General features: G+C 45.9%; 1 protein-coding gene across 1 annotated transcript; it reads right to left on the bottom strand.

Annotated features, from left to right (window-relative positions):
- Positions 1–40,791: 40,791 nt before the first annotated feature.
- LOC130360468 (vomeronasal type-2 receptor 26-like) lies at positions 40,792–67,880 on the bottom strand. Its single transcript, XM_056562957.1, has 4 exons — positions 67,824–67,880; positions 67,018–67,245; positions 47,519–47,642; positions 40,792–41,788 (listed from the first exon to the last, which is right to left on the bottom strand). Exons 1-4 carry the CDS (start codon positions 67,878–67,880, stop codon positions 40,896–40,898), a joined length of 1,302 nt encoding a protein of 433 aa, XP_056418932.1. The 3' UTR covers positions 40,792–40,895.
- Between the last annotated feature and the right edge of the window lie 4,209 nt (positions 67,881–72,089).

Here is a 72,089-nt window from a genome sequence, read left to right as displayed (position 1 = left end):
GTATGCTGGTACTACACCACCCACCTTTCTGCCACCTCCTATTGTATGCTGGATGCTACACCGCTATTAGTCCCCCACCTCTTGCTGTATGCTGGTCACTACTATTCCACCGGTCCATCATCTTCTGCTGTACACTGGCTATTACAAACTTCCACCAGTCCATCATGTCAAGATGAACCCTGCATGCAACAACTCCCACCATTTTGCCACCACCTGCTGATCACTGTATGCTACAATTCCTTTCAGTCCGTCACCTCATGCTATACGCTGGATACTACAATTTTAACCAGTCCATCACCTTCTGTTGTACACTGGCTAGTACAACAATTCACCAACATTTGCTCTATGCTGGATACTATCTGTGCGCTACCTCCTGCTCTACACTGGATACTACAACTCTCAACGGTCTGCCATCTCCTGCTGTACGCTGGCATTCACAACACCCACCAGTCTGCCACCTCCTGTTGTACACTTGAAACTAGAACTTCCACCAGTCTGCCACCTCCAATTGCTGTACTTTAGATACTGCAATTCTTACCAATCCTCAACCTTTTGCTGTATGCTGCCTAATACTCTTCCACCTGTCTGCCACCTTCTGCTTTACGCTGGATACTATTAATCCTATCAGTCCGCGTTCTCCTGCTTTGTGCTTCTACTACTAAACCCACCAGTCCGCAACCTTCTGCTGTACTTTGGCTACTATTATTCCTACCAGTCTTCCATCTTCTGTTATATGACTAATACAACTCACACCAGTCTGCCACCTCCTGTTGTGGGCAGGATATTACTACTCCCACAAGTCTGCCACCTCCTTCTGTAAGTTGGCTATCATGACTTCCACCAATCCACCACTTTCTGCCTAATGCTGGCTCCTACAACTCCACCAGTCCAGCTCCTCCTGTTGTCGCTGGCATCAACAACTCCCCCCAGTCCTCGATCTTTGCTGTGTGCTGGCTAATACAATTCCCACTAGTCCGATATCTCCTGCTATATGTTGGATACTACAAGTCATGCCAACCCCCACCTCTTATTGTTTGCTGGCTAATACAACTTCCACCAGGTCATTACCTCTGCTGTATGCTGAATGCTACAATTTCCAACACTTTGCTACCTCCTGCTGTACGCTGACTCATACAATTACCACCAGTCCATTACTTCTGCTGTATGATGACTGCTACAATTTCCACCACTCCTCCTGTTGTACGTTGGATACTAAAAATCTCACTAGTCTGCCACCTCCTGCTGTATGCTAACCACTACTATACCACCACTCACGTCCTGTTCAAAGATAGTTTCAACAACTTTCACCAGTCCGGCACCTTCTGTTGTAGTTGGCTCCCGCAAGTCCTCCACCTTTGCTGTATGCTGTTTACTACAACTCCCAGTAGTCTACTAACTCCTATTGCAACTGGCTTTTGAAATTTATGCAAGTTCTCCACCTTTGTTGTATGCTGGAAACTAAAACCTCCCATCATTCTGCCATCTCTTGTATATGATATCTATTACAATTTACACCAGCCCGCCACCACTACAATGTGCTGGCTGCTACATTTTCCACCATTCCACAAACTCCTGCAGTATGTTTCCTTCTACTTTTCCCATCAGTCTGGCACATCAGTTGTTATCCTAATATATATGGAGTGATGTCCATACAGGTGCATTATTTCTTCATTCACAATGAGTATTTGGGTCTGATGTTGTCCAGATCGGTGTTGGTTCCAGTGGTCTGACCTTCAGTCAATGTAGTTATGCAGTTAGGGAATTGAGCCACCGGCTAAAGCCTACTACCATTTGAAACTAAATTTCCTGGATTAAACTGGGAATCAAAATTGGCTGAAAATTCTGCCAGATTACAAGGCATGTTGGATTAACAATTCCAGAGGGAATAGATTTAATTGAGGTGCAACAATGCAAAACTCTTCCCTGTCTCCCCGAGAAATCCCCGAGTAAGCATCATTGAAATTTAATGTTTCATTATACAATGCAAAAATGTATTTGGTTTCACATATGGATTGCAGATTGCAGACTGTAACACACGTTTCAGTAGACTTGAACACAGAAGATGGTCGATCTGTTGGACCTGTGTGGCAGATTACTCGGACCGTACCAGGGAGCGAACTCTAAGGTGCCACTGGTTTTCATCAGAGCCTTCCGCAAAGCGGGACGGACTTGTTGCGACAGGCGGCACCAAGGTCGGCACGGCTCGACCACAAAGGCGGCTGAGGAATTCACAGGCATAGGAGGTATAAGGCAGCTTGTAGTCAGGATAGCAGAAGGTCAGGGCAGGCGGCACAGTAGCTTAGTCAGGACGTAGCAGGAGGTCAGTAGGCAGGCGGCAGAGGAGCAAAGTCAGGTCACAGAGCAAAGGATCAGATACACGGCAAGGCAATAACAGGAATGCTTTCTCTCAGGCTCAAGGCAACAAAGATCTGGCAGGGAAGTGAGGAGGGTGGAGGAATTTATCAATGAGCCTCAGGTGAATTACACTGAGGAGCGCACTAGCCCTTTAAAACTTAAAGCTCCGGCGTGTGAGCACCCTAGGGGACGGGAACACGCATGCCGGAGTGCAGAGGCGGGGGCAGGAGAAGTACCTGGTGAGTGACGGAGTGGGGCCCGCATGCGGGTGTGTCCCGCAATGCGAGTCCCAGCCCCGCCGGCAGCAGCAGGTAACCAGACCATATGCTCACGGCCAGCATTGTTACGCCGAGCGCTCCGGGTCCCTGCTCCTCCCCGGAGCACTCGCGGCATTCAACTCCGTGCAGCATCCCGGTCAGATCCGCTGACCAGGAGCGCTGCACTACTGTCTCCGGCGGGGATGCGACCCGCGTAGCGGAACGCGCCCGCCCGAGGCTCGCATCCCAGTCTCCTCACCTGCCCCGTCCTCCATCCGCTCAGTCCCGGCACGCGCGGCCCCGCTCCCTAGGGTGCGCGCGCGCCGGCTCTCTGTGATTTAAAGGGCCAGTGCGCCATTGATTGGCGTCTGGCCCAATCAGTACCTGCACCTGTCTCCAGGCTTATTTAAACCCACTTCCCCTTCCTGTCCTTTGCCGGATCTTGTTGCCTTGTGCCAGTGAAAGCGTTTTGTGTATGTTCCTAGCCTGTGTTCCAGACCTTCTGCTGTTGCCCCTGACTACGACCCTTGCTGCCTGCCCTGACCTTCTGCTACGTCCGACCTTGCTCTTGCCTTGTCCTTCTGTACCACGCCAGTCTCAGCAGTCAGTGAGGTTGAGCCGCTATTTGTGGACATGACCTGGTTTCTACCGCCGCAGCAAGAACATCCCTATTTGCAGTAGCAACTTAGAACCGGTCCACCGGTACGGTCCACGCCAATCCCTCACTGACACAGAGGATCCACCAACAGCCTGCCGAACCCTGACAAGCATGTGCGGCCGGAGCGCATAACGTAACACAGACAAAACATTCCATGTAGTAAAAAAATTTTGGAGACACTGATAAAACCGTAATCACCTATCCTGAGGTTACTATTAAATTACATAGGGGCTAGAATAGCACTATACCACTTCAACCACCATGTTGTCCCAGGTTTTTCCACATTAAACAGGTTGTCTGCTCTGACTGATCACTTCTCTCTGTTGATGCTGTCTTTTCACCATTCTAGAATTGCTGATGGACAGGCTGAAATCAGAGGTTGGTTGTTTTTTTGGATGTTTTTTGGTTATTATTCTGTCTTTCACTGTTCAAATGAACTGACTATTTAAATTATAGACTGGTCATTTCCTTGTCAGAAGGCAAAGTACAAATTCATAAATTGATCAAATGCTTTTTACTTCAGTCAATATATTAAACTTATAAAGAGACGTACTGTGTGCATGTTTGCAAGACCCTTATTTAGTAATGAACATTTTTCCTATTTTCATTTTTGGTTCTCCTAATTCATATATTTCTTCTAAATTGTCTACGTGTTATGTGGTGTATCTCTGCTGACAAAGTTTGTACCTTTTTTTGTGGTCTGATTGGAATTGGTAGGGTTGGGACATAAAAAAAGCCTAATCTGGTTTGTAGTGCAATTAGATGGGTGACTTAGGGTATCCTTATTGTTGGTTGTGGATGGATAGGGTAAGGATGATAGTTGGTGATAATTGTGTTTCTTGGGATAGGGACCTGAGTGTGGACTAATTTCCTGTATCCAAAAAATGATTGTCTGCTAAGGGAGTAAACCTATTTTGAGTAGATATTGGTATCATGGCAATTGATATGTTATGTCCACTGTGGCTGTTTTTCCTGGAAGTCAGTCAATTTAATGTATTTAATTTCCTTTGTGCAATTTCATTTCCAAATGTATCAAATTTTCTTAAAATCGTTAAAATTCCTTATTAATCTGATATTGTGTAATTTGTAATTTAATCTCAGCCATAGCCATATCTAGCTGGATTAGTAATTATTTTCTCCTATCAGTGACCATCTGGATGACGGCCTTGGATTGGGTCTTGGTGAAGACGTTCCGTTTCTCATTGAATGCAGGTTAGTAGATGTCTGGCTGGTGTTTTATACATTTTCAGCCTCTTTGAAGTAATGCCCAGTGTCACATGGTGTTGCAGAGATTTGATCTTCTCTTTCTGACATAACTGCTTGTTCTAAATGTTTCCTGACTCACTGAACCAGTTATAAAGGGAAATTTCAGCTGTAACCCTATCCCTTTATGTAGTGGTGTCTGAGATATCTGAACAATTGTATTCAGCAATTTTACAAATCTTCTATTCAAGGTTGAAATAAATATCCCTGATGCTTTTAGGATCACTTCTCACTGGTGTGGGTATATGGGGAAATAGGAACTAAAGAGACGGGAGCAGGTCACTATATACAGAAGGATATTTATGTATAGTATTTGCATCTGGTCTCTGGTATAAAAAAAAAAAACTCCTATTCCCTTGGAGGGAGAATAGAAATAAAGATACAAGAAATAACATCAGATCTCTAAATTAGTAACAGTAAAACAATTGTCAGTATTTAATATAAATATAATCTATATATATATATATATATATATATATATATATTTATATATATATATATATATATATATATATATATATATATATATATTAAAAACTCAACATGTGTATATCTGTATGTTTTAGCATCACTTTCAAACGGCTAAAGATATTTCCTTGAAGCTTGTAACACGTTACTTATATGTCAACTAAAAATATAGGATAGGTTATTTAACCCTAACCTACCTTCATTTGTTAGGGACAGGGTTTTTGTTTAAAGTCCAATGCAAGTCTATGGGAAATGTATGTTCCAGCATAACTTCCGTACGGCTGGAGATATTTCGATAATGCTTGATATACATGCTATTTATATGTCCACTAAAAATATAGGATAGTTAAAGGGGTATTCATGGCCAAAACATTTTTTAATATATCAACTGGCTCCGGAAAATTAAACAGATTTGTAAATTACTTCTATTAAAAAAGCTTAATCCTTCCAATAGTTATTAGCTTCTGAAGTTGAGTTGTTGTTTTCTTTCTAACTGTTCTCTGATGACTCACATCTCGGGAGCTGTGCAGTTCCTATGGGGATATTCTCCCATCATGCACAGCTCTCGGGACGTGACATCATCATTGAGCAGTTAGACAGAAAACTTCAGAAGCTAATAACCATTGGAAGGATTAAGATTTTTTTTAATAGAGGTAATTTACAAATTTTACTTGTTTAACTTTCGGGAGACAGTTGATATATATAAAAAAAGGTTTTGCCTGGAATACCCCTTAAAATTAGCTCTTAACTTCCCCCTTACTTGAAGCAAGTCTATGGGACTTCCAGTATCTTACACCATAAGCTCCTCTTTGTATCTCCTGGTGAGTGCGTTAGTCTGGCTAGCTAGTCACATCCTCCTCACATGCCACACTCCATCTAACAAAGCAACACCCACCCATTAAGCCACACTAGAGATGAGCGAACTTTTGAAAAATTAGATTCGGACGATTTGCCGAATTTTTCGAAATAATTTGGTTTGATCCGAATTTATTTGCGGCAAATCTATATTAAAAACAGCTATTTCTGGCCTACAGAGAGCCTCAATAGGGATGTAGAACACTTTGCTGTGCTCTAACATGCATATGGAATGTGCTGGGGTAGTGAAATACTACTGTTATTCAGTATGACATGTAGATTACAGGCATCACTTTTAGAATTACTGCTGCAGAGCGGCACAATGACAGAGCCTGGAGGTGGCATCAGTATGAGGAGACCATAAAGTGGCTGAATGACACAGCGTGGAGGTGTTGGCAGCATGAGGAGACCATATAGTGGCTGAATGACACAGCTTGGAGGTGTTGGCAGCATGAGGAGACCAAATAGTGGCTGAATGACACAGCTTAGATGAGGCTGAAGCATGAGGAGACCATATAGTATCTAAATGACACAGCGTGGAGGTGTTGGCAGCATGAGGAGACTATATAGTGGCTGAATGACTTAGCTTGGATGTGGCTGAAGCATGAGGCGACCAGCTAGTGCTACCATAAAATTTTTTTTAGGCCCAGGCCCAGCAGCATCAGTAAACCATATATTGGCTGAATAACATAGCCTGGAGGTGGCGGAAGCATGAGGAGACCATATAGTGGCTGAATGGCACAGCCTGGAGTTGGCAGAAGCATGAGGAGACCATTGAAATTTAAGATTTGTAAATAGAAATGTAAGATTTTTAAATAGAAATGTAAGATATTGAAATTGAGGATTTTGAAATTGAAATTTTATCTCCCAAGTTTTAGTGTTCCGGGCTCTGGCGATTGGGTACAAAGGATCAAATCTAACAAGGAGTCACATGTCACATGGTAGCACAATGACAGAGCCTGCAGGTGGCATCAGTATGAGGAGACCATGTAGTTGCTGAATGACACAGCCTGGAGCTGGCAGCAGCATAGTTGACACTACGGCTTTACAATCCCTAAGAATAAAAGATGAATTTTGAAATTTAAATTGAAGATTTATGGTAGCTAATTTTTTTTAGGCCCAGGCCAAGTAACGTCAGTAAATCATATATTGGCTGAATGACACAGCCTGGATGTGGCTGAAGCATGAAGAGACCATATATAGTGGCTGAATGTCACAGCGTGGAGGTGTTGGCCGAATGAGGAGACCGCATAGTTGATGAATGACACAGCCTGGAGCTGGCAGCAGCATGATTAGAAACTAGGGCTTTGAATGACACAGCCTGGAGGTGGCTGAAGCATGAGGAGAACATATAGTGGCTGAATGACACAGCCTGGAGTTGGCTGAAGCATGATGAGAACATATAGTTGCTGAATGACACAGCTTGGAGGTGCTGGCAGCATGAGGAGACAATATAGTTCCTGAATGATATAGCCTTGAGCTGGCAGCAGCATGAGTAGACACTAGTGCTTCACAAACCCTAAGATTAAAAGATGAATTTTGAAATTAAAATTGAAGATGCATGGTTGCTAGTGCTACCATAAAATTTTTAGGCCCAGGCCAAGGGCCAGCAGCATCAGTAAACCATATATTGGCTAAATGACACAGCCTGGAGGTGGCTGAAGCATGAGGAGAACATATAGTGGCTGAATGACACAGCCTGGAATTGGCTGAAGCATGATGAGACCATATAGTGGCTGAATGACATAGCATGGAGGTGTTGGCAGAATGAAGATACCATATAGTGGCTGAATGGCACCGCCTGGAGGTGGCTGAAGCATGAGGAGACCATATAGTGGCTGAATGGCACAGCCTGGAGTTGACTGAAGCATGAGGAAATCATATAGTGGCTGAATGGCACAGCCTGGAGGTGGCTGAAGCATGAGAAGACCATATAGTGGCTGAATGGCACAGCCAGGAGTTGGCTGAAGCATGATGAGACCATGCAGAGGGTAAATGGCACAGCCTGGAGGTGGCTGAAGCATGAGGAGACCATATAAAGGCTGAATGGCACAGTCTGAATTTGTCTGAAGCATGAAGAGACCATATAGTGGCTGAATGGAACAGTCTGGAGGTGGTTGAAGCATGAGGAGACCATAGAGTGGCTGAATGGCACTGCCTGAAGTTGGCTGAAGCATGAAGATACCATATAGTGGCTGAATGGTACAGCCTGGGGTGGCTGAAGCATGAGGAGACCATATAGTTGCTGAATGGCACAGCCTGGAGTTGACTGAAACATGAGGAGACCATATAGTGGCTGAATGGCACAGCCTGGAATTGGCTGAAGTATGAGGAGACCATATAGTGGCTGAATGGCACAGCCTGGAATTGCTGAAGTATGAGGAGACCATAAAGTGGCTGAATGGCACAGCCTGGAGGTGGCTGAAGCATGAGGAGACCATAAAGTGGCTGAATGGAACAGCCTGGAGTTTATGGCAGCATGAGGAGACCATATAGTGGCTGAATGGCACAGCCTGGAGTAGGCTGAATCATGAGGAAACCATATAGTGGCTGAATGGCACAGCCTGAAGTTGGCTGAAGCATGAGAAGAGACCATAAAGTGGCTGAATGAGATAGTCTGGAGGCTGCAGCAGCATCAGGAGTCGGGAAAGTGACCTGGTGACAGAGTGGTGGTTGGAAATCCTGGCTGATCCATGCCTGATTCATCTTCACAAAGGTCAGTCTCTCCACATTTTTCGTGGACAGACGAGTTCTCCTTGGGGTTATATGGCCCCCGCTGCACTAAACACCTGCTCTGATGGCAAACTACTTTCTGGGCAGGACAGCTTTTCCAGGGCACACTTTGCTAGTTGTGGTCACAAATCAAGTTTGGCTACCCAGAAGTCCAGCAGATCTTCAAGGTGTGTTGGCATGGGTATGTCAAGGTATGCCACCACCTGCTGGTTCAGGTCCTGCTCCAGTTCTACCTGCTGTTGATGAGTTGCTTCACTATGCGGCAGGTGTCACACATGAGCTGCCACAGGTTGACATTAAAGTTACACAGGGGAGTCCCCCTATCAGCTTGGATCATCAAGAAATTGGTGATGGCCTTTCTCTGTTCGTACAGTCGGTCCAACATATGGAGGGTGGAATTCCAATGTGTGGCAACGTCACAAATCAGAGAGGGGATACCGTTTTGATGCTGCAGCTCAAGGAGGGTGTGCTTTGCGGTTTACGAGTGGCTGAAGTGCATGCAAAGTTTCCTTAACATGGGTAGGATGTCTTGCAAATGGGGGGAACACGTCAGGAACTGCTTCACAACCAGATTGAACACGTATGCCATGCAGGGCACATGGCTCAGCCTTCCCTGTCGCAGCACATGCAAGATGTTCTTCCCATTGTCAGTCACCATAGTTTTCGTGGAGTAAGCCATGCTCTGATTTCTTTACGAATGACTTTTAGCAGCCAAGGCAAACCATGTGAAGAACGTTGTGACACTGTCGTGCCCTGCACACATGGTATGATGAACGGGCACTGAGACTTGTCTGTGCAGTGGAGGCTGAGGATACAGTTGAGGATGAGGAGGCGAAGTCGCACACTGTCACAGGACCAGCAGCCTGAAAGCATAAAGGAGGAAGCGGCGTGACCTGTCCAAGTTGGTGTTGTGGCTGTGTAGGAACCACATTCACCCAGTAAGCCGAAAAGGACATGTATTGTCCCTGACTATAGTTACAGCTCCACACGTCAGCGCTGCCGTGCACTTTGGTACACACCGACAGGCTCAAGGACTTGCCCACCTTCTCTTCCACAAAATTGTGCATGGCTGGTACTGCCTTCTTCACAAAGAAATGACGGCTTGGCACTCTCCACCTCTGCTCAGGAAAAACCATCAGTTCTCTGGAGGTGCAGAGTCCACCACTTGAAAAGGGAGGGACTGCATCACCAGCAACGTGGACAGGAGCACATTCAGTTTACGTGCCATTGGATGAGTGGGCGCATACTGTTGTCTCTTGGACATGGCTTCGCGGATGGATTGTTGGCGGAATGGCTGACTAAAAGTAGGAGGAGCAGGAGAATCTGGAGCGACAAAAGGAGGGTATGACGCACAGCTCCCTTCGGCTGAGGTGGTGGAGCTTTGGTTGGCTGAAAGAGCATGTGGCGTGCCACTGGGTGATGCAGAAGACTGGATCACTACATCAGAGCCACAGTTCTCCCAGGCCACTTTATGGTGGCGAAGCATATGTTGACGCAGGGCGGTGGTACCAACATTGGGACCCTGGCCACGCTTCACCTTCTGTCGACATATCTTGCATGTGGCTATGTGAACCTCCTCCGAATGCTTGATGAAAAACTTCCACATCGCCGAGTAGCTGATTTTCCCACCAACAGTCCACACTGATTGACTGCTACTGCCGCCGTCTCCAGGAACCCCTGTTCCACTACCTCCAGGGAAGATAAGCTGCCGTGAAGTAGGTGGTCTCCCCCGGGCACGTTTGGCTCAAGAATTTCCACTTCTGCCACCATGCTTACTGCCAACCATGCTACCACCTTGCTGGTTAGATGCTGCAACTCTCTTCTCCTGATCATGATGAAGCCCCTTTGCACCCTGCTACCAATTGCGATCGGCTTCATCATCATCAACAAGTGTCTGCTTGTCACTGATATCCTCCTCAGGTTCCTCAACAGTGTCTGCTTCAGGACCCTGAACCCTGGCAACACCACCTCCCATGTCACTCTCCTCATCACTACTTTCCCGCCTAGTGGAGGAAGCGGCAGATGTTTCCTCCACTTGTCGGCTGGGCAGTAGCTGCTGACTGTCCTCTATTAGATCTTCCTCAGTGAATAGTGGAGCTGAACCCACAGGACAAGATACTTCTGTAGGGAAGGGAATAGCATGGGACAGAGGCAATGGGAGGACAGGGACTGCTCCCAGGTCATGTCAAGTGAGGGTTGTGTCTGAGGAACCCACCGACTGTTGACTGGGGGTATCAGATGTCACTTGTGATGAAGTGGAGGACCGTGTTAACTAATCGATGAAGGCAGATGGGTTGCAGGTCGAGACACGACCGCTAGCTTATACCGGGAGCTCAGGCTTCTTGCTGCGACTCCTGCTGTCACTCGCCCCTAGTCTGCTGCGAACTCTGCATGATGAATTTAGGCCTCTGCCACTCCTCTGTGCACATCCTGGCACTTCTCTGAATGACATGCTTAGTGCGTATATGAGGGGATTACAATACGCTTCACTACGCTTAAAACAGCATTTGTCCAGAACAGCAGCGGGTGTGTACTTTTGACTGTCCTATTACACTATCTAGGCCCTTGATAGATTAACAGATACAAAATAGTGTACTACTTAGATACGCATGTGGTATGCACTTTTGAGGGCAGAAAAATGCGGTACAGTACTCTTACCAAAACATATTTTAGTAAAACACCAGCCAGTGAATACTTTTGCCTGGACTTTCACAGCATCTAGGCCCTTGGCATATTAACAGGTACAAAATAGTACACTACTTAGATGTAGGTATGTGGTATGCACTTATGAGCGCAGAAAAAGGCGCTACAGTACACTAAAAAAAGTATCTGAGTACAACACCAGCCGATGAGTTTCACAGCATCTAGGCCCTTGACAGATTAACAGGTACAAAATAGTTCACTACTTAGATGTACGTATGTGTTATGCATTTATGAGGGCAGAAAAATTTGCTACAGTACGCTTAAAAACTCTGTATTTTTGTAAAACACCAGCGGGTGATTACTTTTGCCATGACTTTCAAAGTATCTAGGCGCTTGACAGATTGACAGGAACAAAATAGCACACTACTTAGATGTACATATGTGGTATGTACTTATGAAGGTAGAAACATGCGGTACAGTATGCTTACAAAAGTATCTAAGTACAACATCAGCCGGTGATTACTTTTGCCCGAACCTTCACAGTATGTAGGCCCACGACAGATTAACAGGTACAAAATAGTACACTACTTAGGTGTACACATGTGGTATGCACTTATGAGGGCAGAAAAATGCGGTACAGTACGCTTACAAAAACTTATTTTCATAAAACACCAGCCAGGGATTACTTTTGCTTGTACTTTCACAGTAACTGCCCCAGTCTCCGGTGTCCCTGAGCGTCCCGGTCACACACGCTGATCGGGAGCGCACGGTCTCCTCCGTCGGGGATGCGGTTAGCGTGGCGGTCGGTCCCCGCACACGCGCCGCACCCCATATCTCCTTACCCCCGGCTCCGTCCTCCTGCGCTGCCTCTGTCCCCCGGCGCGTGTGGCCCCGCTCCTTAGGGCGCGTGCGCGCCGGCTTCATGAAATTTAAAGGGCCAGTGCACCATTGACACAGCCCCTTCCTGCCCTCGCCGGATCTTTAGTGCCTTGTGCCTCGTGAAAGCGTTCCCATAGTTCCGCGTTTGCCCATTGCCGACCCGTTGCCCTTGACAACCGCCTTGTGAACCTTTGCTGCCTGCCCTGACCTGTTGCCTGACTATCGCCTGTGAACCTGTGCTGCCTGCCCTGACCTTTGCTACGTCTGACTATGCTTTGCCTGCTCCTCCTGTACCGTGTCCATCTCAGCAACCAGAGGGGTTGAGCCGCTATTGGGTGGAACGACCTGGGGGCTACCTGCCGCAGCAAGACCATCCCGCTTTGCGGCGGGCCCTGGTGAAGACCAGAGCCTCTTAGACTCCGTTCCCCTGGTACGGTCCACTTAATCGTCCCTCTGGTCCAGTGGATCCACCACCTGCCTCCTGACCGGTACGTAACAGTAAGATCCGGCCATGGATTCCGCTGAGACACCACTCCCTAGCCTTGCGGATCTTACCACCGTAGTGGCTCAACAGACCCAGCAGATTGCCCAGCAAGGTCAACAGCTGGCCCAGTTGGCCGCCATGATGCAGCAACTCCAGCCTGCCCAGCAACAGCAGTCACCTCCGCCAGCACCAGCTGCTTCATCACGGCCTGCAGTCGTCCCCGGTGTCAGAATCCATATGACGGTGATCCTAAGCAGTGCCGAGGGTTCTTGTCACAATTCTCACTCCATCTTGAGTTACTGTCCGACCTGTTCCCGTCTGAGCGAGCCAAGGTGGCCTTCATTCTCAGCTTGCTCTCCGGGAAGACCCTGGCCCGGGCTACTCCTTTATGGGACCGCTTTGATCCAGCCACTACCTCCATCCAAAAATTTTGTCATGAGTTTCGGAGTAGGAACCTGCCCAGGTTTCCTCTGCAGAGTCTGCTTTGCTGAACCTGACCCAAGAAGGCTCTACCGTGGGTGAATACACCATCCAATTCCGCACCCTCGCCTCTGAGTTGAATTGGAACAATGATGCCCTTTGTGCCACCTTCAAGAAGGGACTAAACAGTGAAATTAAAGACACCCTAGCTTCACGGGAGATACCAGCGACCCTCAGTGGCCACTAGGATTGACAAACGTTTCGTGGAGAAACAAGAGGAACCCCTTCAGGAGAAGGAGAGAGCTCGTCCAATACGCTATCCTCGTTTGGCTCCTGTTTTTCAGCGTCCACCGCAACCCATCTCTGGGCCTCTTGCCGTGGAAGCCATGCAGGTGGACCGGTCTCGCCTGACCCCGCAGGAACGGAGCTGTCGCAGAACGAGAATTTGTGTCTGTACTGCGCCAGTACCGAGCACTTCCTCAGAGACTGTCCTCTTCGTCCTCCGCGTTCAGGAAACGCTCGCACCTAGTAAACGTGGGAGAGGTATTGCTAGTTGTGGATTACTCCTCTCCACGTCTTGTCGTATCAGTGCAGATTTCCGTTTCCCCCAAGTCTATCTTCACTGCCACTGCCTTCTTGGATTCTTTATCTGCCGGCAATTTCATCCATGCCTTCTTGATTGACAAGCATCGAATCCCTGTGGTCGGTTTGCCCAAGCCATTCTTCATTTCTACTGACAACGGAGAGACTTTCTGCCACAGTGCAGTTCCGCACTTCGCCTTTACAAATGGACATCGGCTTTTCGCATACAGAGACTTTGGAGTTCCTGGTCCTTCCATACTGCTCCTCGGAACTCCTCCTGGGATTGCCATGGCTTCAGCGTCACTGTCCCATCCTGGATTGGTCCTCTGGAGAGATCATGAGGTGGAGCTCCACTTGCTCCGGCCGTTGCCTCAAGTCTGTTTTTGTCAAGCAAGTTCCCGCTGTCCCTCTGCCACCATGTCTTCCGGAGCCTTACCACTGCAAAAAGCAAGCTGAAGTTCTTCCTCCTCATAGACCCTACGATTGTCCTATTGACTTGGTACCCGGAACCACACCACCCCTGGGTAGAATCTACCCACTCTCACCACCAGAGACTCTCGCCATGTCGGAATACATTCGTGACAATCTTCAGAGAGGTTTCATAAGGAAATCTTCCTCTCCTGCTGGGGCCGGCTTTTTCTTTGTTACCAAAAAGGACGGATCCCTCCGTCCCTGCATCGACTACAGAGGGCTAAACAAGATTACTGTCAAGAATCGTTACCATCTCCCCTTGATCTCTGAGCTTTTCGACCATCTCCATGGGGCTAGGATCTTCACCAAGTTGGATCTGCGAGGAGCTTACAACCCGATCCGAGTTCGAGAGGGTGACAAGTGGAAGACTGCTTTCAACACACGGGATGGCCATTTCGAATACCTAGTGATGCCATTCGGTCTTTGCAACGCGCCTGCTGTGTTCCAAGAATTTGTCAATGACATTTTTAGAGACTTGCTCTACACCTGCATGGTTGTATACCTTGACGACATCCTCATCTTCTCCTCCAACCTGGATCAACATCAAGTCAATTTTCGTCTAGTTCTTTCACGCCTTAGAAAGAATCGCCTCTATGCTAAGATCGAGAAGTGTCTGTTCGAGCGGTCCAGTCTGCCCTTCCTAGGGTACATCATTTCAGCCCAGGGTTTACAGATGGACCCGGCCAAGCTCTCTGCGGTACTTAACTGGCCACGTCCCTCAGGTCTCCGTGCTATTCAAAGATTTTTGGGTTTCGCCAATTATTATAGGCAATTCATTCCCCATTACTCCACTCTGGTGTCTGCCATAGTAGCTTTGACCAAGAAAGGGGCTAATTCCAAATCATGGCCTTCTAAAGCTGAAGAAGTCTTCCAGTCTTTGAAAGCCTCTTTTGCCACCGCACCCGTACTCTCCAGACCTGACCCTACAAAGCCATTCTCCCTGGAAGTGGATGCCTCCTCCGTGGGAGCCGGAGCCGTACTCACCCAAAAGTCACCCAGGGGCAAGACTCTCACTTGTGGCTTCTACTCCAAGACCTTCACTCTCGCCGAGAGAAACTATTCTATTGGTGACAGAGAACTGTTGGCTATAAAATTGGCGCTTGAGGAGGGGAGGGATCTTCTCGAGGGCTCCATCCACCCTGTGAGCATTTTCATGGACCACAAGAACCTGGCCTACCTCAAATCCGCACAAAGGCTGAATTCACGTCAGGCTCGCTGGTCGTTGTTCTTTGCTCGCTTGAATTTTTTGATTCATTTTCGTCCAGCGAGCAAGAACATCAGGGCGGATGTCGTGATTACTTTTGTCTGGACTTTCACAGTATGTAGGCCAATGACAGATTAACAGGTAAAAAAATCATACGATACTTAGACTTGTAGGTATGTGGTATGCACTTATGATGGCAGAAAAATGTGGTACAGTACACTTAAAAAAATATATTTTACTAAAACACCTTGCCGGTAATTACTTTTGCCTGGGCTTTCACAAAATGTAGGCCCTTGAAAGATTAACATGTACAAAATAGTACACCACTTAGATTTACATATGTGTTATGCACTTATGAGGGCCGAAAAATTTGCTACAGTACGCTTAAAAACTCTGTATTTATTGTAAATCACCAGCCGGTGATTACTTTTGCATGGACTTTAACAGTATCCAGGCTCTTGAGAGATTAACAGGTACAAAACAGTACACTATTTAGATGTACGTATGTGGTATACACTTATGAGGGCAGTAAAATGAGCTACAGCATGCTGAAAAATGCATATTTTAGTAAAACACCGGTGATTACTTTTTCCTGGACTTTCACAGTATGTAGGCCCACGACAGATTAAAAGGTAAAAAATTTGTACACTACTTAGAGATGTAGGTATGTGGTATGCACTTATGAGAGCAGAAAAATGCGGTACAGTACGCTTAAAAAACATGTATTTTAGTAAAACACCAGCCGGTGATTACTTTTGCCTGGACTATCACAGTACCTAGGCCCTTGACCAATTAACAGATGAAAAATAGTACACTACTTAGATGTTCGTATGTGGTATGCAATTATGAGGGCAGAAAAATGTGCTACAGTACACTTAAAAACATATCTGTTAAGCCGAGCGCTCCGGGTCCCTGCTCCTCCCCGGAGCACTCGCGGCGTTCCTCTCTCTGCAGCACCCCGGTGAGACCCGCTGACCGGGAGCGCTGCACTGACACTGCCGGTGGGGATGCGATTTGCATAGCGGGATGCGCCCGCTTGCGAATCGCATCCCAAGTCACTCACCTGTCCCGGTCCCCGGCTGTCTCATCCTGGCTCGCGCGGCTCCACTCCTTAGGGCGCGCGCGCCAGCTCTCTAAGATTTAAAGGGCCAGTGCACCAATGATTGGTGCCTGGCACAATCAGTCTAATTAGCCTCCACCTGCTCCCTGTCTATTTAACCTCACTTCCCCTTCACTTCCTTGCCGGATCTTGTGCCAGAGAAAGCGTTACAGTGTTTGCCTTACCAGTGTACCTGACCTCTTGCTATTGCTATTTACTACGAACCTTGCCGCCTGCCCCGACCTTATGCTACGTCTGACCTTGCCTCTGCCTAGTCCTTCTGTCCCACGCCTTCTCAGCAGTCAGCGAGGTTGTTGAGCCGTTGCCGGTGGATACGACCTGGTTGCTACCGCCGCAGCAAGACCATCCCGCTTTGCGGCGGGCTCTAGTGAATACCAGTACCTAGTACCGGTCCACCGACACGGTCCACGCCAATCCCTCGCTGACACAGAGGATCCACACCCAGCCAGCCGAATCATAACAGTAGATCCGGCCATGGATCCCGCTGAGGTCCCACTGCCAGTTGTCGCTGACCTTACCACGGTGGTCGCCCAGCAGTCCCAACAGATAGAGCAACTTGGACAACAGTTAGCCCAACAAGGACAGCAGCTGTCGCAGTTGACCGCCATGCTACAGCAACTTCTGCCACAGCTACAGCAGCAACCATCTCCTCCGCCAGCTCCTGCATCTCCTCCGCAGCGAGTGCCCGCTCCTGGCCTCCGCCTGTCCCTGCCGGACAAATTTGATGGGGACTCTAGACTTTGTCGAGGTTTCCTGTCACAATGCTCCCTACATTTGGAGATGTTGTCGCACCAATTTCCTACAGAACGGTCGAAGGTGTCTTTCGTGGTCAGTCTCCTCTCTGGGAAGGCCATGGCCTGTCATGGGCCATACCGCTCTGGGACCACAATGATCCTGTCACTGCCTCCGTACAGTCCTTTTTCGCTGAGATTTGAAGTGTCTTCGAGGAACCAGCCCAAGCTTCTTCTGCCGAGACTGTCCTGCTGAACCTGGTCCAGGGTAATTCTTCAGTAGGCGAGTACGCCATCCAATTTCGTACTCTCGCCTCCGAATTGTCTTGGAATAACGAGGCCCTCTGCGCGACCTTTAAAAAAGGCCTAGCCAGTAACATCAAAGATGTGCTGGCCGCACGAGAAATTCCTGCCAACCTGCATGAACTTATCCATTTGGCCACCCACATTGACATGCGTTTTTCTGAAAGACGCCAGGAGCTCCGCCAGGAAAAAGACCTTGATCTCTGGGCACCTTTCTCACAGTATCCTTTGCAATCTAACCCTGTGCCTCCCGCCGAGGAGGCTATGCAAGTGGATCGGTCTCGCCTGACCCATGAAGAGAGGACTCGCCGCAGAGATAAAAATTTATGTCTGTACTGCGCTAGTACCGAACATTTCTTGGTGTATTGTCCTATTCGTCCTCCACGTCTGGGAAACGCACGCACGCACCCAGCTCACGTGGGAGTGGCGTCTCTTGGTGTGAAGTCTGCTTCTCCACGTCTCACTGTGCCTGTACGGATTTCTCCTTCTGCCAACTCCTCCTTCTCAGCTATGGCCTTCTTGGATTCTGGTTCTGCGGGAAATTTCATTTTGGCCTCTTTTGTTAATAAGTTCAACATCCCTGTGACCCGTCTCGCCAAGCCGCTCTACATTTCCTCGGTCAACGGAGTGAAATTGGACTGCACTGTGCATTACCGCACAGAACCCCTGCTCATGAGCATTGGACTGCATCACAAAAAAATTGAACTTTTTGTCTTGCCCAACTGCACCTCTGAAGTCCTCCTCGGTCTGCCATGGCTCCAACGCCACTCTCCTACCCTTGACTGGACCACCGGGGAGATCAAGAGCTGGGGTGCTTCTTGCCACAAGAAATGCCTCATGTCTGCTCTCAGTCCTGCCAGTCTAACCCCTATGTCTCCTCCTATACCTGGTCTCCCCAAGGCCTATCAGGACTATGCCGTGTCTCCTCATAGCCCCCGTCCTGGTATCACTCTGCCCCGTGCCAAGCTTCACCCTCTGCCCCCCCTCCCCATTCCAACTCCTTCTGAACTGCCTGCCGTTGATGAACATACCCAGGACTTCATTGTCCTCCAGAAGGAGACTCTACAATCGCTCCCAATGTCCTCGTCCCATGTGGAGCGACGTCCGGACAAAAAGAGGGGGAGACCTAAGGGGGGGGGTACTGTTACGCCGAGCGCTCCGGGTCCCTGCTCCTCCCCGGAGCGCTCGCGGCGTTCCTCTCTCTGCAATGCCCCGGTGAGACCCGCTGACCAGGAGCGCTGCACTGACACTGCCGGTGGGGATGCGATTCGCATAACGGGACGCGCCCGCTCGCGAATCGCATCCCAAGTCACTCACCGGTCCCCGGCTGTCTCGTCCTGGCGCGCGCGGCTCCGCTCCTTAGGGTGCGCGCGCGCCAGTTCTCTAAGATTTAAAGGGCCAGTGCACCAATGATTGGTGCCTGGCCCAATCAGTCTAATTAGCCTCCACCTGCTCCCTGTCTATTTAACCTCACTTCCCCTTCACTTTCTTGCCGGATCTTGTTGCCTTTGTGCCAGAGAAAGCGTTACAGTGTTTGCCTTACCAGTGTACCTGACCTCTTGCTATTGCTATTGACTACGAACCTTGCCGCCTGCCCCGACCTTCTGCTACGTCTGACCTTGCCTCTGCCTAGTCCTTCTGTCCCACGCCTTCTCAGCAGTCAGCGAGGTTGAGCCGTTGCCGGTGGATACGACCTGGTTGCTACCGCCGCAGCAAGACCATCCCGCTTTGCGGCGGGCTCTGGTGAATACCAGTAGCAACCTAGAACCGGTCCACCGACATGGTCCACGCCAATCCCTTGCTGACACAGAGGATCCACATCCAGCTAGCCGAATCATAACAATATCTAAGTACAACACCAGCCGGTGAGTACTTTTTTCCTGGACTTTCACAGTATCTAGACCCTTGACAAATTGACAGGTACAAAATGGTACACTACTTAAATGTACGTATGTGGTATGCACTTATGAGGGCAGAAAAATGCGTTACAGTACGCAAAAAAAAAAAAAAAACTTAATTTAGTAGAACACGAACCGGCGAACCGGGCGAACCGCCATTGACTTCATTGGGCAGGCGCATTTTAAAACACACAGGGACTCTTTCTGGCCACAATAGTGATTTAAAAGTTGTTTCAAGGGGACTAACACCTGGACTGTGGCATGACGGTGTGGGATCCATGGCAAAACTCCCATGGAAAATTACATAGTTGATGCAGAGTCTGGTTTTAATCCATAAAGGGCATAAATCACCTAACATTCCTAAATGGTTGGGAATAATGTGCTTTAGCCCCCTTTAGAGCCCCCATTGGGCATCACATAGTTAGATCCCCCCTTTAGACAGCACATAGATTCCCCCATATTAGGCAGCACATAGATTCCCCCATATTAGGCAGCACATAGTTAGCGCTCCCCAGCGCTGCAAGGCAGCAGTGCTAACCTCTGAGCCACCATGCTACCCTTAGCATACATCTTATATCCACAGTTGCTAAAATGGACAGAGATGTCAGCAGAGAGTACCAGAAAAATTAGGCAAGTACACATGGATGAAAAATTTGGTATTGTCGCAGCTGCTTCTGTAGCAGCGGCCAGAAAAATTGTAGCACCATAACAAGTGCAGCAGCAGAGGCCAGAAAAATTAGGCATGTACACATGGATGAAAAATTTGGTATTGTCGCAGCCGCATCTGTAGCAGCAGCCAGAAAAATTGCAGCACCAGAAAAAGTGCAGCAACAGCAGAGGCCAGAAAAATTAGGCATGTACACTTGGCTGGAAAATTTGGTATTGTAGCAGCGGCCAGAAATATTGCAGCACCATAACAAGTGCAGCAGCAGAGGCCTGAAAAATTAGGCATGTACACCTGGCTGGAAAATTTGGTATTGTAGCAGCGGCCAGAAAAATTTCTGTTTGTTTCGCCAGGCAGAAAGTGCCCTAAAACATTGCGGCTTTAACCCTAGTTGGTGGCGGATAAGTCACGCAAGTCATCCGGCATTCAGAGTTCAAATACAGCAGCGTGTGGACCATTTTTAGCCCAAGGCAGCTCATCTGATCAGGCCTTGTTCAGTCAAATGTATCGCCCAGTGTCAGTCCCTTCGGGATCCATTCATCTTAAGAAAGGTGAGGTAATGCAGACTTTTTTGACCAAGGCGACTCCTCTTCTCAGTGACAATACCTCCTGCTGCACTGAAGGACCTTTCTGACAGGACACTTGAAGCGGGACAGGCCAGAAGTTCGAGCGCAAATTGGGATAGCTCAGGCCACAGGTCAAGCCGGCACACCCAGTAGTCAAGGGCTTCATCGCTCCTCAGAGTGTTGATATCTGCGGTTAAGGCCAGGTAGTCTGCTACCTGTCGGTCAAGTCGTTCTCTGATGGTGGACTCTGAAGGGCTGTGGCGATGCGTAGGACTTAAAAAGCTCTGCATGTTCTCCATCAACAGCATGTCTGTACAGCATCCTGTCCTTGCCGGCGTGTTCATTGGAGGAGGAGGAGGATTACTTTCACATCTTCCCCTGCTAGATCCCTGTTGTGCTGTGACATGACCCTTATACGCTGTGTACAGCATACTTCTTAATTTATTTTGGACCTGCTGAATCCTTTCCGCCTTGATGTAATGCGGTAACATGTCAGGCACTTTATGTTTATACCGGGGGTCTAGTAGCGTGGACACCCAGTACAGGTCGTTCTCCTTCATCCTTTTCATACGAGGGTCCCTCAACAAGCACGACAGCATGAAAGATCCCATTTGCACAAAGACGTATGCCAAGCTACTCATGTCCCGTTCCTCATCCTCAGTGATGTCAGGGAAGGTATAATCTTCTTCCCCCCAGCCACGTACAACACCACAGGAACCAGATAGGTGACAAGGAGCACCCTGGGATGCCTGCTGTGGTTGGTCTTCCTCTTCCTCTTCAAAGCCACATTCCTCCTCTGACTCCTCTTCCTCACAATCCTCTTCCATGCTGATAAGGGTTAATAATCCCCCCGGGCCGTCCAATAGTTGCCTCAACGGAATCGGTCCTTTCCCCCCTATCTATAACATTGGAGAAATCACTTACCCCATTGGTTAAGGAAACCCCTGCATTCCTTCTGGACATCTCTGATTTTCTTCGGATTATAGGATCAATCCGAGAGATCACGAGTGAGACACTGCTGGTGACAATAGACGTGGTGAGTCTTTACACGTCTATTGACCACGATAAAGGGATTGAGGCCACTAAATGGCTACTTGATAAAAGTCACTTTACCACCCACCCAAAAATTTTTTGGAAGACATATTGAATATTGTATTGAGGGAGAATTATTTTCTATACGAAGATTCTTTTTACCAGCAACGGAGAGGTTCGGCGATGGGGGCGAATGTGGCCCCCCCCCCCCCCCGTATGCTAATGCATACATGGCTTTTTTTGAACATCAATTTGTATACCAGAACCCCCTTTTCTTAAGACATTCCAGACTATGGCGTTGTTATATTGACGACATTGTATGCATATGGGAGGGGCCACAGTCGTCACTACTGGAATTTTTTGACCATCTTAATACCATCCGTCCGGAACTTAAATTCACATTGACCTTTGACACAAAAAGTGTAAGCTTGTTGGACACACAGCTATTAAAAAATGAGGAAGAAGGACTCACCACAGACCTCTTCAGGAAATCGACCGATAGGAATAGCTTGCTACACTTTTCAAGTGCCCACCCACCCTCCGTAAACAAAAATCGATTCCCCAATCACAGAGACAGCGCATCACTAGGATCGTGCAAGACCCTATGTTACGGACTAAAAGACTTCAAGAACTAGATGACAAATTCAGGGAAAGGGGCTACCCCGAAAATACTCTTGGGACTGCATCAGAGATGAGAAGTTCATCCACATGTAGAACACAATCCAAAAAAATTCCGTTTGTCCGCACCTACCACCCGCTTAGTTTTAGGGTTGACAAGATTTTCAGACAGCATTGGGACATTCTGAGAAAATCCTATCTCGGGGTAGAAGAATTTAATGACCCCCCCCCCCCCCTCATCTATAACAAGAGAGCCCCAAACATTAAAGATAAGGTGGTACGGGCAGACGTGGGCAGCAAAATTAAAAAAAGCAGACAATCTTTTCTCTGTACCCAGAAGACAGGTACATACCCCTGTTTGAACTGTGCACAGTGCTCCAACGTGATGCGGTCCAATAAAATTACTCACCCTCATTCCGGCAAAACATTCCCGATCAATAAATTTTTTACCTGCCAATCAAAAAATGTCATATATCTAATAAAATGCCCGTGCGGTCTCCTATACGTTGGGGAAACTACCCAACGTGTGGGAGACTGCATCAACCGACATAAATCTACAATCCGTTGTAAAAATCTCCTTTTTCCAATCCCTAATCATTTTCACAAACAGAGCCATAATATCTCTCAACTGCAGTTTCAGGTTATTGACGAGGTGATTCCACCACGACGAGGTGGTGATATCAAAAAACTACTTGCCCGAAAAGAAGCTTGTTGGATACATGAGCTCGATACATTGGAACCTCGTGGCCTTAATCGTGAGTATGAACTGTCAAGTCTTTTGTACTGATTACATTGTATATACACACTAACGGACTTGTTTCTTTCGCTCTCTCTTTCTATAGCTACAACGCCCAACTTGAAGCACCTCTTCTTTACTATGCTCTCATTCATGAAAACGCATTGTTTATTTTGCTTTGTTGCTCCACGTGGGAATATGACGCCACAGGGGGAGGTGTTCACTTTCTGTCTGGGGATTCGTTGATTAATGCTATGACGTGTATTTGAAACATTTGGCGCCTTTAAATAGTGCCACTGTTCATTATATTGTTATGCAGTTGAAAAAGGCTGTACAGGCCGGAACGCGTGCTGCGTTAACTTATGCCTTAATAAAAAGAAAATTATTTGCATCAAAGATTGGTGTGCCGGGATTCTTTTGTACTCTCATTGGATCACCTATCCCTGGCACCCACACCGATCCAAGTGCCGACCGAACACACTGTGAATTAGCGATGCTGATAAGGCTGTTTCTGGTGGTGATGGTGTCCACAACTCTTCCTCTTCACGCTCATCTACTGCCTGATCCAGCACTCTTCGCAGGGCACGCTCCAGGAAGAAAACAAACGGTATGATGTTGCTGATGGTGCCTTCGGTGCGACTGACCAGGTTTGTCACCTCCACAAAAGGACGCATGAGCCTACAGTATTGCGCATGAGCCTCAAGTAACGTGGCAAAAAAATTCCCAGCTCCGCAGATGATGTCCTAGCACCCCGGTCATACAAATATTCGTTGACGGCTTTTTCTTGTTGGAGCAGGCGGTCGAACATTAGGAGTGTTGAATTCCAACGTGTCGGGCTGTCGCAAATCAAGCCCCTCACTGGCATGTTGTTTCACCTCTGGATATCTGACAAGTGCGCCATGGCCGTGTAGGAACGCCTGAAATGGCCACACACCTTCCTGGACTGCTTCAGGACATCCTGTAAGCCTGGGTACTTGAGCACAAAGCGTTGTACAATCAGATTACACACATGTGCCATGCACGGCACATGTGTCAACTTGCCCAACCTCAATGCCGCCAACAAATTTGTTCCGTTGTCACAAACCACCTTGCCGATCTCCAGGTAGTGCGGAGTCAGCCACTAGTCCACCTGTGTGTTCAGGGCCGACAGGAGCGCTGGTATGGTGTGACTCTCCGCTTTGAGGCAAGTCAACCCCAAGATGGCGTGACACTGCCGTATCCGGGATGTGGAATAGCACCTGGGGAGCTGGGGGGGGGGGGGTTGCCGGTGATGTGGAGCAAGATGCAGCAGTGGAAGAGGACTCAGCCGAGGATGTTATGGGAGAGGATTGAGTAGGAGGAGTAGAGGAGGTGGCAGCAGGCCTGCCTGCAAGTCATGGCGGTGTCACCAACTCCTCTGCAGAGCCACGCATTCCATGCTTGGCAGCCATCACCAGGGTTACCCAATGCGCAGTGTAGGTGATATACCTGCCCTGACCATGCTTTGCAGACCAGGTATCAGTGGTCAGATGGACCCTTGCCCCTACACGGTGCCAGACATGCCATAATTTCCTTTTGCACAATGGAGTAAAGGTTGGGGATTGCCTTTTGTACCAAAAATTTTTGGCCGGGTACCTTCCACTACGGTGTCCCAATGGCTACAAATTTTTTAAAGGCCTCAGACTCCACCAGCTTGTATGGTAAAAGCTGGTGGGCTAGCAGTTCCGACAAGCCAGCTGTCAGACGCCGGGCTAGGGGGTGACTTTGAGACATTGTCTTCTTGCGCTCAAACATCTCCTTGACAGACACCTGACTGTGGGCAGATGAGCAGGAACTGCTCATGGTGAGAGACGGAGAGGCGGATGGTTGAGAGGGGGCAAGCAGGGCAGCAGTGGTTGCCCTGGCTGAAGATTCTGGACCAGGAGGAGGATGGTGGCTTTGACTTTGTGTGCTGCTTGTACTGACGTGTTGATCCCATAGGCGTTTGTGATGTGACATCATGTGCCTTCGCAAAGCAGTTGTGCCTAGGTGGGTGTTGGACTTCCCACGACTCAGTTTCTTCTGGCACAGGTTTCAAATGGCCTTGATGTTGTCAGAGGCAGACACACAAAAAAATGCCACACTGCTGAGCTCTGCGATGACGGCATTCTGGTGGTGGCAACAGCATGCGTTGATTGGTGTCCCGTCTGGCTGACCCCGGGTGCCGATGCTTGCTATCTGACTGTGCCACTAGCTCCTTGCGACAACCTCCCCCTGCTTCCAACTCGTCTCATCGTCCTCTCTGTCCCCCCTTCTGAACTTTCTCCCTCTTCTTCTCTTCTAGCGGGCACCCACGTGGCATCCACAGACACATCGTCATCATCAACACCTTCACCACAATCTGACACCTCAAGGAAGGAAGCAGCAGCGGGTACAACATCATCATCCCACCATACGTAATGCTGCCTAACTGAGACATATCCCTGTTAACTACATCCTCTGGCAATAATGGTTGCGCATCACTCATGTCTTCAAACTAATGTGTAAATAACTCCTCTGACGGATCAAGTAAAGCTGCTGTGGTGCTAGTGTTGGTGGTGGCGGCAGGCGGGCAAGTGGTAGCATGAGAGGTGCCCGAAGCTAAGCTAGAGGAGGAGAAGGATGGTGCGCCAAGGTTCCGAGCGGAAGCTGTAGTAGATTGGGTTTCTTGTGATTGGGTGTCCAGTCAACTAAGTCCTCAGAACTTTGGGGGTTCAGGGTACGTGGCCTCTGAGCACTGGCCATTCTAGGGCCAAAGGGAATCCCAACACCACGACGGCCCCTGCGGGGTAGCCTTCCTCTGCCTGTCATTTTTTTGATTAAATTTGCACAAGTGTCACACCAAATGTAATTTGCACTAAGGTGACACAATTTGCCCTGCAGGCAAAAAAAACTGATAACTTTGACGTGAACTGACAGTGACGACTGGTTTTATTTAACAGCCAAAAAAGGTATTTTTTTTTCATTTGCACAACTGTCACACCTAATGTGATTTGCACTAGGGTGACATAATTTGCCCTGCAGGCAAAAAAAACTGGCAGCTGTGACGTGAACTGACAGTGACAACTGGTTTTAGTTAACAGCCAAAAAAGTTTTTTTTTTTTTGCACAACTTTCACACCAAATGTGATTTGCACTAGTGTGACAATGAGCAAAAAAGTTTGCAAGCGGAGTTAACCTTTTAAGCAGTGGTCTCCAACCAGGGGGCCTCCAGCTGTTGCAAGACTCACGGACTGATATCTTTCAGCCCTTTGAATACTTTAGTAGTTAGTTGCTTGAAGGAACTTAAGTTTGATTCTGGAGTACCCCTTTTAACCAGCGGTTCCCTCCCAAACAGGGTGCCTCCAGCTTTTTTTTGGGTGCTGTCCTTAAAGCAGATGTTACATTAGTGCTTTAGAAGTAAACTGGACCCAAAATACACCACCTAGCAGCAACCTAGATATCACTTTCCCCATACAGCAGGAGCAGCTTCTCTGACCCTCCACTTCCTAAGCCTGCAGCATGCTGAATGATGTTAAAATGGCGTCTGTGCAAGAGGTAGGAGGGTCTGGATGGGAGGGACTGCTGCTGATTGGCTGTAATGTGTCTGCTGACTCTGACTCACAGGGTCAAAATTTACTGCAATGTTAAAGTATAGGGGGCGGATCGAACTTCACATATGTTCGCCCGGAGATGCGCATGCTAACATGCTAAATTCGCCGGGAACTGTTTGCCGGCGAACAATTCACGTCATCTCTAATTAACAGGTACAAAATAGTACACTAATTTGATGTACGTATGTGGTATGCACTTATGAGGGCAGAATAATGCATTACAGTACACTTAAAAAAACGTATTTTAGTAAAACACCAGCCGGTGATAACTTTTGCTTGGACTATCGAAGTATCTAGGCCCTAAACAGATTAACAGGTGTAAAATAGTACTTAGATGTACGTATTTGGTATGCACTTATGATGGCAGAAAAATGTGGTACAGTATGCTTAAAAACTCTGTATTTTTGTGAAACACCAGCTAGTGATTACATTTGCCTGGACTTTTACAGTATCTAGGCCCTTGACCGATTAAGAGGTACAAACTAGTACACTACCTAGATGTGTGTATGTGGCATGCACTTATGAGGTCAGGAAAATGCGCTACAGTACGCTTAAAAACTCTGTATTTTAGTAAAACACCAGCCGGTGATTACTTTTGCCTTGACTTTTACAGTATGTAGGCCCATGACAGATTAACAGGTAAAAAAGTTAGTACACTACTTAGAGATTTAGGTATGTGGGATGCACTTTTGAGGTCAGAAAAACGTGGTACAGTACACTTAAAAAACGTATTTAAGTGAAACACCAGCCGTTGATTACATTTTTCTGGATTTTCACAGTATCTAGGCCCTTGAAAATCTAACAGGTACAAAATAGTACACTGCTTAGATTTATGTATGTGGTATGCACTTATGAGTGCAGAAAAATGCGGTACAGTACACTTAAAAAAACGCATTTTAGTAAAACACCAGCCGGTGATAACTTTTGCTTGGACTATCGAGTTATCTAGGCCCTAAACAGATTAACAGGTACAAAATAGTACATTACTTAGAAGTACGTATGTGGTATGCAGTTATGAGGGCAGAAAAATGCGGTACAGTACGCTTAATAAAAAAAGCATTTTAATAAAACAACAGCGGGTGATTACTTTTGCCTGAACTTATAATGTATCTAGGCCCTTGACAGATTAACAGGTAAAAAATAGTACACTACTTAGATGTACGTATGTGTTATGCACTTATGAGGGCAGAAAAATGCGCTACAGTACGCTTAAAAACTCAGTATTTTTGTAAAACACCAGCCAGTGATTACTTTTGCCTGGACTTTCACAGTATCTAGGCCCTTGACCTATTAACAGGTACAAAATAGTACACTACCTAGATGTATGTATGTCATATGCACTTATGAGGGCAGGAAAATGCGCTACAGTACGCTTAAAAACTCTGTATTTTAGTAAAACACCAGCCGGTGATTACTTTTGCCTTGACTTTTACAGTATGTAGGCCCACGACAGATTAACAGGTAAAAAAGTTGGTACACTACTTAAAGATGTAGGTATGTGGTGTGCACTTTTGGGGGCATAAAAACGTGGTACAGTACACTTAAAAACCGTATTTTAAGTAAAACACCAGCCGTTGATTACTTTTTCCTGGACTTTCACAGTATCTAGGCCCTTGAAAGTTTAACAGGTACAAAATAGTACACTAATTTGATGTACATATGTGGTATGCACTTATGAGGGCAGAATAATGCATTACAGTACACTTAAAAAAAACATATTTTAGTAAAACACCAGCCGGTGATAACTTTTGCTTGGACTATCAAAGTATCTAGGCCCTAAACAGATTAACAGGTGTAAAATAGTACTTAGATGTATGTATTTGGTATGCACTTATGAGGGCAGAAAAATGTGGTACAGTATGCTTAAAAACTCTGTATTTTTGTAAAACACCAGCCAGTGATTACATTTGCCTGGACTTTCACAGTATCTAGGCCCTTGCCCGATTAAGAGGTACAAACTAGTACACTACCTAGATGTGTGTATGTGGCATGCACTTATTAGGGCAGGAAAATGCGCTACAGTACGCTTAAAAACTCAGTATTTTAGTTAAACACCAGCCGGTGATTATTTTTGCCTTGACTTTCACAGTATGTAGGCCCATGACAGATTTACAGGTAAAAAAGTTAGTACACTACTTAGAGATTTAGGTATGTGGGATGCACATTTGAGGGCAGAAAAATGTGGTACAGTACGCTTAAAAAACGTATTTAAGTGAAACACCAGCCGTTGATTACGTTTTCCTGGATTTTCACAGTATCTAGGCCCTTGAAAATTTAACAGGTACAAAATAGTACACTACTTAGATTTATGTATGTGGTATGCACTTATGAGTGCAGAAAAATGCGGTACAGTACACTTAAAAAAACGTATTTTAGTAAAACACCAGCCAGTGATAACTTTTGCTTGGAAAATCGAGTTATCTAGGCCCTAAACAGATTAACAGGTGCACAATAGTACATTACTTAGAAGTACGTATGTGGTATGCACTTATGAGGGCAGAAAAATGCGGTACAGTATGCTTAATAAAAAAGGTATTTTAGTAAAACAACAGCGGGTGATTACTTTTGCTTGGACTTATAATGTATCTAGGCCCTTGACAGATTAACAGGTAAAAAATAGTACACTACTTAGATGTACGTATGTGTTATGCACTTATGAGGGCAGAAAAATGCGCTACAGTACGCTTAAAAACTCTGTATTTTTGTAAAACACCAGCCAGTGATTACTTTTGCCTGGACTTTCACAGTATCTAGGCCCTTGACCGATTAACAGGTACAAAATAGTACACTACCTAGATGTATGTATGTGGTATGCACTTATGAGGGCAGGAAAATGCGCTACAGTATGCTTAAAAACTCTGTATTTTAGTAAAACACCAGCCGGTGATTACTTTTGCCTGGACTTTCACAGCATGTAGGCCCACGACAGATTAACAGGTAAAAAAGTTGGTACACTACTTAAAGATGTAGGTATGTGGCATGCACTTATGAGGGCAGGAAAATGCGCTACAGTACGCTTAAAAACTCTGTATTTTAGTAAAACACCAGCAGGTGATTACTTTTGCCTGGACTTTCACAGTATCTAGGCGCTTGAAAGTTTAACAGGTACAAAATAGTACACTACTTAGATTTACGTATGTGGTATGCACTTATGAGGATACAAAAATGCGGTACAGTACACTTAAAAAACATATTTTCGCAAAACACCAGCCGGTGATTACTTTTGTCTGGACTTTCACAGTATCTAGGTCCTTGACAGATTAACAGCTACAAAATAGTACACTCCTTAGATGTACGTATGTGGTATGCACTTATGAGGGCAGAAAAATGCGGTACAGTACTCTTAATAAAAAAGGCATTTTAGTAAAACAACAGTGGGTGATTAATTTTGCATGGACTTATAATGTATCTAGACCCTTGACAGATTAACAGGTAAAAAATAGTACACTACTTAGATGTACGTATGTGTTATGCACTTATGAGGGCAGAAAAATGTGCTACAGTACTCTTAAAAACTCGGTATTTTTATAAAACACCAGCCAGTGATTACTTTTGCCTGGACTTTCACAGTATCTAGGCGCTTGACCGATTAACAGGTACAAAACAGTACACTACCTAGATGTAGGTATGTGGTATGCACTTATGAGGGCAGGAAAATGCGCTACAGTATGCTTAAAAACTCTGTATTTTAGTAAAACACCAGACGGTGATTACTTTTGCCTGGACTTTCACAGTATGTAGGCCCACAACAGATTAACAGGTAAAAAAGTGGGTACACTACTTAAAGATGTAGGTATGTGGTATGCACTTTTGGGGGCAGAAAAACGTGGTACAGTACGCTTAAAAAACTTATTTAAGTAAAACACCAGCCGGTGATAACTTTTGCCTGGACTTTCACAGTATCTAGGCCCTTGAAAGTTTAACAGGTAAAAAATAGTACACTACTTAGATTTATGTATGTGGTATGCACTTATGGGGATAGAAAAATGCGATATAGTATGCTTAAAAAACATATTTTAGTAAATCACCAGCCGGAGATTACTTTTGCCTTGACTTTCACAGTATCTTGGCCCTTGACATATTAACCCCTTAAGGATGCAGGACGTACTCAAACGGCCCCTTTTCCGAGTCCTTAAGGACTCAGGACGTTTGAGAACGTCCTGTCAAATCCCGGCCCCCCGCAGCTAGCCGGAGGGGAGCCGGATGCCTGCTGAAATCGTTCAGCAGGCATTGCGGCATATCGCCCAGGGGGGTCATGATAACCCCCCATGTCGGCGATCGCAGCGCATCGCTCGTCAATTTAGACGAGCGATGTGCTGCTATTCCGTTCCCCGCCGCTCGCCGGGCGGGGATCGGAGCCGGATGTCTGCTGATTTCAATCATCAGACATCCCGGCAGTGTGCCGGAGGAGGTCCGGAGGACCTCCTATACCGGTGATCGCTGCAGGACGCCGGTAACTACTTACCAGCGTTCTGCAGCGGTTCCGGGTCATCAGGGTCACGTGTGACCCTGTGACCCGGACATAGATGATGAATGGTGGTGTAATATACACCACCAATCATCATCAGTGCTGTACTGGGGGCTGGCATTGTTGCCACCGCCCCCACTACAGTGTGATTGGGTGGCCAAAGTGGCCACACCAATCACATAGTAATGGGAGGGGATGGTGGGGGCTAGGAGCATGTTGCTCCTTTCTACCCGCCATTTCAGAGAGATCTGGTGAGCAGGACGGAGCCCCGTGCTGCCCACCATCCCCTTAGTAAAAAAAAAAGTGCCCCTTGCCCCCTTTCTGTGGCCCCTTGGCACAGAAATCCCCAGGGATAGCTTTAGATTAGGTAGGGACAGGTTAGAGTTAAAAAAAAAAAGTTTTTTTTTTTTTTAGCGTACCTCAGTGGGTGTCCGTGGGTCCGTAGCACCTTTAGCTGCGTGACCCCGGCCCTGCTGGGTCGCTGCGGTCTGCCACCAGCGTTTTTTTTGGCGCAGATCTTTTTTTTTCCCTAGTTATAAAAGAGCGGTCCGCCACCGTTTGTTAAAGCCCACCCGCCGCTGATCAGTCCCGTAGTACTGATCAGTGTTTTTTTTTTGTGGTGCCGGCGCTTTTTTTCGGGTTTTCTAGTACTTTTTTGCAACCATAGGCTGTCCGTGCCACCAGTAGCAGGTGTGTACTGTGTGGCCGGACCTTACCTGTGTGTGCGGCGTGCCTCACCGCTGTCAGTGATTTATCACTGATCAGCGTTTTTTTTTTTTGTGGTAAAGACACTTTTTTCGGTTACCGCATTCTTTTTTTGCACCCATAGGCGTTCCGTGCCACCAGTAGCAGACGTGTACTGTGTGCATGGACCGTACCTGTGTGTGCAGCCTGTCCCACCGCTGTCGGTGATTTATCATTGATCAGCGTTTTTTTTTTGGGTTCAGGCGGGTGCATTTTTTCGGGGTTAAGCATTTTTTTTATTTTACTTTTCGGGTTTTTTGTGTGGGGGTCAGTGTACAAGCCACCAACCACTGTTCTTGGCTGAGTGGCCGGACCCCCCACTGACTTCTGCGCCCCCTGCCGCCACAAGCGCTAATCAGTGCGTACACCACTGGTTAGATAAACGCTTTTTTTTGGCGCAGGGCTTTTTTTGCGCTAGAAGTCCCCTTTTTGCTTTTTTTAAAGTCCCCTTTTTTATATTTTTTTATTTTCTGTTAGGGCGGGTTAGTTTAGTTTAGTTAGGTTAGGGTGGGTTAGGGAGGTAGTATCGCACCACACCACACACAGCACATACACAAATAAAGTTCCCCCCCCACCCCGTATCCACATTAGAGTAGGGAAATGGCCCGTAGAGAGTTTTCGGCGAAGGAGGCATATGCCATAATTGCCTCCGACACCGAGAGCGGCTAGGAGGACGATGAAGACCCCACCTTCCTTATTTCATCGTCCTCCTCATCATCTAGTTCAGATGATGAGCCACCAAGGCGGCGGAAATGCCGCCGTGCGGCGCCGCAAACCTCCTCTGCCCTTGACCCTGTGCCCCATACTAGTATGAGTCCCCCATGACGCTCATACTAGTGAAGCCCCCCCAGCCACGTTCACTGGTACATCGTACCGGAGAACTTGTCTGGGCTTAGCCAGCGGACCACGAGCCTGTGATTCCTGAGTTTGTTGGCGACTCAGGAATCAAAATTAACATTGTCGGGTTCACTGAAATTGACTTTTTCGGTCATTTTTTCAGTGACGACTTTGTTAATTTGATGGTTACACAGACGAATCTGTATGCCCAACAGTTGGTCGCTGCTAACCCGGGCTCATTTTTAGCTAGACCCGGCGGCTGGACTCCAGTCGATGCAGCCGAAATGAGGACCTTTTGGGGCCTTGTAATGCATATGGGTCTAGTTAAAAAACACAGTGTCAGGCAATATTGGAGTGGGGACGTCTTTTACCAGACACCCCTCTACAGTATGGCCATGGCACGTTCCCGGTTCGAGGCCATTCGGAGATGTTTGCATTATGCTGATAATGCGGCATGTCCCCCCCGAACTGATCCTGCGTATGACCGCCTGTATAAAATCAGGCCGGTCATCAATCACTTTGGGGCCAGATTTTGGGAGGCCTATGTCCGGGGGCGGGAGCTCGCTATTGATGAGTCGCTCATCAGCTTCAAGGGGAGACTCAGCTTCCGGCAAGCGAGCGCGGTATGGCGTGAAGATGTATACACTTTGCGAGAGTACCTCCGGGTACACTTGCAAGTTTATAGTGTATGAGGGACGAGATTCCCGTTTTGAACCCCCAGAATGTCCCCCCACTGTGGGGGTTAGCGGGAAAATCGTTTGGGGCCTTTTGCACCCATTGCTAGATAAAGGTTACCACCTTTACGTGGATAACTTTTATACTAGTATCCCTCTCTTCACATCCCTCGCCGCCAGATCCACGGTCGCTTGTGGGACAGTCCGGAAGAATCAAAGAGGCCTTCCGCCCCATCCCCTACATGCTCATACCCCCCGGGGTGAATCCCGTGCCTTTTCCCATGAGAACCTGTTGTTGGTCCGGTATAAGGACAAGAGGGATGTCCTTATGCTCACCACAATTCATGGGAATGGCAGCACCCCTGTCCCTGTGCAAGGTACCGCAGGATCGGTCCTCAAGCCCGATTGTATTCTGGACTGCAATCAGTAAATGGGGGGAGTTGATCTTTCTGATCAAGTCCTCAAGCCATATAATGCCATGCGGAAAACACGTGTATGGTATAAAAAGGTTGCGGTCTACATGGTACAGGTTGCCATGTACAACTCTTTTATACTGTACAAGTACGCTGGCAACATAGGGACAAACCTGCAGTTCCAAGAGGTAGTTCTAAAGGCCCTCATCTTTGGTGACCGCCAGGGAGCGGGTCAGAGCACCTCTGGAACTTTAGGTCCCTGGATCGTCCCGGGCCAACACTTTCCTGGTGTGATCCCCAACACTAGAAGGTCGGGACAAACCCAGAAGAAATGCAGAGTGTGTCACAGGAAGGGTAGACGGAGGGACACGACCATTCAGTGTGACACTTGCCCAGATAATCCGGGCCTTTGCATAGGCTGCTTTAGGGAGTATCACACTTCCATGGAGTACTAAATTTTCCATCCTTTGCCCTAATTTTCATTCCCCAGAATTCGGCTCCAATGTACCAGTCCAGGGTACATTGACTTCCTAATTTTATACCAAAATACCCTACCCCCCCAAATACCCTACCACCCCAATATTTTTTTTCTCCCCCCTAAAAAATGGGTCATGGGACACAGAGTCAACAGCATTGGAGGTTTGCAGTTGCCTCAAATGCGCAACGCTCTCTCTCCCCACCTGAGCAGGTTGTGCATTTAAGGTAACAGAATAGGGACGGCCCCACAAATCTCCTTCCCAGAATGATGATTCAGAGTATAGGGTTTGGGGCGGGCATCATTTTTACTTTTGGCTGTACTCTGGGTCATCATTCTGGGAAAATAATTGGCATATCAGTACTAAAATTGCAATTTTCTTCCCCCCCCCATAGTACACTTCATCCATTCCTGGAAAATAAATGAAGGGAACACCCATCTGTTCCAAATCTCCACTTCACCCTATACACCTTCCCTAGGGGGTGTACTGTTTGTAGTATTCTCAAATGTGGGTGTTCCTTTCTTGTATTTTCCTCTGAATGTATGTAACTGTTAGGTCCGTAACAAACATCCGCCTCAAATGCGAGGAGTTCTCGCTGAGCTCTGTCGTATTTCCAGGCGACAATTCGGAGTCACATGTTAGTTGTTCCCAGAAAGATGAAGCAGAGCATAGGTTGAAAATTGCAATTTTCAAAAGCTACCCTTCATCCATTCCTGGAAAATACATTTAGGAAACAACTGTGTGTTAAAAATGTCCTCTTTACCCCTATACCCATTCCTCAGGGTGGGTACTTTCTGTAATGGTGTCACATGTGGGTGTTTCATTTTTGTATTTTCCTCGGAATGTATGTAACCGTCAGCTACTGATATGCCATAGGCCACAAATACAAAGTGACCTCTATGACTTCTATGCCTTGTTGTGCGCCCGTCCAGCACGTTACCCCATATGTGGATGTATTTTTATAGTCAGGGGGAAAAGCCCTCAAAAATTTGTAACCCAATATCTCATATTACCCCTTGTGAAAATGTAAAAAATTGGGTAACCCCAGCATTTTAGTGTAAAAATATCTAATTTTTCAATTTATGGCCCATTTTTCAAAAAACCTGTGAGGTGTTATTTCCCACTGTACCCCTTGTTATGTTCATTGAGGGGTGTAGTTTCTAAAATGGTGTCACATGTGTTTTTTTTTTTTTTTTTTTGCTGTTGGGGGCTTTATAAATGCACATGACCCCCGACTTCGATTTCAACAAAATTTTCACTCCTTCTATTTTGAGCATTGTAGTGCGTCCACAGAGCAATTTACATCCACATATGGGGTATTTTTTTTTCTCATACGAAGTTGTTCTACAAATTTTGGGGGCCTTTTAACCTATTACCCAATGTGAAAATGAAACATTTGGGGTAACACTATTAATATAGTTTAAAAAATTACATTTTTCACTTTTACGGTCCACTGTTCAAAAAACCTGTGAGGTGTAAGTACTCACTGTAACACTGTTACGTTCCCCGAGGGGTCTAGTTTCCAAAATGTAATGCCATGTGTTTTTTTTTTTTTTTTGCTGTCCTGGCACCATAGGTGCTTCTTAAATGCGGCATGCCCCCAGAGCAAAATTTGCTTCCAAAAAGCCAAATGTGACTCCTTCTCTTCTGAGACCTGTAGTGCGCCAGCAGAGCACTTTTCACCCCCATATGGGGTGTTTTCTGAATCGTGAGAAAGTGGGCTTCAAATTTTGGGGGGTATTTTCTGCTTTAACCCTTTGTAAAAATGTGACATTTTTGGGAAACCAAGCATTTTAGGTACATTTTTTTTTACATATGCAAAAGTCATGAAACCCCTATGGGGTATTAAGGTTCACTTTACCACTTGTTACGTTCCTCAAGGGGTTTAGTTTCCAAAATAGTATGCCATGTGTTTTTTTTTTGCTGTCCTGGCACCATAGGGGCTTCCTAAATGTGGCATGCCCCCAGAGCAAAATTTGCTTCGAAAAAGCCAAATGTGGCTATTCCTCTTCTGAGACCTGTAGAGTGCCAGCAGAGCACTTTTCACCCCCATATGGGGTGTTTTCTGAATCGGGAGAAATTGGGCTTCAATTATTTTTTCTGCTTTAACCCTTTGTAAAAATGTGAAATTTTTGGGAAACCAAGCATTTTAGGAATTTTTTTTTTTTTTACATATGCAAAAGTCGTGAAACCCCTGTGGGGTATTAAGGTTCACTTTACCCCTTGTTACGTTCCCCAAGGGGTCTAGTTTCCAAAATGGTATGCCTTGTGTTTTTTTTTTGCTGTCCTGGCACCATAGGGGCTTCCTAAATGCGGCATGCCCCCAGAGCAAAATTTGCTTCCAAAAAGCCAAATGTGACTCCTTCTCTTCTGAGACCTGTAGTGCGCCAGCAGAGCACTTTTCACCCCCATAGGGGGTGTTTTCTGAATCGGCAAAAATTGGGCTTCAAATTTTGGGGGGTATTTTCTGCTTTAACCCTTTGTAAAAATGTAAAATTTTTTTGGAAACCAAGCATTTTAGGTAAAAAGTATCTTTTTTTTTTTTTTTTACATATGCCAAAGTCGTGAAACCCCTGTGGTGTATTAAGGTTCACTTTACCCCTTGTTATGTTCCCCAAGTGGTCTAGTTTCCAAAATGGTATGCCATGTGTTTTTTTTTCTGTCCTGGCACCATAGGGGCTTCCTAAATACGGCATGCCTCCAGAGCAAAATTTGCTTCCAAAAAGCCAAATGTGACTCCTTCCCTTCTGAGACCTGTATTGCGCCAGCAGAGCACTTTTCACCCCCATATGGGGTGTTTTCTGAATCGGGAGAAATTGGGCTTCAAAATTTGGGGGGTGTTTTCTGCTTTAACCCTTTGTAAAAATGTAAGATTTTTGGGAAACCAAGCATTTTAGGTAAATTTTTTTATTTTTATTTTTTTTTTACATTTGCAAAAGTCATGAAACACCTGTGGGGTATTAAGGCTCACTTTATCCCATGTTACATTCCCACGAGGGGTCTAGTTTCCAAAATGGTATGCCATGTGTTTTTTTTGCTGTTTTGACACCCTAGGGACTTCCTAAATGCAACATGCCCCCCAAAAACCATTTCAGAAAAATGTTCTCTCCAAAATCCCCTTGTCGCTCCTTCCCTTCTGAGCCCTCTACTGCACCCACTGAACACTTTAAATAGACATATGAGGTATGTGCTTACTCAAGAGAGATTGGGCTACAAATACAAGTAAAAATTATTCTCCTTTTAACACTTGCAAAAATTCAAAAATTGAGTCTACAAGAACATGCGAGTGTAAAAAATGAAGATTTTGAATTTTCACCTTCACTTTGCTGCTATTCTTGCGAAACACCTAAAGGGTTAAAACACTGACTGAATGTCATTTTGAATACTTTGGGGGTGCAGTTTTTATAATGGGGTCATTTGTGGGGTATTTCTAATAGGAAGACCCTTAAAATCCTCTTCAAAACTGAACTGGTCCCTGAAAAATATAGAGTTTGAAAATTTTGTGAAAAATTGGAAAATTGCTGCTGAACTTTGAAGACCTCTGATGTCTTCCAAAAGTAAAAACTCATAAATTTTATGATGCAAACATAAAGTAGACATATTGTATATGTGAACCAAAAAAATTCTTTTGAATATCCATTTTCCTTACAAGCAGAGAGCTTCAAAGTTAGAAAAATGCAACATTTTCAATTTTTTCATCAAATTTTGGGATTTTTCACCAAGAAAGGATGCAAGTTACTGTAAAATTTTACCACTATGTTAAAGTAAAATATGTCACGAAAAAACAATCTCGGCATCAGAATGATAAGCAAAAGCATTCCAGAGTTATTAATGTTTAAAGTGACAGTGGTCAGAATTGCAAAAATCGGCTGAGTCCTTAAGGTGAAAAAGGGCTAAGTCCTTAAGGGGTTAAGAGGTACAAACCAGCACACTACTTAGATGTGCGTATGTGGTATGCACTTATGAGGGCAGAAAAATGTGGTACAGTACACTTAGAAAAGTATCTGAGTACAACACCAGCCGGTGACTGCTTTTGCCTGGACTTTCACAGTATCTAGGCCCTTGACAGATTAACGGATACAAAATAGTACACTACTTAGATGTACGTATGTGGTATGCACTTATGAGGGCAGAAAAATGCACTACAGTATGCCTAAAAACTCTGTATTTTTGTAAAACACCAGCCGGGGATTTATTTTGCCAGAACTTTCACAGTATCTAGGCCCTTGACAGATTAAGTGGTACAGGAAATCAAGGGCACTGTTCACACTAGACAAAGAACAAAGAACACACTAGAAACCCCACTCCAAGCATGGAGGAACATCAATACCAAAGCCAAATAGACTCCTAGCTAGCGGGCACTCTACACCAGTGTTTCTCAAGCACGGTCCTCAAGTCCTCCCAACAGGTCATGTTTTCAGTATTTCCTTAGTCTTTCACAGGTGACATAATTATGGTCAGTGAATCAGGAATCACCAGTTATATCACCTGTGAAAGACTAAGGAAATCCTGAAAATATGATCTGTTGCCCCCCAACTTGAGGATCGCCCTTGATCGCACTGCTCTACACGAAGTGATCAGGATACTAGCCTAGGAAGAAACAGACATATTAAATACAATCGAACACGAGTACAGACACAAGACTCACTCATAGATAGACGGATTAGCACAAGGCTCAGGAGTAACAGGATCACACAAGGTCAAAACAGGACTGACAAAACGCACAGTGAGAATACAGACTAAGCCAGAACGAACATGCACAAATACTAAAACCTGACAAATGTACTAAAACAAAGCAGGCTAAAATCTATACATAAAACAGGACAGATAACCACAGTTAAAACTCAGGATATGTGTCAGACAAACATAGCTATTGTGCATAATAAACAAGACATGTTCAGAGAACAGGTCTAATTACCAGCACAAAGCAGCACCTGAAGAGGCCTGAAATATCCTCCCAGTGCTTCCTAAACCAGGGAGAATTAGCACAGAAAATGTTCAGACACAAAAGCAATGTCTGATCACGACCTACAAAAACAATACAAAGACGCAGAAATGGACATTACAACTGCACTTTCTTATCCAGGCCTCCAGTAATACTATAGAGCCACCATTTCAACCCCTTTCCCTGCTGACCCTGCCCAAGACTATACAGCAAAGCTGACAATTAGCTGCACAAAAGAGGATGTGTTTACTCTAGTGATCAGTGTCAAACCCCGAATGTGACAATATATTTTGTATGGCTAGTAACATAAAAAAAAAATATAAAAAACACTAAAATAAAAATTGTAATAAGACCTGATATAAAAGTAATTTCCTGATGATATTGATTATCTATTTTGTCTTTTTTTCTCTCTTGTTAAGATGGACAACGGGAATCAAACTTTCCTGACAGAGTTTATCTTGACTGGATTTCCTCAGAACTCGAATAGTAATATTCGTCTTCTTCTTACTACTTTACACCTTAACTATTTTGGGCAATTGTTTCATCATCTTTACGGTTGTGGTCAGTCCACAGTTACACAACCCTATGTACTTTTTTCGATTAAACTCATCCTTTCTGGACATCTGCTATTCATCCAATTCTCTTCCAAATATCTTACTAGATATGTTTTCTAAAAAAAGGAAGAATTTCTGTCATTGGGTGTTTGGCACAGATGAACCTTGTGTGTTCTTCTAGCTGTGATGGCCTACGACCGATACATTGCCATCTGCTTCCCCTTGTATTACACCATCATCATGAATAAGAAGGTTTGAAGAAACATGACAATCCTCATGTGGTCAATAAGTAGAGATGAGTGAACTTACAGTAAATTTGATTTGTCACGAACATCTCGGCTCGGCGGTTGCTGACTTTTCCTGCATAAATTAGTTCAACTTTCCGGTGCTCCGGTGGGCTGGAAAAGGTGGATACAGTCCTAGGAAAGAGTCTCCTAGGACTGTATCAACCTTTTCCAGCCCACCGGAGCACCGGAAAGCTGAACTAATTTATGCAGGAAAAGTCATCAACTGCCGAGCCGAGAAGTTTGTGACGAATAAAATTTACTGTAAGTTCGCTCATCTCTATCAATAAGTTTCATTACATCGACGCTTGCCATCTCCTTGAGGCCCCTCAAATTCTGCAGAAGGAATAGGTTGGACCATTTTGTCTGTGAGATCTTGGCTCTCCTTGGGTTGGCTTCCGGTGAACTCTCCTTTTATAAGACAACTATATGTTTTATTAGTTTATTCACCCTCTTATCCCCATTTATTTTCATTACTGGATCATATTTTTGTATAATTTTTGCAATTTTTCAAATCTGCTGTACAGATAGAAGAACAAAAACTTTTTCCACCTGCGCTTCCCACCTGACCGTTGTTCTTATGTTTTATGGGGCCATTATGACCATGTACATTGGGCAGACAAAAACATTTTCATATCAACTCAAATATATTTCCATTATGTATGGGGTCATGACTCCAGCCCTAAATCCTTTGATCTACAGCTTGAAGAATAATGATGTTAAAGAGGCTTTCAAAAAAATCATGGACAACCACTATCTGACAAGACCAACCTGACTACTACATCACCCAACAAGTAGGAAAATTTATTTGGCCTTAATAATGTTCCTGTTTTATACTCTACAGTGTATTTCACTTGTTAGAACAGACATTTGGGATTCAAAGCTTTTACTATAACTGGGAGCAGGAAGTTATTACCATAGCAAATTATTATGGAGTTTTGGAGAATTTATTTGCCAAATCTGTAGGCAGGTCAATGGAGATGCTCTCTAGATCTTCTTATGAACTGTTTTGGGCTAATAAAGATGACATAACACTTTGGTAGAAAAATAAAACTCAATAGTCCTGCACTGGAGGTCAAGATGGCAAAAACCTCCACCGCCACCATGTTCTTCCCCTTTACACTGAGATACGTGGGGACAAATGTCACCCACACGCTGCTGAATACGAGAATACTGAAGGAGATGTTCTTGGCTTCATTAAAACGGTCCGGGAAATCCTTGGCCAGAAATGCGGCCCCCAGAGAAATCAGGGCCAACATCCCGATGTAGCCAATTTCCAAAAAGAAGAAAGTGGATGACCCTTCATTACACAACAAGAGAATAGTGTCCGTCTCTGTGTCAGCATCTAGATATGGCGGATAGAACATGATCCAGATGACTGACAGCAGCACTTCCCCCATAGAGCACAGGACAACTAATGTGTCAGGTAACCTCATTCCTAAGAGTCTCTTCATCCTGCTCCCTGGCCGGGTCGCCTTGAAGGCCATGATGACTGTCAGAGTTTTAGCCAATACAGAAGAAACAGAGACGGTGAAGACAACTCCAAATGCAGCTTGTCTGAGAAGACATCGTATTGGTGATGGCCGACCAATAAACAGCAGCGTGCACATGAAGCAGAGGGTGATGGAGATGAGGAGAACGTAGCTGAGCTTCCGATTGTTGGCTTTTACTATTGGAGTCTCTCGATACGTCCAAAATATTCCAAGGATGACACTTGTAACAATTGAAAATAGTAAAGAGACACTTGTCAAAGTTCCTCCTAAAGTTTCTCCATAGGAAAGGAAATCGACATCTTTGGGGACACAGCCGGTCCTGTTAATATTTGAATTTTCAAACCTGGAACATTTCCAGCAGCTCCGGGAGTCTGTGGAGGAAATATTGTGATCACTATAAGAAGAGTCAAAAACCGGACACATCTGTAAATACATAGAACCATGAGGTCCAGGTAAAGAACTGATTTAACTCATTAGATGCCATGGTCAAGAGCTACCACAGGGTTAGGATGTGGTACATGGCAGCCAAGGGGCATAACAAAGTCATCACAGTGACTGATAGAATAAAGGTGACATAATATTTATACTGCACAATAAGAGGCAAAGAAGAAAGACCTCAAAATATATACAATTACATTGGTCTTTTCATTTTTTCACCCTGTTTATTATGGTCAGTGCATCAGGCATCTCTACAAGTGTTTTATGCGATATCCTCATATCATGGCCTGTTTGGGGCACTTGAGGACTGTGCTTGGAAAAACACTGTCATCAGGTATAAATAACACTTTAGCTTTATTTTATGGAGTCTGAGGTATGACGTGCTGCTATACACTCTCTGTTTTTCATCACTTTCTACTTTGTAAAGGGATATTTTAGTATCAGAAAATTGTATGTTGTGTAGTCTCCTCTCATTATCAATGTTGTGTTGTCTTAGCAGCTCCCTGGCTCCTCCCTCACTCCTGACAGGAAGTTGCATAGTCTTCTCATCATTAGTGTGGTGTTGTTTCAGCAGCTCCCTGGCATCTTCTCTCCTGACAGGAAGTTATGTAGCCCTCTCATGTCACTGTGTTATTCTCTCAGCAGCTCCCTGGCTCCTCCCTCTGTCCAAATACAACGCATAAACCTCTGCTGTCTCAAAAGGTGCATATCTTGGCTCTGAGCTATAGTCACGACCACTAAGTGATGTCACCACTTCTGATCAGCCCCTATAGCTATATAACTATATCCCTGTCATATACACATAAACATATATCTTCATTGGGATATTTAGTGAAGAATGAGGTGTGGTTAAAGCATGCTGCCTGTGATAAACAATGTCACAGGCAGAAGAGCAGACAGGGAATGCATACAGTAGGTTTTGCTGACTGCAGAGCAGTAGTCTGCTACACTCTAAAATGTTCTTCAAGAGCATTGGTGTTACGCCGAGCGCTCCGGGTCCCCGTTCCTCCCCGGAGCGCTCGCCTCATCCTCGTTGCTGCAGCGCCCCGGTCAGATCTCCTGACCGGGTGCACTGCGGTACCGCCTCCAGCCGGGATGCGATTCGCGATGCGGGTGGCGCCCGCTCGCGATGCGCACCCCGGTCCCCGTACCTGACTCGCTCTCCGTCGGTCCTGTCCCGGCGCGCGCGGCCCCGCTCCCTAGGGCGCGCGCGCGCCGGGTCTCTGCGATTTAAAGGGCCAGTGCACCTATGATGGTGCCTGGTCCAATCTTCCTAATTACCTTGATTAGTTTCCACCTGTGCACTCCCTACTTATACCTCACTTCCCCTGCACTCCCTTGCCGGATCTTGATGCCCTTGTGCCTAGTGAAAGCGTTCCCTTGTTTGTTCCTAGCCCATGTTCCTGACCTCCTGCCGTTGCCCCTGACTACGATCCTTGCTGCCTGCCCCGACCTTCTGCTACGTCCGACCTTGCTTCTGCCTACTCCCTTGTACCGCGCCTATCTTCAGCAGTCAGAGAGGTTGAGCCGTTGCTAGTGGATACGACCTGGTCACTACCGCCGCAGCAAGACCATCCCGCTTTGCGGCGGGCTCTGGTGAAAACCAGTAGTGACTTAGAACCGGTCCACTAGCACGGTCTCGCCAATCCCTCTCTGGCACAGAGGATCCACCTCCTACCAGCCGGGATCGTGACAGTAGATCCGGCCATGGATCCCGCTGAAGTTCCTCTGCCAGTTGTCGCCGACCTCACCACGGTGATTGCCCAGCAAGCCCAACAGATTGCCCAGCAAGCCCAACGGATTGCCCAGCGAAATCACCAGCTGGCATACTTGACCACCGTGACACTGCAACTTCAGTCACAGATACAGCAGCTGCTGCCACAGACACAGCAGCTACAACAACCATCTCCTCCGCCGGCTCCTGCAACTCTTCCGCAGCAACCGGCCGCTCCTAACCCCTGCTTGTCCCTGCCGGACAAATTTGATGAGGACTCTGGACTCTGCCGTGGTCTCCTTTCTGGAAAGGCCTTGTCTGGGGCCACACCACTCTGGGACCGCAATGATCCTGCCACAGCCACAGTCCAGTCCTTCTTCGCTGAGGTCCGTGGTGTCTTCGAGGAGCCTGCCCGAGCTTCTTCTGCCGAGACTGCCCTGCTGAACCTGGCCCAGGGTGTTTCTTCCGTTGGCGAATACGCCATTCAGTTCCGTGCTCTTGCTTCCGAGTTGTCCTGGAATAGTGAGGCTCTCTGCGCGACCTTTAAAAAAGGCCTATCCAGCAACATTAAAGATGTTCTGGCCGCACGAGAAACTCCTGCTAACCTACATGAACTCATTCATCTTGCCACTCGCATTGACATGCGTTTTTCCGGATGGCGTCTGGAGCTCCACCTGGATATGGACTTTGTTCGCACAAGGCGTTTTTTCTCCCCGGCTCCTCTCTCCTCTGGTCCTCTGCAAACCGTTCCTGTGCCTCCCGCCGTGGAGGCTATGCAAGTTGACCGGTCTCGCTTGACACCTCAAGAGAGGTCACGACGCCGCATGGAGAATCTTTGCCTGTACTATGCCAGTACCGAACACTTCCTGAAGGATTGTCCTAACCGTCCTCCCCGCCTGGAAAGACGTACGCTGACTCCGCACAAAGGTGACACAGTTCTTGATGTCAACTCTGCTTCTCCACGCCTTACTGTGCCTGTGCGGATATCTGCCTCTGCCTTCTCCTTCTCTACTATGGCCTTCTTGGATTCCGGATCTGCAGGAAATTTTTTTTTGGCCTCTCTTATCAACAGGTTCAACGTCCCTGTGACCAGTCTCGCCAGACCCCTCTACAGCAATTGTGTTAACAATGAAAGTTTGGACTGTGCCGTGCGTTACCGCACGGAACCCCTCCTAATGTGCATCGGACCTCTTCACGAAAGAGTTGAGTTTTTGTTCCTCAGGTTCTTTGGACCCAAGAAGAGGGGGAGACCCAAGGGGGGGGTACTGTTACGCCGAGCGCTCCGGGTCCCCGTTCCTCCCCGGAGCGCTCGCCTCATCCTCGTTGCTGCAGCGCCCCGGTCAGATCTCCTGACCGGGTGCACTGCGGTACCGCCTCCAGCCGGGATGCGATTCGCGATGCGGGTGGCGCCCGCTCGCGATGCGCACCCCGGTCCCCGTACCTGACTCGCTCTCCGTCGGTCCTGTCCCGGCGCGCGCGGCCCCGCTCCCTAGGGCGCGCGCGCGCCGGGTCTCTGCGATTTAAAGGGCCAGTGCACCTATGATGGTGCCTGGTCCAATCTTCCTAATTACCTTGATTAGTTTCCACCTGTGCACTCCCTACTTATACCTCACTTCCCCTGCACTCCCTTGCCGGATCTTGATGCCCTTGTGCCTAGTGAAAGCGTTCCCTTGTTTGTTCCTAGCCCGTGTTCCTGACCTCCTGCCGTTGCCCCTGACTACGATCCTTGCTGCCTGCCCCGACCTTCTGCTACGTCCGACCTTGCTTCTGCCTACTCCTATGTACCGCGCCTATCTTCAGCAGTCAGAGAGGTTGAGCCGTTGCTAGTGGATACGACCTGGTCACTACCGCCGCAGCAAGACCATCCCGCTTTGCGGCGGGCTCTGGTGAAAACCAGTAGTGACTTAGAACCGGTCCACTAGCACGGTCTCGCCAATCCCTCTCTGGCACAGAGGATCCACCTCCTACCAGCCGGGATCGTGACAATTGGATGGGGAACTGTAAGGAACACCATGGGAGGGGAGTTGGCAGGGTGAGAGGAGTGTGATGAAGAGCTGAGCTGAATCAATGCATTCTGGGAATTGTAGTACCGAGCTACCTGGAGAACTATATTTGTGATGGTTCTGTCCTCCCTGAGACTGAGAATCTATGTCTGACCCTGATTTTATTATTCTCAGATCCAGGCAGTTTCTGCAGGAGAAGAAATATATTAAAGCTTCAGCTGCAAGTATTATAAATGACATATAGAAGGTCTGGAAGTAAATTACAGATCTCACACTGAGGACTAGAAGTGATCTCCATGATTGCCATGGTTACAGTTACCCTGGAGCTGGAGTATAAGGTGAGGGTTCTTAGATGGGCCCACTGCGGCCATAAATGATCACTGGACTGTCTGTGTGTCCCTTTACTTTCATCATATATCAGCCGCATATCCCCAATTACATAAGGAAACATGTGGCTTACGAGTGTTTTGTAATCTGCTAAAACAATGGAACCAGTTTGCAGCATTTGCTTGTTTCCTGTTCAGCTCATAATCTCCCTGTCTAATGGGACCCTTACTGTCTCTACAAGTCTACAAGTTCTCTCTTTTCAACCCTACTCTATTCAAGGAAAAGGGACCTAGAATCAGCGCTGAGGCTGCTGTGATCACAGGACTTTATTAGCTACAAATTTCCCCACACAGATATATAAACAAGAGAGAAAGAGACTGCCCTATACTGTCCCAACAAGTCTTCTAGCTTACATTACACTTCCCTCTCCTCAACCCTGCTCTATTCAAGGTTAGGGACTGCCTTCTAGAATCAGCGCTGAGGCTGCTGTGATCACAAGACTTTACTTGATACAAATTTATTTTCACAACATACTGTATAAATATCTTGTTATGGGTAAGATATCCAAATATTTCAACTTACTCTAAGTAACTTTCTTCGTAATCTCATGTACTATAAAGCTATAATGTAAATTATTCCGTACGGTGAACACCGTAAAAAGACAACAAACAAGTGCAAAATTTGCCAATTTTGGTACAAATAGTGGAATAAAAAAGATCAAAAGGTAGCATGTATCTCAAAAATATACCAATAAAAAGTACAGCTTGTCCCGCAAAAAATAAGCCCTCACTCAATGGTGTCGGACGAAAAATGTAAATGTTATGGCTGTCGGAACATCAAAAAAGGGGAAAAAAACATAAAAAGCTTTATAAAATGGGTATTGTAATAATCATACCGATCCACAAAATAAATACAACATCACTTTTACCGCACAGTTAACACCATTAAAAAAAAAAATAAAAAAATCTGCATGGAGTGGGTGCACAGTTTATCTGCATAGAGTGGGGGGGGGGCACAGACTGTGTGGATAGGGGGGGGCTAAGGTTATCTGTATGGAGTGGAGGGCACAGATTATCTGTAGGGAGTGGGGGAACAGATTATCTGTATGGAGAGGGGGCACAGGTTATCTGTATGGAGAGGGGGCACAGGTTATCTGTATGTAGTGGGGGGCACAGGTTATATGTATGTAGTGGGGGGCACGGATTATCTGTATTGAGTTGGGGGCACAGCTAGAGATATAGGGGGGCTCAGGATAGTGATAGGGGGGGCTCAGGTTATCTTCACGGAGTGGAGGGCACAGGTTATCTGTATGGAGTGGGGGGCACAGGTTATCTGTATGGAGTGGGGGCACAGGTTATCTGTATGGAGTGGAGGGCACAGGTTATCTGTATGGAGTGGGGGGGCACAGGTAATCTGTATATAGTGGGGGGGGGCACAGTTAGAGACATCATTCTGAAAAGAAAGGGCAAATAGTAAATGATTACTTAGTATTATTTAGGTGAGGAATAAGATTTTTCTCTGCTTTCCTTACACCGCCATCTTGTTATCCACCCTATAGGGGTTCCCAATGACTTCCAGGGGATCGGGGGGTTGCTTCCATACAGTTCGGTATCACCCACCTGTTGTATTGGACATTTCTCCCTTGGTGCACTGTACACAGTCGTAACAACATGGAGGTTCCCCTTCTCTCTTTGCCATCCTGTACCCAGGTTCACAAGCTTCATTGCAGAGTGATGGAGGCGCCTGGGAAAGGATCATAGGTTAATAGAAAGGTAAAGATGATGATTTCCTTAGAACATCGTGTCACCCGGCTTTCTATAGACAACGCTACGGCTGTAGTCAGGGCCGGCCTTAGGGGTGTAGTGAACCATGAGGAGGGGCTGAGAATTAAGGTTTATATCAATGCAAACTCCTTGAATCCGCATCCGCACTGCGGTGAATATTATAACCTTGTGGGGTCATGGAGACCGACACGTATTTAGCCCTATATACAAGTAGGAGTATACAGCACGATAACTGTGTGTGAGATAAATACTATTACAGCTGATGGGTCGATAATATATAGTCACCATTTTGGACACTTTGAACGTCTCCTACAGGAAAAGGAATGAGGCTAAAATAAGTTATAAAACCCAGTGACCTCTGTCGTCCTTTGTGATATTATTTGGTGCAAATTACTGATGTTTTTTCTTTTCATCGATGTTTTATGAAGAGAAGAAAATTTATCATGTTTCATCACATTTAGGATTAGAATAAATATATTTCCCATTTTCTATATTTACCCGCAGTGTAAAATGGTTGTGTGAGGCACCGAAACATTGGCCCTGATTTATGAAGTGTTGTGTAGGTTTCTTTGTGGGTTTTAATTCCCTACAATTTATTTCCCACTGTACTTACTAAGGTTTCCCTACATTTTCCACTTTCCCTCCATTTTTCTTCTTTTACACCTGCTCTGATCTGTCAGGTTTTCCTCGGCTCAAATCCACCACATTTTCTGTATAAACCTTAGTAAATATGTTGGGTTTTTGTGAAAACGTCAGGAACACGCCCATTTTTCGGTGGCAACACCCCCATTTCCCCGGAGATCACGCCCCTTTTTTGGGTTTTCTTAGCAAAATGGAGCGTTAGTCGTGGTTTTTTCAATTCTGGCGCAAATTCTGTCACATAACCCGACAAAACATGTCGGGTTTGCAATAGTAAATGAGGGCAATTGTTGTTTTAGGATATTGTTCACACGTACGCAGATTTGATGCGCAGGATTTTCTGCTGCAGATTTCAATGTAAACTAAATGACTGAGCACAATTTCGGCATTTACAAATCCTGCGCATCAATTCTGCGCAGGATCCTGTACGTGTGAACGTACCCTTAAAGGGGTACTCTGCTGCTCAGCATTTGGAACAAACTATTCCGAACGCATGAGCCGGCATCGGGAACTCGTTATGTCATAGCCCCGCCCCCTAAATGCAAATCTGTGGGAGGGGGCATGGCAGTTGTCACGTCCCCTCCCATAGACTTGCATTGAGAGACAGGGCGTAACAACATGAGAGATCAGTGTGTGCAGTGTTATTGGTTCCTATGGGATAACAATGATCAGTATAAGAGATCAGTGTGTGCAGTGTTATAGGTCCCTATGGGATATTAATAATCAGTATAAGAGATCAGTGTGTGCAGTGTTATAGGTCCCTATGGGATAACAATGATCAGTGTAAGAGATCAGTGTGTGGAGTGTTATAGGTCCCTATGGGATAACAATGATCAGTATAAGAGATCAGTGTGTGCAGTGTTATAGGTCCCTATGGGATAACAATGATCAGTATAAGAGATCAGTGTGTGCAGTGTTATAGGTCCCTATGGGATAACAATGATCAGTATAAGAGATCAGTGTGTGCAGTGTTATAGGTCCCTATGGAATAACAATGATCAGTATAAGAGATCAGTGTGTGCAGTGTTATAGGTCCCTATGGGATAACAATGATCAGTATAAGAGATCAGTGTGTGCAGTGTTATAGGTCCCTATGGGATAACAATGATCAGTATAAGAGATCAGTGTGTGCAGTGTTATAAGTTCCTATGGGATAACAATGATCAGTATAAGAGATCAGTGTGTGCAGTGTTATAGGTCCCTATGGGATAACAATGATCAGTATAAGAGATCAGTGTGTGCAGTGTTATAGGTCCCTATGGGCCTATAACACTGCAAAAAAAGAGTAAAAAAAAAGTGTTAATAAAGATCATTTAACCTCTTCCCTAATAAAAGTTTGAATCACCCCCCTTTTCCCATGAAAAAAATAAAACAGTGTAAATAAAAATAAACATATGTGGTATCGCCGCGTGTGTAAATGTCCGAACTATAAAAATATATCATTAATTAAACCGCACGGTCAATGGCGTACGCGCAAAAAAATTCCAAAGTCCAATAAAGGATATTTTTGGTCACTTTTTATACCATAAAAAAATGAATAAAAAGTGATCAAAAAGTCCGATCAAAACAAAAATGGTACCGATAAAAACTTCAGATCACGGCACAAAAAATGAGCCCTAGTACCGCCCTGTATGTGGAGAAATAAAAAAGTTATAGGGGTCAGAAAAGGACATTTTTAAACATATACATTTTTGCATGACAAAATCAAACCTATATAAGTAGGGGATCATTTTAACCGTATGGACCTACAGAATAATGATAAGGTGTAATTTTTACCGAAATATGCACTGGGTAGAAAAGGAATCCCCATAAAGTTACTAAATGGCGTTTTTTCTTCGATTTTGTCGCACAATGATTTTTTTTTCCAATTCGCCGTGAATGTTTGGATAAAATGACTGATGTCACTGCAAAGTAGAATTGGTGACGCAAAAAATAAGCCATAATATAGATTTTAGGTAGAAAAATGAAAGGATTATGATTTTTAAAGGTTAGGAGGAAAAAACGAAAGTGCAAAAACTGAAAAACCCTGCGTCCTTAACCTCTTAAAGACCAATGACGTGTAGGCCCCCCATGTCGGCGATCGCCGCAAATCGCAAGGGAAATCGCCCTTGCGATCTGCGGCGATACCGGGCTGATGGGGTCTCTGGAACCCGACCGCCCGGTAATTTTGCATGATCCCGGCTGTCACAGACAGCCAGGACCATGCTGGAGGCTAGGAGCGAGGTGGCAAGCCTTTCACCTCCTCCTATCCCCTGCGATTCCTCGGTTAGTTAACCGACCAATCGCAGAGCGGGGGGCGTTACTTCTCCCCGCCCTGCCCGGCCCCTGGAAGTCCGGAGAGGACGGGAGGAAGACAGGAGGACGCAGCGGGGGACGGGGGAGTGCTGGGGCCTGGCCCCAGTACTTACCTCATCCCTGAAGACCCGGATCCCAGTGATGAAGACGGCGGCGGCGACAGGTGAGTTCCTCTTCAGCCGCGGTCGGGGCCCTTTACAGCAATGCACGTCGCCGTAAAGCGACATGCATTGCTGTAATGGGACCCTGTATACTACAACTCCCAGCATGCCCAGACAGCCCTTGGCGTCTGGGCATGCTGGGAGTTGCAGTTTTGCAACATCTTGAGGTCCGCAGTTTTGGGACCACTGTGCCCTTCCAGATGTTGCAAAACTACAAATACTCAGCATGCCATTACTGTGCGGCATGCTGGGGGTTGTAGTTCTGTAACATCTGGCCCTTCAGATGTTGCAGAACTACATCTCCCAGCATGCCTGGACAGTTTTGGCATACTGGGAGTTGTAGTTTTGCAACATCTGGAAGGGCACAGATTGGGAACCACTGTATAAGTGGTCTGCAAACTGTAGTCCTCCAGATGTTGCAAAACTACAACTCTGAGCATGCTGGGAGTTGTAGTTCGGCAACATCAGGCTCTAAAGATGTTGCCGAACTACTACTTCCAGCATGCCTGAGAATGTTTGGGAGTTGTGGTTTTGCAATAACTGGAGGCACACTGGTTGGGAAACATTGTCTGTTTCCTAACTCAGTGTTTCCCAACCCGTGTGCCTCCAGCTGTTGCAAAACTATAACTACCAGCATGCACTGATAGACTGTGCATGCTGGGAGTTGTAGTTTTGCAACAGCTGGAGGTCCCCCTCCTGTGAATGTACAGGGTACATTCACATGGGCAGGGGGCTTACAGTGAGTATCAGTCTGCAAGTTTGCGACGCAGCAAATTTTGCGCGGCAGCTCAAACTCGCAGTGGGAAACTCGCTGGAATCCCCCACCCATGTGACTGTACCCTAAAAACACTACACTACACTAACACAAAATAAAATAAAAAGTAAAAAACACTACATATACACATACCCCTACACAGCCCCCCTCCCCAATAAAAATGAAAAACGTCTGGTACGCCACTGTTTTCAAAATGGAGCCTCCAGCTGTTGCAAAACAACAACTCCCAGTATTGCTGGACAGCTGTTGACTGTCCAGGCATGCTGGGAGTTTTGTAACAGCTGGAGGCACCCTGTTTGGGAATCACTGGTGTAGAATACCCTTATGTCCACCCCTATGCAAATCCCTAATTCAGGCCTCAAGTGCGCATTGCGCTCTCACTTTGGAGCCCTGTCGTATTTCAAGGCAACAGTTTAGGGCCACATATGGGGTATCGTCGTACTTCGGAGAAATTGCCTAACAAATTTTTGGGGGCTTTTTCTCCTTTCCCCCCTTATGAAAAGGTGAAGTTGGGGTCTACACCAGCATGTTAGTGTAAAAAAATAATTTTTTTACACTAACATGCTGGTGTTGCCTCATACTTTTCATTTTGACAAGAGGTAAAAGGGAAAAACGCCCCCCAAAATTTGTAATGCAATTTCTCCCGACTATGGAGATACTCTATATGTGGGCGCAAAGTGCTCTGGGGGCGCACAACAAGGCCCAGAAGGGAGAGTGCGTCATGTACATTTGAGGTGATTTGCACAGGGGTGGCTGATTGTTACAGCGGTTTTGACAAACGCAAAAAACACAAAACCCCACATGTGACCTCATTTCGGAAACTACACCCCTCATGGAATGTAATGAGGGGTGTAGTGAGAATTTACACCCCACAGGTGTCTGACAGATCTTTGGAACAGTGGGCTGTGTAAATTAAAAATTTTGTACAGCCCACTGTTCCAAAGATCTGACAGACACCAGTGGGGGGTAAATACTCACTGTACCCCTTGTTACGTTCCTCAAGGGGTCTTTTTTTTTTACGAATGCAAAAGTCGTGAATCCCCTGTGGGGTATTAAGGCTCACTTTATTCCTTGTTACGTTCCTCAAGGGGTCTAGTTTCCAAAATGGTATGCCATGTGTTTTTTTTTTTTTTGCTGTTCTGGCACCATAGGGGTTTCCTAAATGCGACATGCCTTCGAGCAAAATTTGCTCTCAAAAAGCCTAATATCACTCCATCTATTCTGAGCATTGTAGTTCGCCCGTAGTGCACTTCAGGTCAACTTATGGGGTACCTCCATATTCAGAACAGATGGGGTTACAAATTGTGGGGGGTATTTTCTTCTATTAACCCTTGCATAAATGTGAAATTTGGGGGGAAACACACATTTTAGTGACATTTTTTTAAAATTTTTGTACATATGCAAAAGTCGTGAAACACCTGTGAGGTATTAAGGCTCACTTTATTCCTTGTTACGTTCCTCAATGGGTATAGTTTCCAAAATGGTATGCCATGTGTTTTTTTTCCTGTTCTGGCACCATAGGGGCTTCCTAAATGCAACATGCCCTCCAAAAACCATTTCAGAAAAACGTACTCTCCAAAATCCCCTTGTCGCTCCTTCGCTTCTGAGCCCTCTACTGCGCCCGCCGAACAATTTACATAGACATATGAGGTATGTGCTTACTCGAGAGAAATTGGGCTACAAATGTAAGTATACATTTCCTCCTTTTACCCCTTGTAAACATTCAAAAATTGGGTCTACAAGAACATGCAAGTGTAAAAAATGAAGATTGTGAATTTTCTCCTTCACTTTGCTGCTATTCCTGTGAAACACCTAAAGGGTTAAAATGCTGACTGAATGTCATTCTGAATACTTTGGGGGGTGCAATTTTTATAATGGTGTCATTTGCGGGGTATTTCTAAGATGAAGACCCTTCAAATCCACTTCAAACCTGAACTGGTCCCTGAAAAATTGTGATTTTGGAAATTTTGTGAAAAATTGGAAAATTGCTGCTGAACTTCAAAGCCCTCTGGTGTCTTCCAAAAGTAAAAACACGTCAATTTTATGATGCAAACATAAAGTGGACATATTGTATATGTGAATAAAAAAAATTATTTGGAATATCCATTTTCCTTACAAGCAAAGAGCTTCAAAGTTAGAAAAATGCAAAATTTTCAATTTTTTCATCAAATTTTGGAATTTTTCACTAAGAAACGATGCAAGTATCGATAAAATTTTACCAATAACATAAAGTAGAGTATGTCACGAAAAAACTATCTCGGAATCAGAATGAAAGGTAAAAGCATCCCAGAGTTATTAATGCTTAAAGTGACAGTGGTCAGATGTTCAAAAAACGCTCTGGTCCTAAGGTGTAAAATGGCCTGGTCCTTAAGGGGTTAAGGCCCAGGCCAATTTTATTTTTGCATTTTCGTTTTTTCCTCCTCGCCTTCTAAAATCCATAACTCTTTTATATTTCCATCTACAGACCCATATAAGGGCTTGTTTTTTGCATGACCAGTTGTACTTTGTAATGAAACCTCTCTTTTTACCATAAGATGTACGGCAAGAGGGGGCGTGGCTTGACACACTATGAAGATGGCTGCTTCCTCTTTGTGCTCCTGAGAGCTGCGGACAAACGGGGCAAGTTTGGGCTGCTATGGGCAGCAGACATCGCAGCAAAAAGGCTCATAAGGCTCCCCAACAGCTGCACAGCACATCTAAGGCCATCACAGAATACTTCCCGCACCGGAACGACCGCGCCAAACAGGACAGTGACGGGCCGCAGCTTTCCCGGCCACAGCCGCAAAGGCAGACCTCCGCTCCTGCCTCGCGGGAACTGCACGCCTGTCTCCTTGAGTGCGACACACATCCTGCCACAACAGCGACGCCAACAGTACGGGCGACACCAGCTGCCGGGACCGGACCCTCGATCGAGGATGTCTCGTACCGTCAAACAGGTACCCTGCATCAGTCGGCAGTCACCCTCCCCCCTCAGAGTGTGAGCACCGATGCGAACATGGCGGACGGCTCTCCCTGCAGCCCTCCTCTCACACAGCTACCGCCTGATGCCATGCAGTCCTCCCAGCCAGACGCAGCTACCCCCCCTCCTGCTCAGTCCCCTGCTGGGATACAGCACCTCACCTCTCCACTTAATGGGGCCAACATACCAAGGTCCTTCTCAACAGGGGTCAGCCAGAGGGAACCATATACTCCTGGGAATCTAGCTCCCCACTGCTCACCTGCCATTCAGCCCCAGCAGATTACAAGTGTTCCTGCTACAGTGCTGGACAATACACAGCTGCATACCCAGCCACCTTACTCACCCCAGCTTATCCCAGCACCCGCTGAAATGGAGTCTGAACCCTCTGCATCAAGTGACGGATCCACGGAGGGGGACAGCCCTCCTGCCTACTGGGGCAAGAGCCCCCCAGCCAAGAAAAAGCTTTTCAAAACCCCACAGAGGGCCCAAAGACGACACCGCTCTTGTTCTGACTATTCCTCCTCAGAGGATGCTCCTGTTGGTGACATGTGCCGTAATAGCCGCTCTGACGACCCCCCACAGCCTCCTGTTCCACCGAATGCTCGGAACCTCACCTGCCCTCCTGTGACTCCCCATCTCTCTACACCTGACATGGCGGTCCACACATTATAAAAACATCCAGAGCTCCAGGCTCTTCTGGCCTTATTGCCCACTAAAATGGACATGCTCTTCTGACCTCAAACTGGCCTGGTGCAAGGATCTGGACCCAGTGAAAAAAGAGGTAGCACATTGACCCACAAGGTGGCTGACCTTGACCGCTTCCGCACTGCCGTGACCTCTGAACTCGAAGATCTCAGATCAGCCACAGCACTTCTCCAGTCCTCTCATGCATCCAACACTGATCATCTGGATGACATAGATAACCGCAACCGGAGTAAATATATTTGCATCAAAGGACTCCCGGAAACTGTCACCCCTCAAGATCTCTCTGGGGTACGAATTTTCAATGAAGTCCTACAGAAACCTGCTGATGCTCCTATCGAGCTTGACAGAGTTCACAGAGCCCTGAAGGCAAGGAACCCAGACCCGAAAAAACCCTGGGATGTAATCTGCAGGGTACATCACTACACTGAAAAAGATCCAGTCATGCGCAAGGCACGTGATCTCAAGCACTTGACATACAATGGCTCAGTAATCAGCTTGTACCCTGACCTCTCTCTGCGCACCTTGCCCCTTCGGGCCTCATTGAAACCCCTGCTCCAGAAACTGCAGAATGCTCACATCATCTACAGGTGGGGATACCCCTTTTTGCTCCACGCCAGACATGGCGCTAAGACTGCTACCCTCCGCAACCCGAGTGACATCCCGGCTTTCCTGGCTATGTTCAAGCTACCCCCGACCCCACTTCCTGAATGGAATTCTCTCTTTCTACAGCCTTTAACCCCCCATTCCCTGAGCGACCCGATGGGACTGCCCCCCAACCGAGGAAGGGATGCTACTCCCCCTGCTCCATTGCCTCAGAGACAAAAACGCAAGACCTGACTCATTCCAGTGAATGCTCTCACTAATGTTCTCTGAGATGTCGTGGCACAATGCCCCATGTGTGCCTACTGCTGATGATCTTCCTACTTGTCGTGTTTCTTTTTACTGTTCCCTGTATCTGTTGCCATATCTGTTTTGATGTTGCTGTACTACACTGAATGATCCAGTTCCTCCTAGCTATATTTTTTGCTGCCCCACCATATGAAGCCATGGGTTGGATATTCCGGTCCTTACTTTCAGCCCTACACTTTTGTTTTTCCCTGTTTGTTCCCACTGACAGGGAAGTTTATTTTACTTAGTACCAGTTAGACCCTGTTTGTCTGCACTCCCACTACGGAGTGCTATCCTGTATTTTGGTAATACCCTTACTCCCTACGAGTTGCCCTTCTGGCACTCCTTCCACTTCACCCCCATTAGGGACATGGTCAGAATGGTTCTGCCCATGCTTTTGGTCCTTATGACCGCTTCTTGTAGCCCCCTTGTAGCTATCCTCTTGGGGTTGCTGCTGTCCTTTCTGTATCCCCTCCCTGCTGTTCTTCCCCTTTTTCATCCTTCTTTATCTTTGTCTTTTCCTTGCAGATTAACTGATTGTATCCTGATCCTCTCCAGTGGAATGTCCGTCCCCCCGGGCTCCAGACCCATTGGTGAGTTGACCCTTCTCGAAATCCTTCCCTATGGCTGCTAACATCACTTTAGCTACCCTTAATGTTAAGGGTTTTAACACCTCAGAAAAAAGAGTGCAATTATTGTACACTTTCCATAGGCAACGGGTACAGATCCTTTGCCTTCAAGAGACGCATTTTAAAGTGGTTTGCGTTCCAGCACTCAATAACTGCTATTACCAGACATGGTTACACAGCACTAATCCCATTTCAAAAGTCACTCCCTGTCGTCATAATAGACACAGTTATCGATCCCCAAGGTTGTTACATTTTCGCTACCTACAATTTCGATTGACTTTATTTTCTGTCCCCACTACTTACTACGTCCCCGATGGTGAAGTGGGAGACGTTAAAATGTGTATTGCGTGGGGTGTTGATCAAACATGGGACTTGGTTAAAGAGGGAATCTGCTTCTAAATATACCTCTCTTCTATCCCAACTGCATCACTTAGAATCTCAACACAAACAATCCCAATTAGAGACCACGTATAGGGAACTCATAATGGTTCAACATGACCTGTTGGATTTCCTGAATATGAAGTACAAATTTTATCGTCAAATGATGGGACGCACTTTTTATGAATGGGACAATAAAGAGGGCCGCATATTGGCAAGAGCTCTTTGGAACAAAAAGGCTTCCCTATTCATGGCCTCGGTTCGCGCCCCCTCTCGTTCCCTCTCACACAAGACATCAGACATCCTTGATGCCTTTCGCCACTACTATCTCTCCCTCTATAACCTACCTTCACCCACTACTGCCACCCAACCTTCCACGGTTCTCCCGCCTTCCCACACTCAGCGACTACATCGCCTCTACTGCTCTCCCCACTCTATCGGCAGAAACCATTGCCACACTTGAAACCCCATTTACCCCTACTGAACTGCGGGTGGCTATCTCCTCTATGCTGGCGGGTAAAAGCCCAGGCCCCGACGGTTATACAGCGAAGTTTTATAAATCCTTACAAGATGACTTATCTCCCCACCTGCTCACAGCCTTCAATAGTATAATGGACACCTCTTCTCTCCTTCCTAAGGGCTTTCATCACGATAAACCCCAAGGATAACAAAGACCTGACCCTCTGTGCCAGCTATCGCCCGATCTCACTACTGAATTCGGATACGAAGCTGTTTGCTAAACTGATTGCGAATTGCTTGTCTGATTTCATGGAGTCGCTAGTCCACCCTGATCAAACTGGCTTCATCCATGGACGGGAGGCTCATGATAGTACGTTACGGAAGTTCTCAGTTGTCCATCACGCCCTCCGCAAACAGATCCCGCACTTTCTACTCTCGCTAGATGCTGAGAAGGCCTTCGACAGGGTATTTTGGGGCTTCTTGAATGCTACGCTCACACAAATAGGTCTGGGTCCCTGATGAAGGCCCGCATAATGGCCCTGTACTCCCAACCCCATGCCCAAATCAGAATCAATGGACAGCTCTCTGCTCCTTTCTCAATCAAGAATGGAACTCGACAGGGCTGCCCATTGTCGCCCTTGTTATATGTGCTTTGCATCGAGCACCTCCTCAATGATATCCATGGCAATGTTGATATTCATGGTCTCCAGACTCCGACGGGTCACTACAAATGCTCTGCATTTGCTGACGACCTGTTCCTGTTTCTTACTTCCCCCATTACCTCATTGCTCTCCATACTGTCTACACTCCGACAATTTTCAACATTTAGCAATTATAAACTCAACCCATGCAAAATGTGAGGCCTTAAACATAACCCTCCCACCCGATGTAGTCCGAGTAATATCCTCTGCTTTCCCATTCTCCTGGCAAACTTCATCTCTCAGATACCTGGGTGTACACATTCCTTCCAAACTGCGGGACACGTACCAAATTAACTTCCCTCCATTGCTTCATACTCTAAACTGACCTTGCTCGTTGGGAGCGCAGAGACTTCTCCTGGATAGGGAGAGTCAACATCATTAAAATGAATGTCCTCCCTCACTTATTGTACTTGTTCTCCTGTGTCCCTGTCCACCTGCCACGTACTTTCTTCCGGGATGTCTCTGCGCTCCTCTCGACCTTTGTATGGGCGAACGGTCACCCCCAAATAGCCCAACATGTGCAGTTTGGCCCTGCCAGATTGCTTGTCTTATTATCTAGCCACCATCCTGTCCAGAGTTCTCGACAGCTTCCACAAACATGAGTCCAAACAATGGGTCCAGCTCTAAAGCACGAGCACCTCTATGGATCTGCGATCCCTTCTCTGGCGACCACGCTCGACACTCCCTAAACATACACGGGACTCCTTACCCCCGGTGATGGCCTCCATAGCACTCTCACGATTTACCTACCTGACGCACTCCCCTATTGTGGGTTCCAATGGCCCACTGACCCAAGTCTTTGGTATCGCCTCATTTCCCCCAGCCCTCTCCTCCTCATCTTTCCTGGGCACTCACAGAGCTCAGGGGACCACTATCCAAGCCTTTCTAACCTCTGCAGGCCTCAAACCACTATCGGATATCCTCCCCAACGGGACTCCCTTGCTCCAACATACACTTCAATACGTGCAACTGCGTAATATCTACCTGACCTCCAAGGTCCCCCTGAGCCTCCATTGGCCATTGACATGATTCGAGTCCATGTGTCTCTCCGCCACAACAGCACCACATCAGATCAGCTCTCTTTATAACCTATTTTTGGACTCCTTTACGACTATTCCACTGCCCTTTCGCCTTTGTTGGGAGAGAGCCCTGGGTATTTCTTTTACAGACGAGGAATGGCAGATGGCCCTGACTGCTTGTCACAAGTCTTCTATTTCGTGTAAAGCTCAAGAGACTAACTATAAACTGTTGACAAGGTGGTATAGGGTCCCTGCCTTGCTGTCCCACTTCTATCCCTCCCTACCAGATGTGTGTTGGCGATGTGGGGCTCAGGGTGGCTCTATTCAACACATTTGGTTGACGTGCCCGACTCTCGCCCCTTATTGGGCGCAAGTATTAGATGTGATATACAGACTGACCCACATACGAGTCTCCTTGAGACCGAAACCGCTCCTACTATCTATCCTCCCGACACTATTACCAAGAGAGACTAGTGCCCTTCTCCGCTTCTTCCTTTTAGCTGCTAGAACAGTAATCCCTAGACTGTGGAGATCGACTGTCCCCCCTACCCTCTCCTCCTGGCTTCGGGAAGTGACATACATTCACAAAATAGAGGAACTACTAGCAGATTCCACTCGAAAGATAGATGGACATTATAGGATTTGGTCCCCGTGGATCTGCTTCTTGTCATCTCCTGTATTTAGAGACCTACACTCCCAGTGACAGCCCCTACGCTAGTCCTTACACCGCTACCTCTCTCTCCACGCCACAACCAACTTATCACTTGCGCTCTCGTACATACCAACCAGCCCTACTACTGGCTCGGAGGCCCCCGGGGATGTGACCTGACCATCTGGTAAGTTCTTTCTGTGTCCACACTGCACTTTCTTCTCTCCCTATCTCTCTTCTTTTCCCTTTCTTCTCCTGTCTTCTTGACTTCCTCCTGTTTCCTCCCCTCCCCCCCGTGTTCCACCTACCCTTCTTCCCCTACCCCCCTCCTTCCTGCACCCCCCCTTTTTTTTATAGATATGTTCGGACCTCCTAGGTCAGTTATTTCGAGTCCGACCTCGCTTCCTGGACTTTTGGAAACATCTTGTTTCTGCTTCCTTACCGATTGTTATGTCAATTGATGTATTCCTTGTGTTCCTTGACAGAACATGGAGAGTACCCACTCTCATTGTTTCTTTATTGTACTTGTTTTTGCAAAACTTTCAGTAAAACATTTACTTTGAAAAAAAAGATGTACAGCAAACCTAAAAAAAAAATTTTAGGGAGGAAATTTAAATGAAAACCCAAATTTTGCACATTTCGGAGGGTTTCGTTTTTATACTGTATAATTTACGGTAAAAATGATATGTGTTCTTTATTCTGTGGGTCAATACAATTAAAATAATACACATGGCTAGATACTTTCTTATTTTTGTACCGCTTAAAAAAAAATCTAAAACTTTTCGTACAAAATCATTCATCTAAAGTGACCCTATTTTGACCACCTATAACTTTTTCATTTTTCCGTATATAGGGCAGTATGATTTTCTGCGCCATCATCTGTACTTTTTATCGATACTACATTTGCATATATAAAACTTTTATATAATTTCTTATTACATTTTTTTTTTTATAAAATGTGACAAAAAAGCAGCATATTTGGACTTTTAACAAAAAAAAAAAGATTATGTTTACGCCGTTCACCATACGTGATCATTAACATTATATTTTGATAGTTGGGAAATATGTTTATTTTAAAAAAATTACACTTTTTGGGGGTAAAATTTGAAAAACGGACAATTTTCATATTTTTTGGGGGGAGGGGATTTTTTTTTATTTTAAATTTTTAATCTGAGGGGTTAATGGCAGACATCCGTGCGATTGCGGATGTCGGCCATTACCGGTGGGTCCCCGACTGCTGATAGCAGCCGGAACCTTCAGTGTATGATGCGAGCACTGCTCCGATGCTTGCGGTCGTACACAGGAAGTTAATGTATGTCCTGGTGCCGGAAGTACCGCCAAACCAGGACATACATTTACGTATGTGGTCATTAAGAGGTTAAAAATTAATGAAGCGATCTGATTGGTTTCTTTGGGCAGCTGCACCACTTTTCCTATACACAGTGTAAGGATTCCTCCTTGGGGATTAGCTCTGGGATCGTCCTGGTCACTTGCCACGGGACACGTTCCTCACAATAACACCACAGACCACAGTTCCGCATACAAGTCGGGCTCCTCGCAGCTTTATTTCCACAGATTGCAGGCACCTCATTAATCAGGCCACAGGTAGATTCTCCAGAGCTAGCAAGGGAAATACACCCTTTCCTTGCCACACTGCCGCATACCCCCCCCCCCCCCCTCTGCTCAGACCACCGGGAAGGAGCACTTTTATTCAAAAGGCAGAGTCCAACTGCCTTTCCTTTTCCTTGGACAACTTTTGTCCCACAGTCTCTGAAGTCCTTGACTTTTTTCTTCCGGACTTTTACCAGCCACCAATTACAAGTCTCTCGGTCACACCTCTCCAGTACCAGGTTCTTCACCCTGGTGTGGGCAGGGTGCTTGAAATTAAGGAGAGAGAGGACCGATGCTTCTAACCTTTGTCTTCTTCTGGCTTGCCGGACCTCTGCCTCTGCTTCAGCGAATCTTTCAGCCTCAGTGGCTTCACCAACCACTGTCTTGTTCTCTGTAGCTTCAGAGGACCTCCGACATGGGACCATCTCAGTTTCAACTTTAGAGGACTTCCCACCTGGTTTCACCACAGTTTTGACTTCAGTGGATTTCTCACATGGTTTCACCTCATCCCTTCCAGCTTTCTCTTCAGGGGCACCAGCTTCCTCAGGTTTGGCTTCAGAGTCTTTGGCTCCTTCAGATTTTTGTGTAGAATCAGCTTCTACTACTGTTTGGCTATTCTCTGCAGCTTCTTCAGTCTTACTCTTCTGTTCACATGTAGCTTCAGTTGTGCCATTCTCTTTACTCACAGCTTTTGAGGTTGACTCTGGTTTAGCTTCTGCTTCAGAGGATTTCTCTGCCTCAGCATTACCTTCAGAATTTTTGGTCTGCTCAGGTTCAGAGGATTTCCCGCCTGACTCCTTAATCCCCAGAAGATTTCACACTAGGTTTCAGCTCTGTCCTAGCTTCAGAGGACTTCTTACAGGGCTTCACCTCAATCTTAGCATTAGAGGACTTTTTACCGGGCTTCAGAGAAAGCATCCCTGTATCCCGTAACTTCTGCCCCAGAAGCCTCTCTTGAGCCAATTCCACCATAGCTTGGTCTCTGCTCTCTTTTAGGATTTCCTGGTCCTCTTCCTTTTTCTCCCATTTTCGCAGCTTACACTGGAGCTTAGCAGACTTCATCCTCTCACTGTCAAGTAACTCTGTCAAGTCCCTGACAGTATCTTCCGAAGACAGCAATTGTTTCCTCAACTGTTCATTGTCCGCCAGCACAGCCACCTGCTCGTAGAGTTGCGCTCCCAGCAAAACCAAGGCAGCTACGTGGGACCTTCTGCGTGTTTCGTCCTGCGCTTCCAGGCTCTCTTTTAAGATCTTCATGTCATCTTCCAGCTTTATATATTTCAGCTGCTCACTCTTGAGCTTTGCGGAGATCATCTTCTCACTGTCCAGCATCTGTTTCTTGGTCTTCTCTAGCTCATTGATAAATTTTCCACTCTCACCAATCTGTTTAGATAGATCTGAGCTCTCCTGTTGCAAGTTCTTGTTTTCATGTTTCAGAGTCTCAACTTGTTCCAGGGCCTCCTCATACTGCTCACGGAGCAAGTCATTGTCACTGTCAGATTGAAGAGCATGTGCAAGGGCATTCTTCACCTTGACTTCCTCCTCAAGTTGTCTCTTAGCTTTAGAGCCACTCTCCAGATTGCTGGCAAGAGCCTCAACTTCCATCTTCATTTCATTCTTCTCTTTTTCTATTTTTTCCATGGCTACCAGCCTAGCCTTGTGATCACTCCGCAGAGCCTGATAGGCACCATGTAGAAGACTCACTTCTTCTTCCTGTAATGACATCCGCTTGGCCAGACTCTCCACTTCACTCTCCTTGCTGGTCACAAGACCCTGGGAGCGGGACACTTCATCCTGAAGAGCCACAAACTCCCTTTTGTGATGCTCCATGACTTTTTCCAGCTGAAAACTCGCTTCTTGCTCTTTCTTAAAGTCAGCAAGCGATTTGTCCCTCTCCTCTGTCAAGCGATGTACCTCTTTTTCTTTCTCCATCAACTTCACAGAAACCATTTGCAGGGTTTCTTCCAGATTCTGGATCTGCTCCAGTTTTTTTCCAAGGCCAGCTCGTCTTTTCCGAGATCTTTTACTGACAGGGGTCTCCTCACTCTCACTGTTAGACTTTGAGACATCCTCTGGTCCTCTGTCAGACACTCGACCCAGCTCTTCTCCATCTCTAGGTGAAGTCTCCCCCTTTTTCGGGGTTGCGGCCACTTGTGCCTCATCATTATCATCAGCAACAGGTGCCACTGACACCTGGCACTCTTCCTCTCCCACCACGTTGGCAACTCTGGAGACTCTTGCTAAACACTCCAGTCGGACCGGCAATCCCTTGGCGGTAAGTTTGTTGCCCCTAGCAACAACTTTAATGGCTCTGGGCACCAGCGAATCCGGGTGATTCCCAAACAGTTCCTCTGAACTGTCTCTCGGCTCCTTGGCAGACTTTTCTTTTGTCTTGTCCCAGTCTCTCCATGGCCTGGAAAAAACTACTAGGGCTCCTGGGTCTGCAACAATATGTGGTTCAGCGGTTCAACCTTCCTGGTTACGACCTCTCTCTAGTTCAGACACCACATCTTCTTCACTTAGGACTCTGTCTGTGACCGTAAGTGCAGCCCCCAGCTCCACCGGTACTCTCTTCTGGAGTTTTGGTTTTTCCACAGCCATCTCCGTAGCTTCTATTCCAGTCACCTCTTTAATTTGACTAGCGGACTGTTCTTCAGCTCCCCTAGTGGTCTGGCACACCCCCACCTGACATATACCTAGGGTCTGCTGACACTCTCTGTCCTCAGCCTCTGCTGAGTTACTGTACGATGCTATGTGGTTGTTACGCCGAGCGCTCCGGGTCCCCGCTCCTCCCCGGAGCGCTCGCTACACTCTCCCCGCTGCAGCGCTCCGGTCAGATCCACTGACCCGGGGCGCTGCGATTCCACTTCCAGCCGGGATGCGATTCGCGATGCGGGTAGCGCCCGCTCGCGATGCGCACCCCGGCTCCCGTACCTGACTCGCTCTCCCTCGGTCCTGTCCCGGCGCGCGCGGCCCCGCTCCCTAGGGCGCGCGCGCGCCGGGTCTTTGCGATTTAAAGGGCCACTGCGCCGCTGATTGGCGCAGTGATCCCAATTAGTGTGTTCACCTGTGCACTTCCCTATATCACCTCACTTCCCCTGCACTCCCTTGCCGGATCTTGTTGCCATCGTGCCAGTGAAAGCGTTTCCTTGTGTGTTCCTAGCCTGTGTTCCAGACCTCCTGCCGTTGCCCCTGACTACGATCCTTGCTGCCTGCCCCGACCTTCTGCTACGTCCGACCTTGCTTCTGTCTACTCCCTTGTACCGCGCCTATCTTCAGCAGCCAGAGAGGTGAGCCGTTGCTAGTGGATACGACCTGGTCACTACCACCGCAGCAAGACCATCCCGCTTTGCGGCGGGCTCTGGTGAAAACCAGTAGTGACTTAGAACCGATCCACTAGCACGGTCCACGCCAATCCCTCTCTGGCACAGAGGATCCACTACCTGCCAGCCGGCATCGTGACAGTGGTGTAAATCAAGTGTTGTGAGCCTATCAGGTGTTCCTGCTCTAGTCACCTGACTATCTTCCCACAACTGCTGAAAAAACGGAAAATCCTTCCCCAGCACTACTTCATACTCTAAGGTAGGCTCAATTGCAACCTTGTGACTTATGGTACCATAGGGAGTAGAAATACACACATTAACTGTTTTATAACCCCAGATACCGGCTTGTATAGACATTATAGCAGGGTCCGGCTTTCTGCCGCTGGTCTTTACAAGACTTATTATACATTTTGGATGTAACAAAACCGTCATCTTTTTACCTTCTATTTCCAGCTCACACAGGTTTTCTTTTGTCCTGCGAGACGTGGCAACAGAACTCTTTACATCAGAACACATTAACATAAGTGTTTCAAGAAAAACATTATCAGCCTGCATGGGTTCACAATTTACAGCACCATTGACACAGTCCAGTAGAGACCCCCCAGTCCTCACTACTTCCGGAACCTTTGTGTGCGAACTCTCAGATGCACTCTCAGCATCCCACAGCTGCCAGAAATACGGAAAGTCTCTGCCCAGTACAATTTCAACTGTAAGTTCTGTACATACCTCCATCTTATGGCTTACTGCCCCAAAACATGTATCAAAGGTAACTTTAACAGTCTTACCGGGCTCCGGGCGGGACTTCACAAATGGAATTATTTCTGGTATAACCCGAGATACAGTCTGGCAACATTCCAAGTCCACCCACAGTGGGATTCCGCCCACCAACAACTCACAGGACCTTGGCTTCATCCTGGTGACCACTGGTTGTGGCCCACGTCGGTTGCCCCCAGCAACGGCCTGCCAATGTCCTTTTTCCCGAAAAAAAAAAATCTCGATCCGTTGCCCCCAGCAACGCTCCTCCACAGACACAATCCTGTGCTTGAACTCCTTTGCTGGGCTCCTCCGACTTGAAATCTTGCAGGGCGTTGCTCCTAGCAACGGCTCCTCTCCGACTTGCCCGTTGGTTGCCCTTGGCAATGGGTTGCCCTTAGCAACGGGTTGCCCGCATCCTCCACCAAAATGTAAGGATTCCTCCTTGGGGATTAGCTCTGGGATCATCCTGGTCACTTGCCACTGGACATGTTCCTCACAATAACACCACAGACCACAGTTCCGCATACAAGTCTGTCTCCTCACCAGCTTTATTTCCACAGGTTGCAGGTAAAACAAAACATAAACAGGAACAAAAATAAAGTCCTAGACCGTCTAGTCACTGACTACACATATCAGCATGCCCTGTCTATCAACTGGTGAGCTACCCTCGGCCAGTTAAACATATGACTCCTGCAACCTGCTACTCACAGCTCACACCACTTCTTGGACCACTCGTGGCGCCTTCAGCGTGTTACCTAAACATGGCCCGTGTGTCTCCCCCTCTAACAGCCAGCATACTGTATCCCAGGGAGAGCCCCAACTATTCTGGTTCCTTTCCTTTTAAACACACTTCCCCTTCCTGATACCTCATTAATCAGGCCACAGGCGGATTCTCCAGAGTTAGCAAGGGAAATACACCCTTTCCTTGCCACACTGCCACAACAGTTTTTTTTATAAATCTCCCCCCCCCCCATGTGCTGAATAAAAATCAGTTTTTTTAAAACATTTTTTCACATACAATTAGAAGTGTTGCTAAATCTTTTGCTATTATGATCATGGAAAATCTATCACCTGGATTTCATCAGCCGGCACCCCTCATCTTTTACCCTGGTTGGGCTGTTCCTCAGGAGTTTTTGTACCCTAAATGTAAGAGATGGGGCTGTGTAACACTGGTTAGTTATATCTTTTAAGGTGCCTTCAAAATTGCTTAACCCCTCCCTCAACCCTTGAATAGTGATAGTGTAGGTGACATGGTCAGTTTCTCTCTATGCTCATCCACCATAAAAGTTTTAAAAATCAGGTCATCCTTATCCGCATCTGGTCCCAATGTGTTGTAGTATAGTATAGTGTAGGATGGTCCATACTGTCCTACCTATTATACTTGTACCTGTTGGAAATATGGGCCCCACACATCAGACTTTTCAAGGCTGTTGAATGGAAATCCTGCAGTAGATGTTTCATCGTAACTTCCAACCTTCACCTTTGACACTTTCATTCTAGATGTGTAGATGTATTTCAGGAGATCAAAACGTGTCGGTACCTGTTTGCTGGGTTTAAAGTAAATCTTGTCTCCAGAAGAAGTGATAAAATTTACACTTTGCAGGATACAGTTCAGCTGGTGAAGATAAAGAAAGAGAAGAAAGTCCAAAAATGCTATAAAAATTAATTATAATTCTTAATATTACTTGATGCAATATTATGGGTCATCTCTTATAGGGCTGCACCAGCTACAGATCTGCCCCAGGGGAACAGAGACACAGCTCCCGGTCTACCCTAAAGGGAAACTGTCAGAAGAAGGAGCATAAGAAATAGCCCATTGAGAGGGTGGAAATGTTACATCTTTTGTATGGATTGATTGGGTTAATAAACCACGTTTTTCACTATTGGATTGCTGGAGTGCCATCTTTACCTTCTTTTGGTGTGAATTTTCGATTGAAATGAGGCTTTGGTCAAGTCTCTGGGAGAGATAGAGCACCCGCCACACATCCTTAGGATATTAAATCCTTCACAGTGCCACTTAAACACTTTTTGTATATATATATATATATATATATATATATATATCTATCTAAGAAGGATGCCGCAGCACACGGAAGGTTCAAAAGTGTAAACAGTGGTTTATTCCATGGTAATACAAGTTAGCAACGTTTCTGCTGCCAGTGCAGCCTTTGTCAAGCAACAAAATGGTGATACATAGACGATGTCTTCCTGGTCTGGAAGGGCACTGAGGATTCCTTGCTTTCTTTTCATCACTTTTTGAATTCTATTAATGAGCACATTAAATTTACTTTAACACATTCATGCAATTCTGTTAATTTTTTGGATACATTGGTATCTATCCAAGACCACAAGCTCATTACAAATTTATATGTTAAACCTACTGATACCAACTCTACACTACATTACAAAAGCAATCATCCTCGCTCCATGGTGCGTGCTTTGCCAACTAGCCAAATGCTACGGGCACGACGCATCATTGAGCGAGAGGACGAAACAGAAGCAGCATTAGATCAAATGACAAAAAATTTCCTACAACGGGGTTATCCCCCACGACTATTGAGAGAAAGTAAGAAAAAAGTGATGGACATGAAACGACAGGATCTTATTTATAGATCCAGGAATCAGACATCCAATTCTAGAGTTGCATGTGTGACCACATTTGGATCACACTCCAGCCAGATTGCCAAAACTATTAATCGACATTGGAAAATTCTACAAGACAGTTTTCCAGATATCCCTGAGTTTGCCAGCCCTCCCTTGATGTCCTACAGGAGGTCGGGCAACCTCAGGGATAGACTTGTGAAGACAGACATATCGAGACAACCCTCTACACAACGATACTTAACAGTACAGAATAAAGGATCTTATCCTTGTTGCCAATGCATCAATTGTCCACAGATGTTGAAGGGACCTAAGTTTGTACACCCGCATAATGGCAAGGTTTATCACTTAAAACATTACTTAACATGTACCTCCTCATATGTCATTTATATTTTGGTGTGCCCATGTGGTCTCATCTATGTTGGTGAGACCACATGGGATTTTAAAACTCGCATCAATCACCATCGATATACTGTGCGCAAAAAACGCTTAGACTTACCGGTGTCTAAACACTGCACAGAAAAAGGCCACTCGGAATGGGATCTCAAGTTTGCTCTTGTGGATCATATCCCCCCATTAAAGAGGGGGGGTGACCGCATTAACAAACTGAGAAAACTGGAACTCAAATGGATTTTTGAGACACAGGCACTTCGGCCCAAAGGACTCAATGTTGACTTTAGCATTACACCTCAAATCTATAATGCATAATTATGATGATAGAATATTTCGATGTAACCACATAGTAGGAAAGGTGACCTTTATGTATGTAATAATCATATCTATTATGACATAATTTTATTTCTAATTCTCTTTTATCGCATCTTTTCTTACAGATATACGTGGGCAGAGGGTGGTCATCAATATCCCTGCTTGTCAGTTGCCGCCTTTCTGAATAAATTGTACAATGATTTGATTGGTGACTAATTCTGCCATGGTGAAGTAATAATTGGAGTACATTGCATTTAGCCTACACACTTTTCTTTATTCTTTTATACATTCACACACTTATTATGCTCTCAGTCTATTTTTCTAATTCTGTTTATCTTTCATTTTTTATTTTTTATTTTACATTTATTTTTATTTTTAATTATTTTTATTTTTATTTTTATTTTTTATTATTATTTTCATTCTTGTATTTATTCCTTTTTATTTAATATTTATTTTGTTATTTCTATTATTATTTTTATTTATTATTTTTTACTTATGCAAGCTATATATCCATATATATGGAGTACCCCATACTTACTACAGACAACAGTAATCATTAAAATACCCGTGCTCAGTGTGTGAGAAAACGAATGCGGGGCTGCCCTTGGTGGATTCCCACCTCCATAGGCCTGATACTGGGGACCTAAATTTTACGGTTGACGCCGTTGGGTGCCCCAGAGTGACTCCCCCATAATATTGGGGTGAGCACGGGCAACTGAGGTGTTGGGCCTTTATAGCCCGATGTGCGTGTTAATCATGTATGGAGCCGGGCTAGATTACAATCAAAATCATCTTCATTTATACTTATTCTTTGTAATTTTTTAATTTCATTCTTTTATTTTTAATTTTTTTATTTTTATTTTTATACTCTTTATATTTACATTTATTTATCTTTATTTATTTATTTTTCTATATCTCCATTTTATTTACATTATTATTATTATTTATTATTTATTTATCCTTATTTATTTAATTTTTCCATATCTCCATTTTATTTACATTATTATTATTATTCTATTACTCTTTTATTTCATTTGTGTAATTTTGTATTTCCTTCTTTATATATCCTTTCAATTATCACTTTATATGCACTTATTTTCTACCTATTTTTAACTTGGTTCTCCCTTTCTCACACATACCCTTCCTTTTGAGGAAATACCCAGGGTATTAATGTCTATACACTTATATTTTAACCCACTATATACACACATAGGATTACTTTTTCTTTTTCTCTCTTTTGCCCTGAGAGACTTCAGCTAGATAGATTAGATTTCCCTTTTTTCCCTTAACCACCATGGCAGTACAATGCTCACTCCCTTCAGTACGCATGCCCGGACTTAGGAGCGGTCACGTGACACCCCGGTCAGCTGACACAGTGGGGCCGCGCGGCCACTCCTGGCGTCCTGCGATTAACAACACACACCACAGCTCCGCTGTTACCCACAGCAACGGCGGTTTGCATGGAGACGAGTCGGGATCATGTGACCACTCAGCCCCCGTTTCTAATCATTAGGTACACATGTAATCGTGTTAAGACTATTTTATAATGTTACACTGTTTATAATTGTACTTGCAGCCCTTGCTTATGTATATTGATTTTAAATCACTGTAGAGCACTTGCACAATATGTACATTATAGTGGTTTTAATTACCCTATATCGTAAATGTATTTTTTACACTGTATTCACATTAATTGATTGAATTGATTTGTTTGTTCATTTGCATATAAATATCTTGTATGGTCACCATTTTGTTGCTTGACAAAGGCTGCACTGGCAGCAGAAACGTTGCTAACTTGTATTACCATGGAATAAACCACTGTTTACACTTTTGAACCTTCCGTGTGCTGCGGCATCCTTCTTAGATGTCTGAATTGCCTTGACCGGGGCTCCACTCGCTGCTTGCACCGCTATCACAACATTGTGGGACGTGCTGCTCTATTTCTCCTGTGCTGTACTCAAGTTGGTCGCTGGAGCGTGCACCCCTGATTATGGATCCTTCATCATCTGAGACCACTACAGTGATTCCTGCTAATACCTTTTCCTACTCAGCTGGGGACATCGACAGAATTCTAGGTAACATCAGTAAAGATGCTGCATTTCTACGTACGCCTTCTTTGGTGGACCTACAAAGGCAGTATACTAATGAGACCAAGCGATTGACTGCATTGAATTTACATCTCACTACTCTATGTGAATATTTCCGATCTCAACGTATTCCCCGTGGCCTCCGCTATCAACCTCGAGATAATGCTTATTCTCAAGATCTGGAATACAGATCTAAATTTGAACTTATTTCTAACAAATATTCATTTGATTTGATGGTACTTAATATGGAATTTCTTCAGAAAGATGCACAAGATACCCAAGCTAGGATTGCTACAATCGTGACCTCCCTTCATTCAATTTGCACGGAAGAGGACTTTTCAAAGATTGTGGACAAACAGGAACAATTTCTACAAAAATTTAAAGTGGACCAAGAAACCACCAAACGCCACAAATGGCAACGTGACAACTCTGATTACACAACTGGACGTATATACATGTGGGGGGAAAATTCGTCTCAGAAACGATTTCGCAAAAATAAGGACTCTAATATGGACTTTGATAATGCTATTTCTAATGCTAACCCTGCTGATAATACTAACCCTAATTTTTTAGGAATAAGTCAATCTACAGAAAGAAATCCACCAGGCGGGGAGGCCGCAGACATAGACGGTCCCGTCAAAACCCGCGCACAGAGGAACTTCAAGGCAATTCAAGCCAAATTACCATTCAAGAAAAAGTAGAACCACCATTAACGGTAAATATATCCTCTACTGTATTAACATCTGACCAATTGACATTACTTGCTAAGGGCCTTAATTACTGTCCAACGAGTCAAACTGACTGGTTCCAATTGGAACTTGATCTATTACAATTCTTTAGGAAAATTAAGTAAAAAATCTGGTTTTTTCAACACCCAGTTAGAGATAACATATTTGTACCCTCTAATGCAGTGCAATCCGATTGTTTTAACTTTTCGGATTTTGACTTATGTATACCAAGCCGGTTCCAGCCTTCTATAGACTCCTGCAGTTTTGAAACATATTGCCAATTTGTTAAACGTGATATTGAACAATTTAAAACTACTCAGACAAATTTTTCTAAT

This window comes from Hyla sarda, chromosome 3 (assembly GCF_029499605.1).
Source record: "Hyla sarda isolate aHylSar1 chromosome 3, aHylSar1.hap1, whole genome shotgun sequence".
In the NCBI taxonomy this organism is placed as follows: Eukaryota; Metazoa; Chordata; class Amphibia; order Anura; family Hylidae; genus Hyla; species Hyla sarda.
The sequence above is the reverse complement of the archived record's forward strand: the minus strand, read 5'-3'. Positions and strand labels throughout refer to the sequence as shown.

Excerpts from the sequence above, each read along its gene's own strand:
- LOC130360468 (XM_056562957.1), bottom strand. The coding sequence starts at position 67,880 with ATGAAAAGAAAGCAAGGAATCCTCAGTGCCCTTCCAGACCAGGAAGAC. Across the intron at positions 67,246-67,823 it reads ACCAGGAAGACATCGTCTAT|CTGAACTGTATCCTGCAAAG; the intron begins GTATCACCATTT and ends TATCTTCACCAG. Across the intron at positions 41,789-47,518 it reads AGAAATGTCCAATACAACAG|ACTCCCGGAGCTGCTGGAAA; the intron begins GTGGGTGATACC and ends TTTCCTCCACAG.